This window comes from Carex rostrata, chromosome 2, assembly GCF_964058835.1.
Source record: "Carex rostrata chromosome 2, lpCarRost1.2, whole genome shotgun sequence".
Classification (NCBI taxonomy): domain Eukaryota; kingdom Viridiplantae; phylum Streptophyta; class Magnoliopsida; order Poales; family Cyperaceae; genus Carex; species Carex rostrata.
The window spans coordinates 10,216,780-10,271,922 of NC_135919.1; the positions used below are offsets into that span (position 1 = coordinate 10,216,780).

The 55,143-nt window shown below is 33.5% G+C and overlaps 5 protein-coding genes and 1 long non-coding RNA gene across 7 annotated transcripts; 5 read left to right on the forward strand and 1 right to left on the reverse strand.

The window, feature by feature from the left end:
* Nucleotides 1–727: 727 nt before the first annotated feature.
* Nucleotides 728–2,237, forward strand: PPR336 (pentatricopeptide repeat 336). Its single transcript, XM_078323705.1, has one exon. The coding sequence runs from the start codon at nucleotides 804–806 to the stop codon at nucleotides 1,977–1,979; it is 1,176 nt and encodes a 391-aa protein (XP_078179831.1). The 5' UTR covers nucleotides 728–803; the 3' UTR covers nucleotides 1,980–2,237.
* A 2,396-nt stretch (nucleotides 2,238–4,633) lies between these two features.
* LOC144573945 (histone H4) lies at nucleotides 4,634–5,457 on the reverse strand. The gene is made up of 2 exons (XM_078323729.1): nucleotides 5,324–5,457; nucleotides 4,634–5,225 (listed from the first exon to the last, which is right to left on the reverse strand). The coding sequence occupies exon 2, from the start codon at nucleotides 5,196–5,198 to the stop codon at nucleotides 4,887–4,889; it is 312 nt and encodes a 103-aa protein (XP_078179855.1). The 5' UTR covers nucleotides 5,199–5,225; nucleotides 5,324–5,457; the 3' UTR covers nucleotides 4,634–4,886.
* A 4,791-nt stretch (nucleotides 5,458–10,248) lies between these two features.
* Nucleotides 10,249–13,821, forward strand: LOC144549688 (protein NETWORKED 2A-like). Its single transcript, XM_078298462.1, has 3 exons — nucleotides 10,249–10,439; nucleotides 10,774–10,924; nucleotides 11,439–13,821. Exons 1-3 carry the CDS (start codon nucleotides 10,346–10,348, stop codon nucleotides 13,639–13,641), a joined length of 2,448 nt encoding a protein of 815 aa, XP_078154588.1. The 5' UTR covers nucleotides 10,249–10,345; the 3' UTR covers nucleotides 13,642–13,821.
* Nucleotides 13,822–22,945: 9,124 nt separating this feature from the next.
* On the forward strand, nucleotides 22,946–25,220 carry LOC144573959 (large ribosomal subunit protein uL4-like). The gene is made up of 2 exons (XM_078323753.1): nucleotides 22,946–24,126; nucleotides 24,852–25,220. The coding sequence occupies exons 1-2, from the start codon at nucleotides 23,005–23,007 to the stop codon at nucleotides 24,963–24,965; spliced, it is 1,236 nt and encodes a 411-aa protein (XP_078179879.1). The 5' UTR covers nucleotides 22,946–23,004; the 3' UTR covers nucleotides 24,966–25,220.
* A 10,260-nt stretch (nucleotides 25,221–35,480) lies between these two features.
* On the forward strand, nucleotides 35,481–39,070 carry LOC144573977 (uncharacterized). Its single transcript, XR_013518112.1, has 4 exons — nucleotides 35,481–35,752; nucleotides 36,611–36,644; nucleotides 38,683–38,761; nucleotides 39,021–39,070. It is a non-coding gene; the product is annotated as an uncharacterized LOC144573977 (long non-coding RNA).
* Nucleotides 39,071–45,207: 6,137 nt separating this feature from the next.
* On the forward strand, nucleotides 45,208–47,276 carry LOC144549705 (uncharacterized). Of its 2 annotated transcripts, none has more exons than XM_078298465.1 (3): nucleotides 45,208–45,556; nucleotides 45,897–46,085; nucleotides 47,038–47,276. In XM_078298465.1, the coding sequence occupies exons 1-3, from the start codon at nucleotides 45,302–45,304 to the stop codon at nucleotides 47,044–47,046; spliced, it is 453 nt and encodes a 150-aa protein (XP_078154591.1). In that variant the 5' UTR covers nucleotides 45,208–45,301; the 3' UTR covers nucleotides 47,047–47,276. The 2 variants fall into 2 exon arrangements, with proteins under 2 accessions (XP_078154591.1, XP_078154589.1); XM_078298463.1 differs by lacking the exon at nucleotides 47,038–47,276 and adding an exon at nucleotides 46,807–47,007.
* Nucleotides 47,277–55,143: the final 7,867 nt, after the last annotated feature.

Genomic DNA, 55,143 nt, shown 5'->3' on the forward strand with positions numbered 1-55,143 from the left:
ATCTTAAGTGTGAATATATATCTTTATATGCAGGGCCGGACCCAAGTTGAGCTAGAGGGGGGCAATCGCCCCAAATTCAGTATAAAACAAATTGGGTACCACTTTGTCCCTCCCTGAAAATTCTTTTACCCCTCTCTAGAACTGAAAATCTCGTCAGACTAGTTCAAAAGCATTGTTAATAAAAAATTGTATTGTTTTTATATAATTTTATAGAAAATTTACTGATCCGAACCAACTTTATTGTTTTTAATATGTAAAATTATATTATTTTGTTGTTTTTATTATGTAAGAGTATGTTATTTATATATATATTTTTTTTTATCTAGTATCCGATAGTTAATGAGTTTGAATTCTATAAATTATTTGAATCTAATTCCTCCCTCTTTCTGACAAAAATCCTACGTCCACCTTTGTTTACATGTGTAGATCGATTTTTAATGATGTTCCTCTCATTTATATGAGTCAAGTATTGAATATAATTAAGTAAATATGTGAAACAACGCAAGGCATCACACCACCTAATTATTTATTTATTTTGGAATTAATTAGTCATCCCACCAACCAAAATTGGTCTTCCATGGTTGGTCAAACTGCTCCACTAATTACTAATTAGCCTCTCTCATTATCTTTAACTCTGCTTTGCTCGTGCAAAGAGATCGATGATGCTTAATTTATTAACCCATGTGTCAGTCTGTCTGTGTACTGTGTGGAAGGAATCTCAACTCAAATGAATTCAACACTGTTTCATTTTAACACTTTCAGAGGCGGAGGCCCGAAAAAGACTCCAAAACCCTAAACTGCAAATGGCGATCACCTCCCGCATCCGCCTCCATCTCCTTCTCCCCCGCCACCTCTCCACCTCCACCTCCACCTCCCCCTCAGCCATTCTCAACCCCTCCGATCCATCCACACCACTCACCAGCAAGCAGAAATCCCGGGCGGCCCTCTCCCTTCTCAAAAAAACCACCGACCCCGATCAGATCGTCAAGATTTGTCGAGCCGCTGCACTCTCCCCTACCAACCACCTCGACCGCTCCGCTTTCTCCATGGCCGTCAATAGACTCTCCTCCTCTCAATCTATTAAGCCTCTCAGATCCCTCATCTCCTCTCTCCTCCTTCCCTATTACCCACCTCACGCCATTGTTTTGTTCGGCCAAGGTGGTCTGTTAGAAGATGCCATTTCCACCTTTAAGTCCCATCCCTCAACTCCTTCTCTCAACTCCCTCCTCCTCGCATGCATTATTTCAAAGAGACATTCTGAAATCCCTCGGATATACAGTGAGTTTCCAAAATCTTATAATGTCACACCTGATTTGGATACATACCACACGGTTATAAAGTCCTTTTGTGAGTCTGGTACATCCAGATCATTCTACTCCATGCTTGATGAAATGCTTCAAAGGGGTGTTAAGCCAAACCGGGCTATTTTCTCTACTGCCCTTTCTGGTTTTTACAAGGAAGAGAAATTTGATGATGTCAAAACGGTGCTTCAGCTTATGACAAAGCACAAATGTGGGCCCGGTCTGACAGTCTATAATGTGATGATTCAGAGCCTTTGCAAGTTGAAGCGGGTCAGTGAGGCAAAGGAACTGTTTGAAGAGATGAATAGGAAGGGGTTAAAACCGAATTGGGTTAGTTACAATCATTTGATACATGGGTTTTGCAAGGAAGGAGATTTGGAAGAAGTCAAGAGGCTTTATAAGGAGATGGGAGCAAAAGGGTTTGTTGGGGACAGTAAGTTTTATTTCACTGTGATTTATTTCCTTTGCAAAAGTGGAGAGTGTGATATGGCATATGAGGTATATAAGAAGATTGAGAATAAAAATTGGGTGCCATGCTTCTCTACAATGAAAATGCTTGTGACAGGACTTGCAAGCAATTCTAGAGTTGAAGATGCTAAGGAGATTATAGAGAAGATGAAGGAGAAATTTTCAAGTAATTCAGAAGTGTGGAAGGAAGTGGAGGATGCTTTGCCTTAGTAAACTAAATTTGGGAGTTAATTTGGAGTTGATGGGCCTAGTAAACTCAGTACAAAAAGAAAGCACTGTTTATTATGAATTGATGGTTTAGTGCTACAATCTTAGTATTTTTTTCAAAGGTCTTTCTAAGATTCAATTTTGTCATTCTCTGCTTTGTGATGTTATGCAAAGGTGGCTTTGCCTGAGGACAAATAAGTTCATTTCTCAAAGTTTTTTTCTGTGTAATGCTTGTCATGAATTTAGGAATGATTGTTGAGATATTATTTGTTAATTTGTTTATTTCTTAAGTTTTATTTTTGAGTGATGCTTCTGTGCAAACCAAAAAATGGCGTTCAATTTTTTTGAATGAATCAGAGCCCTTAATTAATTAAGGGTAGAATTGGTACTTAAATTTTTGGATGCTCTCTGTTAGCCGCTCCGTTAATCTTTTTTCACAGAAGAAAAATACTCTCGCTCTTTCTTCCAACTGTGCTCCCCAGTCTCGCCCTTCCTCTCTCGCGAGTACTTGCTAGGAGGAGCAGAACTGGTTGACACAAGAAGAAACCCTGATGGTGGTGGCGAGGATCGGTACAGAGAAGAAACCCTAACGAAGAAACCCCTCCATCTGACCACTTTGCCTCCGCATAGCTCGCGAGCAGTTGCATTTTCTCTCTCCGCCCCGATCTGACCATGTCGCCTCGCACCTCCTCACAATCGCCCTTGATTTCAAAAGGTATTAAGTTAATTTCCCTATCTCTCACATTCCAATTGGTCTTGCATGTTCCTTCCTTTTCATTTATCTGCATCATTCAATAAACCGGGCCTTATGCTTTACAAATGAGAAATGGTACCTTAGTGCCTAAATTGTCATCCTTTGTGTGTGAGTTCTATACTGATACTTGGTAGTTGTGAGAATGAACTACGGCATGGGTCATATGATAGCAATTATGAAGTAAGGTAGTAACCACAAGGTTCTGTTTTGGTTTATTCATGCTTGCTTTCAGATTGCAAGTACAAAAGGATTAGCACTTAGCCAATTTCTTACCATTAATGTTTTGAAACTACCTCTGTGAGGTTCATAAGTTTGTTTTTCCTACTGTACAAGTTGTAACTGCCTGATATGAACTATTCGTGCCTAAAGTACGGGGAAAAGTAAAAGAAATTGAACTATAAGTCTAACATCCAAATTATCTGGTAGACTGGTACTTTAGCATATAGCATATGCAATTTGCAACGAATGGAGCTAATAGATTCTTCCATTAAGTCATGTGAGTTTTACAAAAAAAGTGAAGACTTGAATAGCTAGCTTCAGTAAGTCATGTGAATTGCTAGCTTCAGTTTCTTAGATTCATTCTGATATTAGTGTAAAAAACTGTTCCACCATGTAATTATCAGCAACACTGAAATATCTGCTATTAATGAAGGAGCTCCAACTGCAGGATACAATCGACCAGACGTTTTTTTAAGAGGGGGGATAGATTGCTGGTAATGAATCAGGCTTCTAGCATGAAGGGGACACCCTTTTGAAATTTACTGGTAAGAGGTAGGGCTGTCAGAGGCAAGCAAGAAAGAAAAATTACACGGAACTCCACTTGTCTCGGTTTCTCACAAGCCTGGGAAGAGGTGTATAAAACGGAGGAACTTTTAATTTTAAATTAGGAATCTTTTAAAGTAGCTAGCAGTTTTTATTTTATTCCGCTGATGCTTCTATTTCTCTTTTATTTATTTTTCTCATTATGTAATCCTGTAAGGCCTTTTCATTCAATCAAATATACCCACGGGTTTTTCATCAAAAAAAGAAAAGAAAATAAAGGACTCAAGAGGGGTGAATACTTCTGTGTTGTGTAATTTTCTTTTTGAGAGTGGAGGTTATATACACTTGTGAGGTTAGAATTAACTTAACCATTAGACAATTACATAACAGAAGAGAATTAAATTCATTTGACTAAAAATGACACTTGTGCCCTTCTCCTGTTCTCCATCTATCAATATTAATTACCAATTAAATTGCCCCAAAATTGGTTCGTCACTGACATTTCAGCCTTCCAAGCAGTTTGCACCCACTGAATTTTCAGCGCAAAGTAAAGCTGTTCTTCAAGCAGAGCTATTTCAGCCATTTTTCAGTCCACACTGTGAACTATATGCCATTACACTTGCTATTAAACATTAGTTGGTATTATGAAGTTAAACTTGAATTTGAGGCTTTAAGCTCAGCATTATACATTAATAGCAGTTATGTTAACCATTTATGCAATTATTTGACATAATGGGTTTACATCCAAATTGATACTGGTACCAGACAGTACCAAATATATGCTAGCTGTTAAAAGGGATTCTCAAAGCTGGAGCATCCAAGTACACTTATAAATGGTTAACCTGAACATTGCAAGAGTTGCCTTGTCAGGTTACAGCAAGCACTGGCTTCTAGAATTTTTATTGTGAACTGTACTGGTAGCATGACAGTACTAAGCAACTGGATTTAATTTTGTCATTTGATTTGTAAATAGTTGCTGGGATGGAGATGATCTTACATCCTTACCGATAAAACCAACAACAAAATTTTGAATCAAGCGCAAACATTTCAGTGATTTATAATCAAGGTGTTTTCTACCAGGGGTGTTACACCAAAGGAAAATAAAACCAGTAAACTCCGAAGCAATACTTAATAACTAGCATTTAACAAAAAGATACACAAACTCACTGATGCATTGTAGATCAAAATAACAATTTTTCATGGATTAGCGATCCTTTCTCTTCAGCACAAAGAAAAGTGAATGACAAGATGGTAATTTTAATTCTAACTAGAACACCAATCAAACTAAACTACTAGCAAATAATTTCTCCATCAAAGACAGAAAAGTGCTAAGGACCCCTTCCTATAAGTAATAAATCACAAATTACCCCCCGAATAACTACAAATCACAAACCCTAACCACCAAATCCATACAAGGTCCTTCCTTGACGCTTGAGTGCATAGACCACATCCATAGCAGTCACAGTCTTTCTCCTGGCGTGCTCTGTGTAGGTTACAGCGTCCCTAATCACATTCTCAAGGAAGATCTTGAGCACGCCACGTGTCTCCTCATAGATCAACCCGCTAATACGCTTAACACCACCACGTCTTGCCAACCGTCGGATTGCTGGCTTGGTGATGCCCTGGATGTTATCTCTAAGCACCTTCCTATGACGCTTCGCACCTCCTTTTCCCAATCCCTTGCCTCCCTTTCCACGGCCCGACATCTTTCAGTAGTACAGATTGAAAATTAGCTGAAATTAAAATTGATTTAAGCTGTTAATTAGAGATCAGAAGAAAAGTAGCTGCAAACAGTAAACTAGAGTTCAAACGACGAGAGAGGGATTTGTACCTTCAAAATTGGGGTGAGATTTGCAATGGGAGAAGCAGAAAGTCGATTGGTTCTATTTCGGGATTTGGGGGCTATTTATCGTGAAAAGGGTTTGGGCATTGTTGTGAAATCTGAACGAGTGCGAGAGAATACTGACCGTTAGATGAAAAGATCTGGACGGCAGCTATTAAAGAAGACATAGCGGTTCCGGATCGATGACGTGGCAGCGAGGCGGGATTGTTGCAGAGAGCGAAAATTTTCATGGCGCGCTATCCCGAATTGCAATTTGGAAAAGGTTATTCGACTCAAGTTGTTCTGTTCTCCAGCGTTCGGAAAAATGGAGAGGTCCTGCACATGCAGTCTAGATCGTTACATCTGCGTAGTGTGTAATTTGTAATCTTAATAGCGAATTAAAAAAAATAACAAAATCAAATCGTTATGTTTTCTTTGAATTAAGAGTTTAAATTTTAAAATGACCGACCAAAAATAAATTTTAAAAAGTATTAAATAGAAGCACATTTGTATAACGGGGTCTATATGTAAATTATAATATCATTACAAAATTTTAAAATTGGATTATGAAAGAACAAAGAATGCCTTTTGCAATCTTGATTTCTGTAAAAGATAAAGAAAAAAATAGTACAAAATGCTTTCACACATTTCTGTGAGAGAATGGTTCATACAAACAAACATAATTAATATAAGTAATAGAAAGAGAGTCGAAGAAACAAGAACTTGTTTATCCAATACAAAGTAAATTAGAGTGTTTTCAAGTTCATCAAGTTCTTTATGAATTTAGTATAAAATCAATCGATCAAAATTAAAAAGTTTATAAATTAGTTTTAGTGCATTCATTTTTTGAATTTTTTTTACCACTTGATACATGTAGAAGAATCACTCGTAAGATAGATTGGTCTTAACTATTCGGATTCGTCATTTGAAACCAATCCGATAAATTTTTGAATTAAGTTTACAAGAAAAAACTTGATGAACTTATGAACACCTTAGTTTTACTCATCAAATATCAATGGTTTAAATAGCGATTATAGCGGTATAGCGGGACTGGTTAAAAAAAATTAAGCGATTGCACCAAGTAGCTAGCTATATATCGCTCATAGCACCATAGTTTTTAGGGTTTGAAAAAGCTATAGCTAATTATTTGAAACACTGTCAAGTATATATAAATCTATTGGAAAATATAACTTATAATCAAAAGAGAAATTACAAAACTTAGATTAGAAACACTGACACAAATCTCAAAAATGAACGTCCTGTGTGTAAATAGGCACTGAATTTCAATCGTTCAACCGAGAGTCTCAGCTTATTAGAGTTGGTACAGTACTGTAGAGGATACTGACTCTAGCTTATGGAGTGAGCCACCAATAGACCACAAATCTGGCAATTGTTTTCCCTCCGAACTACTAAACCAAAGTGATTGCGGTCCGATGAATGGAACGATTTTTGAAATTATTTGTACAAATATTGATGCAAATTGGATGGCTCTGATCTAGTATCTTATCGAAATTCCCTCAATGGGGTGTCCTGTCTGATCGAGATTGTAACTCCGTATTTGCTGATTGCGCTAAAATTTCGTTCGTCCAATTAAATTTGAGTAAAACTAGCGTGTAACGTGTTTAATGAGCACAGCTTTAAAAATTTATCAGATTGACAAATCTATCCTATTAAAATCGATGTATTTCAGAAGTGATGCGAATATGCAAAATTTCAAAATTTTCAAATTCATTTAGTACAAAGTCAAGTTGGAAAAAAAAATGAAGTTCTATACGTTATTTTAATGTATTCATTTTTCGTGATTGTTTTTTACAGTTTGACTTTGTACTAAATGAATTTCAAAATTTTGCATGTGCATGCATCACTCGTAAAGTATATCATTTTTAATAGTTTGAATTTGTTAGTTTGAAATAAATCCAATAAATATTTAAAGTTGTACACACTAAACCCTCTCAATCTCGATGAACAAATCACATGCTTAGTTTTATGTTTTTATCTTTCATTCTCTGCTCTATATTCTGACATTTGTTGTACGAGTAATGTCTATCCTTGCCTATTCTGTTATGCTTCTTACTTTGTCTGATGTTTTTAGTTTTTTTAGTTTTTCATGTTAAACTATGATCCTTGTTGTCGTAAGGACCTATATGTTTTTAATGAAGCAAGTGGTTATTCATTTTTTTTTTTTAAAAAAAAATTGTCGGTTCAGATTTATCTTTTTGTTTATATTTCAGAATGCAAATTTTGTTTATTTGATTGGAATTGCATCACAGTATCTTGTAGAGATGAAGCAGAGTTAAGTCGGTCAGGATCAACCGAATTTCGGATTAAGAGAAGAAAATTATATTTTACAAAGAGGATTAAGTTGTAAAACTTTTATCTATTTTACAACATTGACATGTTTCATCCACCTGATGAATATTTTTCTTTTCATATTTATCCTATCACACGATTTTTTATTTTTGATGATTCACTATCGTTATTCAAAAGAGTATATATGACATTTGAATATTTGATATGTTAAAATATATAAATCTCTTAAAAGTAATATTATAAGAACATTCACACGGCTAATTATGTGTATTCTAATGTGCATGATTTTTGGATTTAAAGATATATCTAAATGCATGTACAATTGAAAAAAAATATATCTATTTGTATCTAAAATTTGATGAATGTAAAATTCTCTCATAAAAGTTGTCTCATTTTAAAAATCAGTTCTTTACTTCTTTATAATATATATTTTCTCTTTCCATAACAAAACATCGAGAAAGGGAAAATATTCTGCTCAGAGAAATAAATTAGTTACTGTAGCAGAAACATTTATCAAATTTAAAATTAACAACAAACCAATATACATTTAAATACCGAAAAATCCACCTATATGGCTATATCCGTTTTTTGTAATTTGATAAAATTAAGAGGACAGGGAATTAGCTTTAGTCTAGTGGTAGAGAGAATGTTTTCCGTGTGAGAGATCACAGACATAGAATCATAAAAGAGTGCATATCTACTATTAAGTTTTCATACCAAAGAAAATCATGACCCTTTGTGTTGGATCTCGCGATCTTTATCTAGCAATACAAGCAAAATATCCGATTAAAAATCAGAGGCAATGTTGTCTTCTCTTTCTAAAGAAAGCGCCTGTGACATCGGAAGAAGGTAGGTCCGATGTTCATCAGATGGTCAGTGTTTCTATTCAATTTTGCTCTAAAATACGTGTGTTCTTTTTTCACACTACTATTGACGTGAGCACACACAGATATTGAAGTGGTGTGCACGTATCTTAAAGTAGATCAGACAAAAGTTCTACCTAGCAAATTCAAATTGAATCCAATAGACATCAGACTTACTCCATTTCCTTGTGACACTCTGTATTCATATGCCACAACCTAGTACAGAATCAGGATTATTGGATCAGACTCTATCTGATGTCTCTGGTTAGAGCTGTTTTATCAACATAAAAAAATTTGTGCGGATCAAGTGCATATGAAACTTGATTTAGATCTAACAACTTTGATTCAATATTGAACCGCCCCCATTCTCTTTAGGGAATGTGTATCTTTTGCACAACTCAAAAGATTCGAGTTAATGAATCTCAACAGTCTGATTTTAAACGGAGCTAATTCGATCACTGTTTATAACATAGTGGGGCCTTTAATATCAGTGCAGATCTAATCTGCATGAATCTTAAAACAAATCAAATGTCGAAATTCAAAAGATTACCTTTTGAGTTAACGCAGATGATACGAATTCTTCATTTCTTCTCTTTAGTATATATTTTGTTTCTATCAACTTTTGTTCAATAATCTCTGTGAAACTCTTTTCATATTTTGTTTAAATCAGTTGTTAGAAAAACAACTACGGAGGGAGAGGGAGAGGTATATTATTTTATTAACATCTTCCTACATATAAAGAAGTTGCTTTGTTGAGAGGTTGCACAGTGCCAACAAAAGTGTTCAGGTATTCATCTGACTGATACTAGAAAACAAAATACTAACACAGGAAATCTTAATGGTGAGAGGTTGTACAGTTTTATTTGGGTGCCACCTATGCCAAAATAACAATTTGGAAACAAGGGACCACCTATTTTGGAACTGCAGCTACGCAAGGAGATTTTGGAGAGGTTTGTGTGCCCAATTCAACAGCAAGCTGGGAAATAACTTAAAAGTGTGCGATGTGATGTGTGGTTAGATCTGTCACACCTATCTTGCCGAATGAAGAGGCAACAACGGACGATTTGAGCGGCTGGAGCATGGGCGGTATGGAAAGAAAGAAATATAAGGCTTTTTTCAGACAAGAGTATAAACGGATGGACATCTTAATTAATAAAACGTCTATCACTATCATGCATTAGTTGTGCACTATTTAAGGAGGAGCCAAGGAGTGATGGTGTTGAACACGTGGGAGCATACGCTATGCAACTCGCAATTCTATTTACCATTTGAAAAAACAACATGCTAGAACTAGAAATAGAAATATGTATGTGTAGAGTTTATATTTCCTGTTTTTCTGTTATTCTTTTTCGGTTTTAGCTTACTTATGTGCATAGTATTGTAAATAAATATTTGATTTTCTTATCAATATATTGTTGTTGGCAATTCCAACCTTCAAAAAAAAAAAAAAAAAAATTGCTTTGTAGCCAATATTTATAGAAATCTAGAAACTGTTTCGGTAATTCGGTGCATGCATGATGCAAGTGAGCACATGCATGTCTTCTTCTTCTTGATTTCTTTGTTCAATCTTTTGTCCAGTTGTCCTACTTATTTTAGACGCGAATAAAGTGTACTTTCTTGTTTACAACGATTGAGCGAATTTGTAATATATCTCATCATTTCCTAGCTCCCCTCTCTGTCACGCGTTTCCTATTTTTTCCCAATTTCCTTTGTAAACCTCCTCAACCACCTAATGCTATCCATCACCTCTAATTTTCTTTCCCTATCCCTTTTCCTTTCCAATTCTCTTTTGGCCTATTATGGAGTCTGATTGAGTTAGTTCATGATCAAAGAATGATAAGAGATTTATAGAGAAAAGATGTTGCAAAGAGCAGCGAGCAATGCGTACTCTTGGTGGTGGGCCAGTCATGTCCGTACGAAACAGTCTAGATGGCTTGATAATGACCTCCAAGGTGTGTTTTTGAGGATTAATGTATTATATTTCAATATGTTTGAATCAGGATTTGTAGTGGTTTGAGTATCGGTTTAGTTTATTTCATAGCTTGTTTTTGTCTTTACTGGCATAATTGCTGGTAAATTGAAACAAAATGGGGTTAATTCTAGGAAAATTTGCTAAATTGAGTTTCTTCTAATATAAGGCTGAATCAATAAGTTGTTTTTTAACTGACCTTGAATTTGCCAGACTAAATAGCAAAAAAAAAAATTGATGTATATGTATTTTTTCTTTTTTAAATTAGGAAATTTGGAAATTCTGAATAGCATACAAATAAAATATTTGTAATACAGAGATGGAGGATAGGGTGAAGTCCATGGTGATGGTTATAGAAGAGGATGGAGACACCTTTGCCAAGAAAGCCGAGCTTTATTTCCAAAAGCGGCCCGAGCTATTGAACTATGTTGAAGAGACGTACCGCTCCTACCGAGGCCTTGCAGATAGGTAAAGAACTGCTTTTGCAAATGGAACTCATAATTAACTTAAAAGTGGTGGGTTCAAATGCCTCAATTTTTGTATATCCGTCGTGACTTCAAATTTAGAACTACAATAACTTAAAATTTAAAAATTAAAGTCTAAAGAAAACCTTTAGATATGATCCATATCATTATATCGTTTTCTCCATGCACACGTAAAAGATCATGACACTTCAATATTAATTTGATTAGTATCAAAAGCTTGCAAAAATGCATTAATGTGGATAAATTCTAGACATTGATTCAACTTATTTATTTATATAAAACCAAAATCGAAAAGTAATAATTTTTTATGTGCATGTAGAGAAATTAATATAGAGCACATCTAACTGTTATCTTGACATATAAATTTTGTAACTTTTATTATTAAAAAATAAAAGAATGGAGGTATAATGGAGACACACAAAAAAACGAAGGCATTTGAACCCTTGTCTTAACTTGAATAGTTTCAGACCAAGTTTCTGATTGATGTCATAACATAGGTATGATCATGTGTCTCGGGAGCTCCACAAGGCAAATCATACAATAGCACAGGCCTTCCCCGACCAGGTACAGTTAGCCATGCAAGAGGATGACGGAAACGACCGTGGTGGATACCCAAAAGCAATCATGATCGATCCAAATACCAAACCAACAAACCCACCTATAGAGATGCCGCAACCGGCAGGTCCTGTCAACCAAACGCAAAAAAAGGCGCGACATAGGAGGATTTCCTCGCACTTAAACAAGGACAAGGCACAAGAGGAGATTGACCGGCTTCAAAAGGAGATATTGGGCTTGCAAACTGAGAAAGAGTTTGTTAAGAGCACTTATGAGAGTGGGGTTGCAAAATACTGGGACATTGAGTCACAGATAAATGATTTGCAGGAGGAGGTGACTTCTTTGCAAGAAGCGTTTAGTGCCAGCGCGGTTATTGAGGATGACGAGGCACGTGCTTTAATGGCTGCCAGAGCTATAAAATCTTGCGAGGACACTTTGGTCAATTTACAAGAGTCGCAGAGGAAGTCGTCAAAAGAGGCCAGGGTTGAGTCGCGGAGAATACAAGATGCTAAGAAAAAGATAAAGGTTATAAAAGGTGAGCCTGAGGGCAAGTCTCAAATTGAATCCGTAGAAAAGGAGGAAGATGGAGAAAACAACACCTTGATTCTCAAACATGTGACTTTAGATTTAAATGTGATATGCCAAATGGTGAAGGAGCATTTTGCAAGTGGGTCCGAGGCATCAGTGGTTGAACTTGCTGAGAGAATTGATGAATTGGTGGAGAAGGTTATAAGCTTGGAACTCACCGTTTCTTCCCAAGGCGCACAAATACAGCGGCTCAAAACTGATACTAACGGGCTACAAAAGCAAGTGGGCAGCTTGGAGGAAGATAAGAGTGCACATGCTATAGACTCAAATCAACTCAATGAAAGGTTAAAACAAGTTGAAGATGAGTTACGGAGAATCCAACAACTGGAGAGATGTGTACAAGAAGAGAAGGAGGTGATTCAGTCCCAATTTACTGAGGCGTGCAATAATTTTGCCAATCTGTCAGAGCAACTCAAATCCCCCAAGGGTAATGTATCAAGTGGTGAGTTTTATCAGGATGGAACACAATATAGCACGGTTACCGATGCAGATACTGTCGATTCCCAAGTCCTACACCAGCTATTGATCAAAGGACTTGAGGGAAGGGATAAATCTGTATTGGATGAGTACACAGCAATTTTGAAGAATTACAAGGATACAAAGAGAATGGTATCTGAAATGGAGAAGAAAAACCAAGAGTACCATCACGAAACAATGGTGCAAGTTCAAGAATTAAAAACTGCTAATGCCATGAAGGACGATGAGATACAATCTTTGAGGCGGATTTTGAGTACCTTGAAAGCAAACATTACTACTGTAAGTGGGGCCACAAATCAAAATCAGGGGAATCCACCAGAAGGAAATGATGTGCAAATCACAGATGAAATTATTAAACTGTGTCAGGTTGAACAGCCGCATGTTAACACTGAGGTAGAGAATAAGCTAAGAGAGGATATTGACACGCTTTTAGAAGAGAATTTAGATTTTTGGTTGAGATTCTGTACTTCCTATCACCAGATTCAGCAATTCCAAACCACATTTGATAAATTGAAAGCTGAGGCAGATAAAATTAAGGAGTTAGCATCTGACACACCTCCAGGAAATGATGAATCAACACCTGTCGAAAAGAAATTGAGGGAGTTGAATACCGACCTCCAAGTCTGGTTGGAGAAGAATCTGGTTTTAAAAGGAGAGCTCGAATCGAGATCCACATCCCTTCGCAACATTAAAGAAGAGATATCTAAAATCTCAAAAGAATCTGACGAAATGCAATTCACCCCTTACCAAGCTGCCAAATTCCAAGGTGAAATAGGTAACATGCAACAAGAGAACAACAAGGTGGCAAAGGAATTACAAGCGGGGCTAGATCATGTTAGGGGTCTCCAAGTTGAAATTGGAAAATTACTTTTGAAACTGAGACGGAGTTTCGCACTGGCCAATTCAAGACATAGCAACCCGTTGCATAACCATTTTAGAAATCTTTCGAATAAGACGAGAATTCCATTAAGAACCTTTCTTTTTGGGACCAAACCTAAAAAACAGTCGATTTTTTCCTGCATGAATCCGGCTTTGCAAAAGCAGTATAGTGATTTGAGAGCTGCCGGGTTTCCTACCTGAGAAACGAGTGGTATACTGGTGTATGTATGTATGTATGTGAAAAGTTTGTAGTAACGATGGAATTCATATCCATCCATTTAATAGATGAATTAGTTGTCAAGCATGGAGTTGTTATCTGTATTTTTATAATGTCATTTTGTTGTAATTTTTTCTAGTGCAAAGTTTATGCTTTTTTAAGTCAATCAATTTTTGTTCTTCCCGGAAAAAGAATGGTCGAAGAAATTTCGGATCAATTAGTACCTGACTTGATCAGAGGAATGACAGAATCTGGATTTGCTGCTAAATTTGAGTACAATCAAATGGTATACACTGGTACCATAGCACCTACAAACTAAATTTTTACATACATCAAGTTTAACAAGCTGTCATCACTTCTAAAAATCACCAAAAGAACATGAATCTGTACCGGTACCAAATATATGTACTGGTACATTAAACAAAAGACAACCTAAAATCAGCTTCAAGTAGCAAAAATAAGGTTGCATCATTAGTTATGGCGGCTTCATACCCAAATCTGAACATTGTTTCTGCCCCTTTCTCCTCTTAATTAAATTCTCCCCTTGTACCTGAAAAATTTATCCCTCCACATTTTAGAATTAAATGTAATTTGAAAAAATAATAATTATTTTTTGACTGACACCAAAAGAAATGTAGAAAGCTAATTTTTGCACCTATTATTCCAAGGACTTTAAATTTTTTCCTGAAAAATTATCCTATTTCTTTCTTTTGAAAAAAACCAGAAAACTGCCGTCTATTAATTCTACAATTTTAGAATAAACCCTAGTTAATGGACTTCAAATATTTCAGGTTGTGGACATAGTTAGTGGACTTCAAATATATACTGCTTTTATTAAAGTTAGAAGCTTCTTTTGATATTTAAAGAAGAAAAAAAATGCAGCTAGTTGTCCAATTAAGGACCCAAAGGTATTGTATATTTGGAGTAGAAATATGATGTTTTTAAGTTCATTCATCAAGTCTTTTGGTGAACTTAACTTCAAAACTTATCAAAATGAATTCAAACAACAAATTTAAATGTTGAAACTGATCACAAATGATGCGTTTACATACAAAATTTATAATTTTTGTAATTAATTATATACAATGTCAAATTGTAAAAAAAATGATGAGAAATGAATGCATCAAAAATTAACTTATCATTTTTTTAACTGCCTGATTTTCTACTAAATTAATTCAAAAATTTATAAATTTTATATATGAATGTACTGTTCATGCTGTAAATTGGTTTCAACAATTTGAATTCGTTGTTTGAAGCAAAGCAAATTCGATAGGTTTTAAAGTTAACCTCATCAAAGAACTTAGTGAACGAACATCCTAGTTTTACTTGTATTTTAATAGTAATAACAGCGAATTAATATTTTTTTTTCCAGATATTAGTAATAACTTCCGTTGTATTCAGAAAAAATAGAGGAACAAATATTTTGAAAGCATCAAGCAAAAATAGAATACGGTGAAAGATAAATAAAATAATTAAGAAAATCATATTTCTACTTAAATGAAGAACCTTTTTCTTTTGAAAGAAGAACCAACTTCATTTTTTTTATTTAAAAATTCAATAATTTCCCTTCTATTTCTATTTATAAGAATCATATTTTTCTTCCAAAATCTTCTATCAAACTTCAAACACCATTATAATTTTTTTAAATAAAAAATTAATTAAAAAGCCATTCATCTGCTACATTGGTGCAATTAAATTAAATTGTTTTCTATGTCCACATCAATGCACCTTTCTTTTTTGAATAATTATTTCTGTACCCGTGCTACAGTACCCGCATAGTACTCGCGCTACAGTACCCGCATTTAGAGGAATAATGTATTATGGTCCCCACTAATTATATTGTGTCCACTAATTATTATTCTTAAAAGATATTATATAGTCTCAACTAATTATTATTCTAAAATTCCAGTAGCACCCTTTCAAAGCCTCGGCACTAATTCCGCGTCAATATTTCTCTAACAAAAATAGTTGACATCATAAAAATAAATACTTCAGTGCATAGATATAAATACTTTCAATACTTAGATATTAATACTTTCAATACTTAGATATTAATACTTTCAGTGTCATATGTAAAAAGAGGAGGGATCTAATTATAACATTATGGCAATTTAGGTCCCCACAAGCAGTTATGTAAAAATTACAACATTGTTTACTATATAGATATAAATACTTGTGTTCTTTGAACTATATACTTCAAGATTTGACTATTAATATTAAAAAAAAAGTTATAGATCTGGAATGATTGCAGTCTCCACAAGCAATTATGGTAGTTTAGGTGCGGGTACGATTATTTAAAAATAATTAATTTATCATTTATATTGTTTACTATATAGATATAAATACTTGTGTTCTTTGAACTATATACTTCAAGATTTGACTATTAATATTTTAAAATAAAGTTACAGATCTGGAACAGTTGCTGTCCCCACAAGTAATTATGGCAGTTTAGGTGCGGGTACGACATCATAAATTTCAAAAAAAAATGCGGGTACGATTATTTAAAAATAATTAATTTATCATTTACATTGTTTACTATATAGATATAAATACTTGTGTTCTTTGGACTACATACTTCAAAATTTGACTATTAATATTAAAAAAAAATTACAGATCTAAAATGCAGTTATGACAGTTTGGTCCCCACAAATAGTTATGGCAGTTTAGGTGCGGGTACTCATATCAGCTTCCTTCTTTTTTATTGGAGAGAAAGCACTAAAAAAGATTTTGAGCCAATCAATTAGATAATGTGTCATCAAACAACAATTGCTTTTAAAGCAAATTTGCTAATTTAGAAACTGTGGTACATCTTGTTACGTTACGAAACTTTAACAATTAAATTCTGAATATCTTAAAAGCAAGAGTCGAAATTGTGCTAATAAAATAGACATTTAAACCTTAATTAAGGTTCCTCTAAATGAGTAAATTAAGTATGAATCGAAACCGCGTCGGAATTTCGAAGTTCTGAACCTTTATAGGTCCAGTGCGTCCGCACTGGTGGTGAGTGCGGGTGACTGACCCGCACTGGATTCTGTTTTCCTTGAGTTGTTTTCTGAATTTCTTCTCAGTGCGTCCGCACTGAAGTTGAGTGCGTCCGCACTGAGAAATTCTGTATTGACTGAATTTTCCAGAATGGTACTAACTACTGAGTGCGTCCGCACTGGAGTATTCTTCTGTGTTGATTGAGTTTCTTTCCAAAATCCGTCTAAGTACTGAGTGCGGGTGACCGACCCGCACTGAAATTGAGTGCGTCTGCATTATGCTCAGACATTTCCCTTGTTCAGTGCCGTTTTCATGAAAAATTGACTAAGTACTGAGTGCGTCCGCACTGGATTGAGTGCGTCCGCACTGGAGTATTATTTTCTGTGTTTTCAAGCTGTCGAAATTCTGCTAAGTATTGAGTGCGGGTGATCGACCCGCACTGAAAATGAGTGCGTCCGCACTCGTGTATATTTCTGTGTATTTTCAACTGCTGAAAATATGTTCCAAGTGCTGAGTGCGGGTGACCGACCCGCACTGAATTGAGTGTGTCCGCACTCAGGGTATTTTTAACCCTAAAACTCAAATCGAACCTTCTCTCTCTCCCCACAGCCCACTTTCCCCATTTTTATGTGATTTTCGCCCAAGAGAGAAGAAAACGAGCGTGAGAGCTTCCTTTCCCGCTCAAGCCCCGATTGTTGCGAGAAATCGAAGTTGGAACCGAGCAAGCGGCCGTGGATCTCTCCTAACTCTCCGATTCGGTATTCCTTTCTCTCATTCTCTCTTTCGAAACCTCGAATTTTCTCGATTGCTCGGGTTTTTGTTTTAAACCCGAGATTTGTGTTCAAATTTCTCGTGGACTAGTTCCTCTACACTCCTTGCTTGTTTATTTGTCAATCTTTTTCCCGATTTCCTTCCGATTTGTGGATTATGATTTCTAGGGTTTCGTGCCAAAATTGAAATTGGGCATAATCGTGAATTGATTTGTTTAATCCAACCGATTAGACTTGTAATTGGTCGGGTTGCCTCTTGATCTTGAATTTCTAGAACGTTTAACGGTTAATTTGAGATTTTGACCAAATTAGGGTTTAACCAAACGGTAAACTGAATTGTTACGAGAACCGAATTAGTGAACTAGTAAATGAATTGTTACCAAATTGAGATCGTGTATGGTCTAGAAGACCCAAATAGAAATTGTGAGAAGTTAGAGATTTTAAAGCAAGAAAGAGGAATAGGAAAGTATAAACCCTAATATAATTCAAGTGAATACATCGATCGTGAACCACGGTTAAACCTAGTATACGTGTAATATAGGTGTAGGCTCGGTCGAGCAAGACTTCGCAAGGCAATTCGAGACGTCCGATCCTTAATTAAGCGGTACGCTCATCGTAATCAGGTACGGGATTCTTGGACTTGTTTGATACTTTATTTTCAGGAATTAAACTGTGTATTCGTTTGTCATGTTGAATATCATTGATTGCATCATTGAATTGTGTAAATCATTTGCATAGCCCAAGCAAACTAAACTCGAATTGATGTGACTTGAGTGATTTGCATGCTGGTATGGTTGTAGGTTGTGTCGATCTATTATGATCTGATTTTGATTGAAAGTCACCACGAACTATGTATGTGAATGAATTTACGAAGTTAAGCACTTGGATCCAATGAATTTGCAAAGTCGGGCTATATGCTGGCTTTGATTCCCAGGATCCTAATGGCCTTAGGTGAACGGCCCTCAATGTTTTCCAGTACCGGTTGGGACGAGGGAGGGTGATTATGTTATGATGTGTGAATTGAAATCGTGGGTGACTAGTGTGTAACGTCTGTGGCTCGGTGGCATTCTCCTACGTGTTAATGCATTTGGACGGTCAATTGAATATTGCGAATATTGGAAACGATTCTAAAGAGGATTTTCTTTATGTGACGTGAACCAGACCTTAATAATTGTTAAGCCAAGCAATTGCAGATGGGTGTCAGATAAAGGGTCCAGCTCGGTGGGCCATCTGTAGGTGTCAGTAACCCTACAGATGTGGGTTTGATAAAGGGTCCAGCTTGAAAGAACATCTGTAGTTGCTACAAGCCCTAATGAGTCGAGTTAAGCCAAATATGTGTTGTGTTTGAAATTCATCTTGGAAATTCCGTAAACTGTGATTCAGTTTGATTAATTGTTGTCGAGCATTGACATTCTGTTATTTATGAATATATATCTATTTGAACTGTTATGGTTTGGGTTTCATTTTTGAATATAGAGTCTGATTGCAAGTCCAATAGTCTAAACTGTGACAAATTCGCACTGAGAATTTTATTCTCACCCCCACCCTTCGGGTTACTTTACAGGTACTGGTGCGACTGATTCTGGAGAGACACAAGAGTAGTAGGCCTTAGTAGCTTACCACTTCATGACCCTAGATATGTTTTGTTGTGTAGATTTAGGGTATGCCTCATGGTTGGTATCCGGATGTGATACTTTTGTTGTACTATTTTATGTCCAGACTATGTACTCTGATTTTATATTAGAAACTTGTTTATATTGCTTGTTGTTTGGATTAAATTGTTAATTGCCTTGTAAGCATACACGGCGTTGTATGCTTACGGCGGGGGACTGTTACGACCCGTGGCCGCGGGGTGTGACACATCCCAGCAATTATAATAGCAATTGACATATCAGATTGGCAATCCTAAAACAATTACCATTGTAGATGCTCTAATAGTTTTAGAGATGTAGATGCTCTAGAAATTTATTTTATAAAACTTAAAATTTTATAATAAATATTGATTTTAATATTAACATTATAAATTGTTTGAATTTTGGAGTTATAATTTTTTTGGGTCTGTTGATGCACAATTAATTTCAATTCATTCTTTTAATTGTCATGAACAAAAACGTTGATGTCATAGATTTGAACGTTCATTTTCTTTAATTTATAAAAACGTTAATAGGATTTTAATTGCACGTACATAATCATTAACTAGTATCATACCCGTGCGTTGCAACGGAAACATATTATAAGAAACAAATATATCAATGAAAATAATAATTATCTAAAAATTAAAACACATGTTAATAGAAAATTTATATGATTATGTATTTTTAATTAACTTTAATTGTGATATCTGATAACAATTTGATGATGTGATGGTTTTTTATTTTTAAGTACCAATGATATCAAATAATAGCTCTATTCGAATCTAATATCAAATATCATACAACAATTCAATATCAACATATAATATGATATAAAAAACATAAATAAAAAGTGTTATCGTGTATATGTATAGGACACACACACACACACACACACATATTATAAGAAAAATATATATTCACACACACGTTCCAATTTATATTCTTCTTTGTTTCTAATTTAGAACACACACACACATTGATATATTCTATATTGGAAATATATTCTAAATTGCCCACACCAATATGTATAGAAACAAAGAAAGAGAAATAAGGAAATAAAAAAAATGATTTCCATTGTGATTCGTATAGGAACGAAAAAGTAAGGAAACAATAAATAAGAAAATGGAAAGTGGAGTCTTCTCAATTGAAGAGGAGAAATATGGAAAAAAAAAATAAGGTAACGGATAAATATATCGCTAAATTTTAGAATTTATTCAATTTTAATTGTAACACATCGTGTGGCAGTATATGTGGTAGGTATGTTTTTAACTAAATTTAGACTTCTATACACAAAACAGATGCATTTAATTAAAAGAAGACAAAATATGTAATTGGAGAGCTGAGATCAAATCCGAAGTTTCATCTCTCAATCGTAGCTGTTGGCGGATCGGACACCCAACGTGCTTAATAATAGAATAGAGATGCCTATGTAACACATGACATTTGTAAAACAATCCATCCTGCAATTTACATTATTCTCTTAATCTTTCCCTTGACTCTATAATGTTAATTCATAAAAGAACAATCAATTTTAATTTTCCCACAAGCAATAATATTATTTTCTTAATAATAAAATTATTATTTTACTACATTGTTGAAAGAAGTTATATCAATCTCTACAACAGTTGCGTTCGCATGCAGAGGAATCTTAGCTTAACTCGGGTTGTCTCACTTGATTATTCATTTGCGTAGGACATGAAGAGTCTGCATTTTACCGGGTAATAAAATTTTATTATTACTAGTACTACTACTATTATTATTATTATGTTCTTTGATTAAATTTTAAATATAATTGTTAATTTTTTATAGATCAAAATTCATATTTAAAACTAATTTTTCTTTATCACACTATACAACAATTTAATTAAATAAATATAATTATTAAAAAATTGATATTAATTAATTATTTTTTAAAACTATTTTATTTGCCTTAGATTATTGAAAAAAACAATTAACAAACTATTTTAAATATGAATTTTGATTAACAAAATAAAAAATATATTCAAAATTTAATCAAGAACATAAGAATAATAAAAACATTATTACTCGGAGCTGCAAAATGCGGATCTAAGGTAACTTTCAATCCTACTCGTAGGAATAATAATGTGAGACTCTCAAATTATGACGCGATTCTTCTGCGCGAGCGCGATCATAGTAGAGGTGGATGTAGTTTCTTTCAAGAGTAGTAGCAAAAATATATTTTTGATAATCAAGAAAATAATGTTGTTTGTGGAAAAATTGAAATTGACTGTCAAGAGTAAAAGCAAAAAAAATTGTTATTTGAACTGTAGGATGAATTGTTGTTCAAATATTATGTGTTATTTACTAATTTATATGCAAATAACATAGACTTAAATAAATATTTGTATTCGTGACAATTGAAAATCCTATTCATTCTAGAGGAGGGTTCAAATACCTCTATTTTTTGTGCCTCCACTATGCCTCCATTATAAAACTTTAATAATTCAAAATTTAAAACTTAAAAGCCAAAATAAAACCGTTAGATATGATCTACATCATTTTATCTATGTTATTTTGGTGTAAAAAATTATGATATTTTAATTTTATTTTGGTTGTCATCAAGAGTTTGTAAAAAACACACTAATGTGGATAATTTCTAGACGTTGATTTTTCAACTTAGTGATTCACATAAAAACAAAATTGAAATATGATAATTTTTTATGAGCAGATAGAGAAAATAATATATATCACGTTTAACGGTTTTATTTTGACTTTTAAGTTTTAAATTTTGAGTTATTAAAGTTTTAAAAAATAGAGACATAATGGAGGCACAAAAAATGGAAGCATTTGAACCCCCTCATTTATTACCGTTTCTATATATTGAAAAAAAAATAACGCTCAAGTATGTAGACCAAAGAAATTAATTGAGCATCAATGGACAAAGAAAATAAATATCTATTGATGGCAATTACAATGAAATGTGTGGACTAAAGAAAAAATTAAAATGAACGTACTATTCTATTCATAAAAGTTAATTAAAAGTTGAGCGGTTTTTACTTGTTTTCTATTATCCTTTTGCTTACAATTATTTTTAGCAGCAACCAAAAAATTTGCATATGGACTTTTTTTCTCAAAAAAAAAAAAATGTTGATCGAATCAATACATATTAAGTTTGATGATCTATAAAAAAAAATAAAAATATAAGAAGTAAAAGAAGTAGAAGATTGAACCGATTTTTTACACTCGACAAATAACTTTAACGTTCTAAATAAATTTAATTACTTTTGCATAGTAATTAAAGAAATAATATATATATATATAGATATACACACACATATATATAGTTAAAAGAGTGAGTCTATGGTACTATGCATATTACGATTTGGCACCGTGCTACGGCTCTATATTCGAGTTTTCAAATCCTAACGGTCGATCCGAACTGTTCATTTTGTTCTCCATATTAATATGTGTTTGGAGACCAAATTTTACATTTTTTGAAATTTTTTTTACTATTTTTTTAGATTTATTGAAAATCACTGTTTTTGGATGGTGTAAAATTTTCAGATCAAGTGATTTTCTAAATATCCAAAAAAATAGTAAAAAAATTTCAAAAAATGTAAAATTTGGTCTCCAAACACATATTAATATGGATAACAAAATGAACGGTTCGAATCGACCGTTAGAATTTGAAAACTTAAATATAAAGTCGTAGCACGGTAACAACCCGTGATATGCATAGTACCATAGACTCACTCTAGTTAAAACAATAAGAAGATCATTGCTACGATGGTATTTTTTATTTTTTTTTGCTTTCCCGACAGCCCGTAGGCCTGCTACGATAAATCAAGTTCTTGTGTAACCTAATATAAGAATCAACGGCTGGAATCAATTGCGATCAAAACCCTAATGCTCTGCTCCTATATAACCATCTCCTCAATCTGCCCGCCTCCTTTAGCCGAAACCCTATACCCCCGTTTCTCTCACAACCCTAAACCTACCAATGGCGCCCGCCACCTCCGCCGCTCGCCCCCTGGTCTCCGTTATACCCCTTGATGGCGATATGGCTGTGGACGGCGGTAAGAAAGCCAACTCTGTTCCATTGCCCGACGTGCTCCGAGCCCCGATCCGCCCCGACGTAGTCCGAATGGTCCACGGGTTTCTCTCCTGCAACAAACGTCAGCCTTACGCCGTCTCCAAGCGTGCCGGTCACCAGACCTCCGCTGAGTCCTGGGGAACTGGTCGCGCCGTGTCTCGTATCCCTCGTGTCCCTGGTGGTGGAACCCACCGTGCTGGCCAGGGTGCCTTCGGAAATATGTGCCGTGGTGGTCGTATGTTTGCCCCGACTAAGATCTGGCGCCGCTGGCACAGGCGCGTGAACACCCATCTCCGCCGATACGCCGTGGCCTCCGCTCTCGCAGCCTCTGCTGTGCCATCACTTGTCATTGCTAGAGGCCACAAGGTTGAGACAGTGCCTGAACTCCCCCTCGTGATCTCTGATTCGATTGAATCAGTTGAGAAGACCTCTGCTGCTATCAAGATCCTGAAGGATATTGGTGCCTATGCTGATGCTGAGAAGGCTAAGGATTCCGTCCAGATCCGTCCTGGCAAGGGTAAGGCGCGCAACCGCCGTTACATCAACCGCAAGGGTCCTCTGATCGTGTATGGTACTGAGGGATCCAAAATTGTGAAGGCCTTCCGCAACATTCCAGGTGTTGATGTGATCAATGTGGAGCGCCTCAACCTGCTCAAGCTTGCCCCAGGTGGCCATGTTGGCCGGTTCATTATCTGGACTAAGTCGGCCTTTGAGAAGCTTGACTCAGTGTATGGCACCTTTGACAAGCCGTCAGAGAAGAAGAAGGGCTTTGTTATTCCAAGGCCGAAGATGCTGAATGCCGATTTGGCAAGGATCATCAACTCTGATGAAGTGCAGGCTGTGGTGAAGCCCGTCAACAGGGAGGTGAAGAGGAGGGAGCTGAAGAAGAACCCGCTCAAGAGCATCAGTACTCTGTTGAAGCTGAACCCATACGCTGGGACCGCGAGGAGGATGGCTCTTCTGGCTGAGGCACAGAGGGTCAAGGCAAAGAATGAGAAGCTCCAGAAGAAGAGGAGCCCGCTTAGCGCAGTAATGATTTCTATCTCATTTTGTTGTTCATATTATCTTCTTAACTTAATCTGCTAGTGTTGTTTCATGCTGTGCTACTTGGTATTATAAACTCGCTGTTAGTTGTTACTGTATTTGTATAGTACTTTTAGTGTTAATATTGTTGGCTAGTGTTGTTTCATTTTTAATTGGTTGTTAGGAGTGTTTTTTAAACATGTATAACAACAGTCTGCTTTTGCTTGTCAAATTGGTCAAGGCCTCACTAAAGTTTGAAGCAATGAGCAAAAGTAAAATTTATTTCCCTTCATGGTTTGGAAGTTAGATGGCTAAATTGTTCTAATCAGTTATCTTCTTCTAATATCCAAATGTCTGTGTAGTATTTGGTGGTCTGTTGTCACATAATGTTGCTTGGATTGTATTACCTCAATTAAACAACTCTGGATTATTAGTCTGTGTAGCTGAAGTTTAATTAAAGACCTGTCTTAATCAGATTAAAGGAAGTGCAGTGGAGGTTTTTTATACAGACCTGATGTATTCTGGTTTAATTGGGTCTCTGTTTGTTAGGTCCTACCCTATCATTAGTGAGAACCATTCATCCTTTCCCTGTGCTGTAATTTTTGTTGCTATATATATATATTATGGTTGGCTTTTGTATGTTTAATTTTTTTGCCTGGAACTGCTATTTTGTGATAATTTGCTCTGTACTTGATATGTATGTTGTTAAATGCTTGCTCGATTTGTGACAGGAGGAGAAGGCAAAGAGCAAGGCAGCTGGAAAGGCATGGTACAAGACCATGGTTTCTGACAGTGACTACACCGAGTTTGAGAGCTTCTCAAAGTGGCTTGGAGTGACACAGTGAGGCCTAGTTCCCTGCATTTAGAAGTATTTGAGCTGTTAAGATCAGGTTATCGAATTTTTGGCTGTGTTTTTGTGTTTGCCTCATCAAGACCTTAATTTGATAAAGTTTATTTTGAGAACCTTTGTTCTTGAGTTCTTTTAGATAGTTTTTTTTTGGTGAATGAGACTCTTTGTTGTCATGTTGAATAGTCCTGTTAGCTTTATATTGTTGGCTGGTACTCCTTTTTATTATCAGTTTATTATGTGTTTGTTTAAACTAGTTTGTGCCTTTTGTTGGCTGGTACTCTTTTTATTATCAGTTTATTATCGTTAAATCATATTACATTCGAATGCAGCATAAGTTGATTAAAAAGTTAGTTAAAGGCCTTCTGATACTGGTATAAGGAGCAGTTTTTGGGAAGCTTTTCCTCTGAGATAACTAAACTTTTGAGTTGATGGAAATGTGCTGCTTTAAGATTTGTGTTGAATGGTTCAGATTTACTTAGCCTAACTAAAATAAATAGTTAGTTTTTTCTCTCCACAACTCAACTCAAAAAAACAGAAATTGAGAAGTTATGTTTTTACACTTATCAACTCAAAAGTTGAGTTTATCTCAGGGGATGCGGATTCTAGTTTTTGTAGTGCCTTCTGATGCAGACTGGTGTACATCAGGAACAGTTTTTTTGTTGTTTTGTACTGACTAAATTTTAGAGGTGTATTTTACTGAGGTTTGAAATTAATTTAATCATAATTTTTTTTGCTGCTGTTTGTCTTCTTTCTTTTGTACATAATTCAATGCAGCACAGTATATAATTTCGGTAATATTTTGGTTGGAACTTGAAACTATAAAGCTTCCTAACTTTTGAGGCCTATTTAGTGGAATTGAAATTAGTTGTTTTTATGATATAGACATACTCGTACAAGGAACTGTACTGGTGAAGGAACAGTTTTTGTAGGGCTGTCTGATGCAGTACTGGTATATGTAAGGAACAGGCTTTTTTGTTTATTTGTCCTTACTAAAAGGGGGAATTTCATGTATCCCCCTCAAAAACTTCAATATTACGTATTTCTCCTTCTAAAGTTTGTAATAACATATTTACCCTTCAAAATGATAGAAACTCACATATTTACCCAAAATCAATAAAATAATACAATTTAACATTTATAATATATCAAACAATATTAATTAATACATCATGATTCAAGGAAGTTGTACATAATTGAATCATAAATTTTCTACTGAGGATTGAAATAAACTGAATCATAAATTTTCTACTGGTATATATAAGGAACAGTCTTTCTTTCTCTTGTACATAATTCAAGGAAATGCAGGACAGTATATTTTTGGTAACATTGTTGCTTAGAAGTTGGAACTACTACCCAGTAATTTAAGGCTTCCTAACTTTTGAGGTGTATTTAGTGGTATTAGAATTAATTGTTTTTTGTGATGTATAGCATTTTGCATAGGGGAGTGTTACACTGAGGGCACATTTTCTAATATTGAGAGCTAAGAGAAAATTTTTCACTAAATACCAATTTTGTCCTTCCATCTTTTTCTAACTCGATCAATAAAAGAAATAATGAAGGCAATAAAGAAAAGTTACCTTTTCTTTCTCTGAATGATAAAGGAAAGAAATAAAATTGAAACTTCTAAAATAAATCAGTTTAGTTGCCACTTGCCAGTCTGATTGCTTGAGTGTATGTTTTAAAACTGCAAATGTACCAGCAATCTGCTGGTACAAAACTCTACCAGAGGTACCGCTACCTTTTAACTTTATGAAAACAAGTGTCAAATTAAACGCTAAATAAGAGCGTCCATCATAAGTACGAAACTGAATGTCGAATTTTAATTCGAAAGAAAGATGATCCAAGAAAACAAATTTGATGCAACAACTCAAGCCTACTTTTGCAAGTAATAAAGCACTATGACTCCAAGCAGACAGTAAATTTGTTGAATCATTCTATAGAAGTTTATGGAATTCCTTACAGTAATATTTGTTCAATTCACTAAGTATCATGTATATTTTTATAATTACAAAGTGCAATGTATAATTAGAACCAAATAAAAAAAAAAATTAAATTTTTTCTCTTGAAGGTGCATGAATTGGCGGAGAAAATTATTGACTCCATATTTTTGTTTATCTTTCTCTCATAATTGAAATTTGTTTTGCTCGTACCAACTGAAAGAGGTTCATGCAAAGTAGAAATTGCAAGTCTTCATGTTTGAAGAAAACCATAGATTTGATTCTCTAGCTGCCTGAAAGCATTTGAAAAATTCATGTGAATATTGGTCTATTAATAGAATGCACATGTGCAACACATAACTAACTACGGTTCTTGTTGGCATTGGTACTTTTATGTTTATGCTACTGGGCGTTCTAAATTATTTTGGCAAAATTTCATGTATATCCTTGCAAAAATTCTCAAAATTGAACTTCACAATGGCCTTTTTTACTGCTCCAAAATGTTTCATTTGAAGTGAAGCATGCTTTGAGGTGGTGTGGAATTAGTTATTAGTAAAATAAATGACAATGTACTGGACACATCTGAGGGTTAAATTGCATAAAGTACCCTTATTGATGCCTTCTTCTTCTGGGAAGTGTTTCTTCCATGTGTTTCCCTAGTTTTTTCTTTCATGATATGACATATTTGGAAATTACCACCTGCTTAGTGCTTTCAGTAATAGATACATTAACATTGTTTTTTATTTTTTATTTTTTATTTTTTTTAAATCATGAGTTGGAGGTCAAGTCATCCAACACATTTTCAAACTCCTATATATATTATAAAAGATTTCTCCACTTGTGGGTTTCGAACTAAAATATTTTTATTTCTTGTAGTATTGTAAACACCAGTTGCAGACGTATTGCAAATATTTAACCTTACTTTTTTATATTCTTTTACCTGAGATGCATTGAGCATGAAATGAAATTATCCTAATTTATGCTTGAATAGGCAGTAATTAATGAGCCAAGACAAGCAATTCTACCTTTTTTTTGGATTATTTTCTCTCCTGCTAGTCTTTTATAGTATAAATGGGGACCATAATTAAAAAGAGTGAGGACTGGAGTGGATATGAAACTTGTTATCTCAGCATGGATGCAAATTCAGTGCTATTTAAATTTGTGCAGCCGGAGATGCGGAAGGTGGATCGCGGAGTGCGTGGGCAGCGCGATATATCTGGTGAGGAATTGGGGATTAGAGTTAGCGAAGTGGTGAAGTGAGAAAGGGAACGGCGGATCGGAAAGTGGGAAAGTAAAAAATGAATATACCATACTGGTACAAATCGAAATGTATAGTGAGGTTTGATTTTTTGACATTTTAACATTTATTGATTTGCTTATTCCATGGTAAGTATACTAATTTGAGGGGTAGCATTGTGAGGCAAATAATTGGTACCTTTTTTTACTGGATCGCCACATTATGCAGGGAGGGACATAGCAAAATATGCTTAACAAGATGCGATATAATTTGGCTTTTCCAAGTTTATATTTATATGTTATCTATATCGAGTGTGCTTCTTACATTGTAGATCCTAGAAGATGACCTTGCTTCCATTAAACAAACAGAAAGGCGGTGGCAATTTTATGAAGATGTAGGATTTGTTTGTAAATAATATTTTAAATGGGTTTGAGTTTGAAATGTAATTTGTTGGTTGCGACTTGTCAGAAATTGCATGGGAAAACCTGTAGAGCACGGTGATGCTGTTTACTTTGTAAAATTTTCGTGTTGTAGAAATGTAGTAGGACTTTAGAGGACTATAGAGTTGTAATTTCAGCTTTTATCATTATTGCATGTAAATAATGGAGTTGTGAACATTTTTTTTCTTTATTAATGAAAATTGTTTGTGAGCTAAGCTCACTGGCCTTCATCAAAAACTTGTCAGAAATTGCTATTTAATTTACATTGGGTCTGTACTTTGTTATCTGTTCTTATATGAAGTAGGCTTTCAATGCATTGAAATGTTTATGTACTTTTTTTAAAGAGATAGGACTGTGTTTGTAAGGCTTGTGTCAAGCAATGCGAGTGTGCATGTTCTCCCAGGTTAAACTCATAAGTTTAATGACATGATGTAGCGGTCACTGCTACAATAAGAGTAGAAAGGGATCCAATGAGAAGAAACTGACAAGAGAAAAATGTAACTTACAAGCAAGTCCCTCCAAAGTCAAAAATCAAAAGTTGTGAGATGCAAGCTTAAAACTTCCAAAATAAAAAATATCTCTCCTGTTAATGCTCAAAGTTCTACTGTTATCAAATTAAGAATAAAAAATAGCTCTCCTGGTACCATTCAATCATGCATACATATTTTTTTGTTTAGTCTTTTATTTTTATTTTTTAAATATTGTCAGGTACTGACAGTTTACCAATACAGGGGAAAAATAAATAATTACAACATCAGTTGTAAATCAAGAGAAATAAAGATGTGTGGATTCCTTCTAACAATGTTTGCTCCACAAGCAATCCTCTTGTATAATGCACTCAACCATGAACTGAATTGGTATCTCCCTCCCTTCAAAAATTTTCTTGTTGCACCTCTTCCATAAACTCCAACAAGCTAATGGGAAAAAAACAGTCCACATCTTCTCAGATAACCCTCCTCTCCTTGCTGCAGTTGTTGATACTAACCATGTATGTTGAACTGTTTGTTGCGGCTGCATAATCCGAGTCCCCACCTGAAATTATAATACACTCCAAAACTGCTTCACCTTTGCGCAATAAATAAATATATGATAACCTGTCTCAACTGTACCAGTATCACACACAGCGCAGATTATGTCACCCCAAATCCCCTCTTATTCATTATTTCACGAGTCAGTAGTCTATCTTTGAGCATCAGAAATAGAAAGATTCGTACCGATGGCGGTACCTTAAACTGCCAGGTGTATGGGAAAATTGAGTTAGTATTCTATTTAGTAGTCTATTTTTTAGTGTAATTTAAAGGAAATCAGAAAGTATGGGCTTTTTCAAATGCACTGTCTTTTTCATTCCATTGCCAGTATCATAGGATTTTCTCTTTGGAGACCTGGGTGTACCAAAAAAATATGAAAAATACGTGCCAGAGATAAAAGTGTTTATATCCAGCAAGATGAAAAATAAGGAATTGCATTTAGAGGCACCAACTTCATCACTTTGCAAATGTTCCAAAACCCCTCTTGTTTCTGACGCTTTGATAGTCCTATTTTAGAACAAACGAATCTTCAGCTAGAACAAACAAATCTTCTCATCAGAGCGGTCAAGCCTACTCGAATCTTATAACAGATCCAATGGTATCAGATTTGTGTTCACCAAAGGGCCTGGTGAACCTGCGAACACCCCAGTTTTACTCATATTAACAATACCAAAATATGGCAAATTTTAAGTTGCGGGCTATTTTTAGCTGGTCTTTTTGTTGGTTAAAAGAATAAATTTTGGCTTGACCCAGGATATATAGAGTATGAACTGTAGATCAGGAGAAATGATATTGGGTGCGCCTTGTTATACTTTTGTGCTGTAAAGTCACCTGCAATGGGTAGAGATGTTAACACTTAACAGCAGTTTTGGCTTAATGCTATCCCCATATTCTAGAATCCAAACAATGCTGTATAGTTTGTGTTACATACAACCAAAACTGCCTGTTAAAATCTTTGCCCTTGCAAGGGTAATGCTATCCCCATATTCTAGGCTTTATATTATGGCAGTCTGTAGTTTTGATTTCATCAGGAAAATAAATGTAAAATTAAAGAGGGTGTTATTCCCAACTCGAATTTGGCCTTTCTCTATGGAAATACTCAGTCAGTCCAGTGTTGTAACGTACTTTTTTTTAACACATTAAGCTTTGATTAAGAAAGTAGAATTCCTTGCAGGTAATCTGTTCCTCAAATTATGTGAATAAGTGCATTCTTAACTGATGTGTCGTTAATAATATCTTTTCAGATGAAGAAATTCAAAGAGAGACAACTTGCTGCTATTAAAAAACTTGAAAAATTTGAACAACTTGTAAAAGATGACGATGACGATGACGATGACAATGACGACGACGATGACGACGACGACGACGACGAGGACGAGGATATAGAAGAAGAAATAGACCTCCCCCTTCATTCGGTAATGATGCAAAATTTAAATATCTATCCCTGTTTATCCCTGTGTGCTTAGTTATATCAGTCTGATTTTTGGGTTGTGTATCCTCTGGTAGTTGGTTCGTCTGATAGGATTAGTGATTATGGATGTTACAGCTCTTACTTAGCTAGGTCATTATGCGTGCTTCTGTGTCGGCTAACATGCTCATTATTGCACGAGCATTTATATTCTTATTGTTAGGCATTATTCTTTTTGTAACCTATGTTCCATCTTGTTGATCTTTTTTTAAATGTTTAATTATTTAGTTATACAGCTGCCGGCAGTTCAACATGCTATTATGTTGGAATATCTGAGTGTTTTATTATAATATATATATCTCTTTTATTGTGTATTTTTATGTCAGATTGTGTATGGTCGATCTCTTAATCAGTTTGTCAATATATATGCTTTACTGAAGGGATGTGATTTTTTCATCTGCTTTTGTATTCCAAGTTGTCACTTACCCTTCTGTTCAGACCTTAATTTTCGTGGACACCATCCACCAGACTTTCCAGACCTTCATTAGTCAAGTTACATCTCTCTCTAACTCCCCTTACCTAACTTGTGCTTAAGGTGGCTCTTAGTAGAAGCGGTATCTGTCATCTCGGTTTGAAAGATTTACTAATAAAGACTTGATTCACTGACTTCTCAGGTTGTTTGTTTATGCTAAGATCATCCTATGAATTGATATGAGGATCGGGTTTTTTTAGGTCTTCTGTCCATGTGATGCAAACATGACTTGAGAGCAGTAAAGCAAGGTTCGCGTGGTGGGGGTGGGTGGGGGGTTTCAAAAAGTAATCTCAATCGTTCAACGCCTCATAATTTGAGTACAGTAAATTGCTGTTTTCACAACAATGGCTACAGATGTGAACTCTTTAAATTACTCATCTGGAAGTCTGGAACCATCTACTAATAATTGTGTTTGTTGTGTTGTCTGACAGGAGAAGTAAAAGATCAAGGCAACAAACTATGGAATTTAACAGCAACCGCAGTGGTAGTTATTCAAGTAGTTTTGAGCAATACATTAGTATGGGAACATGAGATGTTTTTTTTTTTGTTATAAAATAAAAATAAACAAGTATAAGGAGAATAAATAAAATAGAGAAGAAAAAAAAGATGACAATCTTTTTATTTAAATATTTCTCATGTGCAATACAATATTACAAAGTCTCTATTTATAGGTTACAAATTATAAATGAAAAATCATCTAAGTAAATGGAGAAATAAATTTCAATAGTAATGGCCATTAATTCTAATAGTAGTGTATAGAGTATTGGGGAAATAAATTGGGAATTAATATTGAGAGTTACAATATGAATGACATTCACACATTTATAATATATTCATAACATTTTTCTTTTTTTCTTGCTTTTTGTGTGTGTTTTTATGGACTAGACCTTTTTTACAAGTTAATGTTAACAACTTTGTGTAAGAGGAAGGTATGATTTTCCTTTGCATTGGGTTTCAGTTGGTGCTTTTGCCTTGTGATCAGTTATGGTGGATGCTTTTGTTGTGGAAATATTTGCTTTCCGGCAAATAATTACAAAATATTGTGATGTCTTTCTTTTTTAATAGGATGCCCATTGATTTATTAATTGTGCGGAATTTTGTTTATATCCTTGGAAAAAATCTTAGAATTTTGTTTATCACCTTAAATGATATTTGTGCTTTTAAATTAGAATTTTTTTTTGTATTTTATCCAACATAATTTTGGGACCAAGTACAAATCGCTTTATTTATTATTCTTGATTATTTCCTTATCAATAAGTACGATGATTTGAGAGCAATTAATGAGGTTGTAGTCTCCAATAAACGAGAATTTTTATAAAATACTCATATTTTTTAAAGAATAACACTAAATATTTTTCATTCAAAATTTTGTCCAAATGTCCTTGTATATTCATAACTCAATATTTCCTTCTTTTCTTCTACCATTTTAATTATACTTTTAATAGTTAGCATTCTACAATTATTATAATTATTCAATCTAGTCATAGGAAATTTTGTATAAGATCAATATTCAATTTTATAGGTTTACTTCAAATTAATATTTTACAAATTTTAATTCCATACGCTCCAAACGTTATTTTTGTAAACTAATATATCCACCAATCAAAGTATGAAAACTAAAAAGGTTCATCTACAATTCAGCTTATGACGGTATAATATTTTCAGAATTTGGATCAATTAATTTGTATATTTCAAACTTTTTAATATTCAATATTACAAAATCAAAATTTGAAATTTTCATACTAAAAAAAATTGTATTGTTCAGTTCAAACTTTCATCATACAAAATGCGGAATCAAATATTATTTTCAAAGTTCGAAATTTCTGCTTTGAAGTTCTATTATTTTTCAGAATTCAATTTTTTTTTTACATATTATGATATTTTCATAAAAAAAATAACTTATGATTGCTTAGTTATAAATCTGTCGAAATAATATTAATTTTAATGCTTATATTATCTTATGTAATTATGTGCGAGATATAGCTATGTTCTTAAGTTCTGTTTGCCCTATTTCAGAGTTAGAGTGGGAAAAATGGCACGGCGGAGCCGGCTCCGTCACGGAACGGCGCGGTACGTGTTACTGTTCTGTGCAGTGATTCGTGTGTCGCGTGCTGTGATTAGCCCTTGACATTTTGGTCATTGCACGGCATGGCACGCAAAAGATCTGGTTATGGAACGGCACGGCACATAATCACGCGAGTCACGTGTAATTAGGATCGTTAGGTCTTAATCAAATGGTGAATCTTGAAGAAACTAATTTAAATTATGAAAAAATAGTTAAACGTTTAAAAATAATTAAACGTGAGAAACGTGACCAGTTATATTTGGACACGGCACGCGAGTCACGGCGTGACTCATGTGCCATGACCATTTGCGTGTCGTGTCGTGACGTGACAAGAATGTGAAATACTGTACTGCCTGGCGCAGTGCTTCGATTTCTCTGTGCCTGAAAATATTTTTTTTGTTTCTGTTAGCTTTTTAAAGGATTACGAAAAGCCGTAAAATAATAATAAAATTGGAAAAAGATCTAGTAAATGTCACAAGCAGTAATAAAAAAACGAATAAATTGTGAGAAATTATAAAACCTTAATTTTGGATGCGAGGATGAACAGTGCGCGTCCTCTATCTGCCTCACGATTTAGCATCTACGGCTGAAGTTGCTTCCGCCTGACGTCACCTGACGTCACTTTATTTTTGCGCTGGGCTAATGATTACATATTGGGCCTGTTCGGCTGGGATGGAATAGAGGAATTAGACGGAATTGACGTTCTATTCCAGCCGAACAGACATAAATTGAGCAGGAATTAAAGGAGTAGAATAGAGGAATTAGAGGGCTTCTTCCGCTTTTCTCAATTCCAACATAAAGGTGAAATTAGGAATTAGACTTGGAAAAGGAACGCCAACAACCATTTTTACCCCTTCTTTTGCTTACGTGGCAATTTTATCTTCATTTAATATTCGTCAATTCTCTTCTACCGACACGCTTCCAGAGAAGGAAAAAGCTTTTCTCATTATTTACTCCGGCCATTATTTCCGATGATCCACCGAGAGATTTGCGAAACTAAGAGTACGAAATGGCTAGACACAAATTTCTCTTTTAAATGAGATCCCTCTTGCCATAGTTCTTCTTTCATCTTTCTTTCCCTTTTAGCTGTTGTGTATTAGACTGGAGGTTAACGATAGAAAGGTTATCAAAATTGCTCTCGCGAAAATGGTTCCAATTCCAGCATAGCATGGTAATATTGACAAGTATGACATATTGAAAGGTTTTAGAAGAAAATGATTCTAATATGTGTACAATGCGATGCTTGTATAGAACTCTAAACAGCAATTTAATTACAAATTAACTCTAGTTGTAGGAGAGAAATGAAATTAAGCTTAGACAAGAAGAATATGCATTCATTTAGAGCGTAGAGGCTGTTGGAGAAGAAAGATGCGACTGTCCATTTGATGCAACAATGGACACATCCATTCTATGTTATCACATCCCCAATTCATGCTTATATATTTCTCCAATTTTATCTTCTTCTTTTTCTTGTCCCGTTAGCTAATAAAAAATTTAAAAGAAACGAAATATTGTGTTTTAATATATTTATATTGATGTTTGCTTTAAGATTTAATCATTTCTACTAGATACAAGCAAAATTTTCTATTTTCAGTGGCATGTTGCATGAAAAATATATACAAAAAATCAACAAGGCTATATGAGTCATTTCTCTACTAGGTTCATGTTTAATGACTTTATATTTTCACAATTCCAATTAATATACTTGCCGAACATGATAATAGAATAGTGGAATATCTCAGAAGAGTGATCAATTCCTAATTCCACAATTTCTCTATTCTCCTCTATTCTCTTGCTATTCCATAGCTTGCCGAACAGGCCATTACGATTTGAGCTGGGCTATCACTGCGGCATTAAAAAAAAAAATTCCCGCAGATATCAAATGGTCTCTTCTCCAGAAAGCTTTACCGCCTTCAAATGACCAAAAAAAGAAAAGGGGCGAAAAAAGAACTCACCACCTCATGCTCTCGCGACACGTAGCACGACCTCGCTACGTGGTCTTCTCGCTGTCCTTCCCGTATATTTCGCTCCCGTCTGCTACTCGCTTTCCTTGCCGCCAGCCCATCCTCTTCCTTACCCTAATCTCGAGGAAGGCCGCAATTCCCACTGCCGTTGGTCCTCGTCGCTGCTCCGAGGTACGTTACTACTCTCCTTGTTCCAAACAAATGATTTGATTTTTCACTTAATTAAAACCTAACTTATACCGGTATGTTATCTGATCACTAAAACCGTCAAATACAAAATGGGTTTCAAAATATTGCTGCTTCTATTAAAAATACTACAGCACATTGTCTTCCGTATCAAAAATCGGATGTTCTATTTCTAAAAAAAAAAATCGGATGTTCAAAATCAAATGTCATTACATGGTTATTTAAGGATTTCAGGGTATTTAAGGAGTGGACAAATGGTCATAATACATTTTTTTTTTTAAATCTTGATAGAATCTGTTTAGTCATAATGCATTGACAATTATAAATTTCATGAGATTAGACTAGACTTGTATATAAGACTACAAGGCTTCAACTGGAGGCATTTTGGACGAAAGTTGGTAAAGAAATACCATGCCTTAAGCAGAGTAAAGTAACACATCCACTAAATGAAATAACAATAAAATAAGCAGAATTACGTACTATAAAATATGGTAGTAATACTGGCAGAAAAAAATACCACGGCTACTTCTTCAAAGACACTGGTACCAAGTTATGGTATCGTTGGCTGTGCTTTAGGTTCCAGTTATTATACTTTTTTGTAATAGGTTGTTATAATACTTATAAATCACATAAGGACCTACAATTTTCCAAAACAGCCCCAAATTACAAATATTTGCAAATTGCTCCTTGCCAATTCAAAAGCTGGTAAAAAAACTCGTAACCGTACCAGTGACTACGTAACATAAATACTAACGTTAGGGAAAAAAATGTTCACATTTTTGCATTACTATAGCCTAGGTAACATAAATACTAACGTCTTTTTTTTACCTCCTACTATTTCAGGTTATACCAGTTGTTCCTATCAATCAACATACACGTACGTAACTTTGACTGCTCCTTATTCTTCTATGTTTCTGTTTGAACAATAGAACTAAATAGACTAAAATTAGGCACACATATTGGCAAAATAGAAACTCAATCCAGCTATAATTTGCACCAAGATATGTCAAATTCAAATGATAATATTGAATGTTGATCAATTTAGGAGAATTGATTAACAAAATTAACCTGATAGATTAAAAATAGTTCCTGTTTGTGCGCTTCTGTTCTATCAGATTAACAAAGAAAGCAAGATTATTTACATAAAGTTACGACATAATGTGAATAATTTTTATTGCAACTTTCAAATTTGCATATATAATCTTTGAGAGTCACGCTTCAAAATTATGTACTTTGCAATGGAACACAATGATAGACTTTAGCCCCATGTTTGGTTGTGGCCTAAAGCTAAGGAGGCCTAAATTGGTTATTCCAACTTAGGCCGGTCTAAATTATTCATGTTTAGTTGAGGCCTAAAGTTAAATCATAGCTTAAACTATTCCTTGTTTGGTTAGAGTTGGTGGAGGACTAAAGTTCTGAAAGCCTAAATTGATTAATTATTTATAATAAGATAATAATTATATGATATTAATATAGTAATAATAACTGTAATATATTATTATAAAATTTATTTAATATATTAATAATATAAAATATTAATTATATAATAATAATTATTAATAATAAAATACTAATTATATAATTATAAATTAATAATAATTAATAAAATGATACTAATTATATAATCTTATTAAAATAATAATTTAATATATTAACAATATAAAATATTAATTATATAATTATATATTAATAATAAGATACTAATTATATAATATTAACATATCAATAACAACTATAATATATTATAATATTATTATAATAATGATTTTCTATATTAACAATATTAATTATTAATTATAAATTATAAATTAATAATAATTATTAATAATAAGATACTAATTATATAATATTAATATATTAATAGCAACTATAATATATTGTAATATTATTATAATAATTATTTAATATATTAACAATATAACATATTAATTATATAATTACATATTAATAATAATTATGAATAAGAAAATATTAATTATATAATATTAATATATTATAATATTATTATAATAATTATTTAATATATTAACAATATAGGATATTAATTATATACTTATATATTAATAATAAGATACTAATTATATAATATTAATATATTAATAATAACTATAAAATATTATAATATTATTATAATAATAATTTAATATATTAACAATATAACATATTAATTATATAGTTATATATCGTTAATAAGATACTAATTAAACAATATTAATACATTAATAATAACTATAATATATTACAATATTATATAATAATTATTTAATATATTAACAATATAACATAATAATTATATAATTATTTATTAATAATAATTATATAATTATTTATTAATAATAATTATCAATAAAAGGATATTAATTATATAATTTTTATTATAATAATTATTTAATATATTAACAATATAAGATATTAATTATATAATTATATACTAATAATAATTATTAATGATAATATACTAATTATATACAAATAAAATATTATTATAATCGTTTAAGTTAGGCTATGAGGTGGAATAAAAATTAAACCACCATGTGAGGTGGTTTAATTTAGGCCGGCCTAAAGATCGGCTTATGCCATCTTAGTCTGGCTCAATTAGGGCACGTTTGGTGGAATAACGAGGCCTAAACTCCTTATTCCACCCTTTAGGTCACAACCAAACATGGTGTAGAGCCATATATGATCATGCACCAAAAGAAAAAAAACCTCCCCTGAACTGTGTCTATTATCTTTCTAGACTTTAGAGCCATATATAATCATGCACCAAAAGAAAAAAAAACTTTCCTGAACTGTGTGTATTATCTTTATGATTGGACATTTATATTTAGGTCTCATGTGTGTCACGTAACTGAGTGAGCTGTACTTATTTAATTATATTTACCTGCTGTCTGGTCCTCCCTGTTGGTCACATGTAGGTAGCCTATCCTCTTGCTGACTCTAATCTGGAGAGAGAACGCAATTCCCACTGCCGTTCGTCCTCGTCGCTGCTCTGAGGTACGTTACTACTCTCCTTATTTCAAATACATGATTTGATTTTGCGCTAATAAAAACCATTTGATTGCCATCTACTCTGAGTATATGTCAATCGCCATTTGATTACCGTCTATTGGAATAAATTACAGCATCTGTTTATTGGACTAAATTAAAGTAGTACAAGTGAGCAGCCTTGGTTAGTGTGTGATAAATTAGAATTCATTAATGGCTATTGTCCATGTCCACTTGCACATGGAATTTCTAATTATAAAAATTTCAGTATTCCTAGCATTACAGAAGGAATATATTAGATTATGGTAGCAGTACTACTTTTTGAAAAGTACTGCTACCAGGTTATGGTACCGTTGGCTGTGGTGTAGGTTTTGGTTATTACACTTTCTTGTAATACGAAGCTGATTTCTTCAACCAAATTGGTCGCCTATCCATTTTCCTCCGATAAAAATAAATTAAAAGTATCATTGTTTACCAAACATGAATACATTTCATTCAACTCCTAAAAATTCCTCCTCCTACAGCAGGTGTAGATTGGAAAACACCAGCTCAGGAAAAAAAAAATTACAAGCCAACACTTCTACTTTCATTACTGTTTCTCTCTCAATATGTCTTCTTTTCTTTTTTTTCCCCATTCCATCTCTTTATTCCCTCCTTTACTGTTAATGAGTTTTATATATTAGGGGAACTAAATTCAATGTAGTTAGGGGTGGGAGGGAAAAACAAAAAAAATCAAATTTTCAAAGTTAGATGTCATATACCAACTGAAGTAATTTTCTTTTCCCTTATTTCAAAGAAAAATACGCATTTTACTTCTGCATAGCAAGCCCGCTAAAATTAGTTATCCTTACCAAGTTGGGTCTTACTTTATTACTGGCATCTTTCTTCATGTGATAATTTTCAATGAGACAATAACATAATAATATCATCCAATACCTTACAGAGACAATCTTTTGGCAGAATTTTTTTTCCCCCTTTTTTTAGATTTTTTCATTACTACATTCTAACTGACAAAATTATTAAAGTTTCATTTTTTACTGCCTATTATTTCAGGTTACACCAGCTGTTCCTACCAATCAATTGACATGGATACATCTAATGAAACTTGAAAACTCGATATGAAAGCGGAATTCGTGCGCCATTGCTCTTTTGGAGCTGAAATTTTTCCTCGGATCCATCCATGTCACTGGAAAACTCGATACATACTATTTTCCTGTTTTTCTTTAATATGTAATAATAATTTCTATAAAAAAATAACTACCGGAAATGAGCATATGTTGGATTTCAAATTAGATGTATACTATTTTTTCTTGTCACTGCTAAACCTTACATTTTTAAAATATATCAGGATCAACAGATAAAGTGGCACGCTACTCTTGAAGAGAGACTTGAGAAGATTTTATCTGACGAGACAATGCCGCCTCCAAGGTTTTGTCTATCTTTTTTTTGTTCATTTTCTTTAGTATTCTTTAATCTTTATTTCTAGTCTTGTAATTATTTTGATCTAGATAATTTCTTTCTTTTGGCCATGTTGAATTGTTCTTCCCACTGTTGTTACTTCAAAATGAAGAGTGAGGCTACAGTACAATGCATAGCACAAATTGGTCTGTACTACCGATTAATATTTTCATTTTTGGAGACCAAATAATCGATCTGAATTGTTCAACATGATCTCCGTATGAAAATGTACTTGAAAACTAAATTTTTTCATATTTTTACAGTTTTTTTAACTATTTTTCAAGATATGCAGATAAAACTATTTTCGATTGGTCTAGAATCTTTAGATCAAGTGATTTTCTACCTATCTAAAAGGAAAGTAAAAACGTGAAATTTTATCTACAAGTACATTTTTTATATGGAGATTATGTTGATCAATTCAGATTGATTGTTTGTACTTTGGAAAAAAAAATATGGATCCATAGCACAAACCAATGTGCGCTATGCATAGTACTGTAGCTTCACCCCAATATGAGTATTAGATCTAAATTTTAATGTGTAGTTTTGCTTTTGGTGTAATAGGAAGCTCATTTCAAGGAGGCTGATTCAGTTAGAGGAATAACTTCAAGAAAAGAGTATTTACCAGCTTTACCCTAAAATAAATATATTTGGTGGTGTTTGAAATATGTTTACTGCAAAAAATTAGTTTTTAGGTTGTACAAATGTATTAATTCATTATGTAGTTGAGATTTGTTTATAACAGATTTACCTTGACAATTTTGAGTACTGTAAAAAATAATTTCATCACTCAATGTTTAGAATAATATCTATTGGCTTTTGTTGAAATATCCAACAATATTCTAAAATTGCATTAAATTGATGCACAATCAAACAAAACAGTTGAGGCATATAACACCAGAGGATTGACACCGAGAAAACACAAAAGAACAAATTGCGGCGGAGCCACAACCAAGGTAACTAGTGATTTTGAACTTTCAATTTTCGTGGTTATATCTTGTCAAATTGGATATCAAGGAAAAGAGGAGCCAGCACATATTGTATTCCGTTTTCATATTGGATATGGTATCTCTTGCGGTCCCCTATATTTTATAGAATAACTTTTAGTCGAGTAAAAATAATTTTGGCATCTATTTGAATTAGAGTGAGGGGGGTGTCCGATGGGCATCGGACCAAATAGGGTTCGATGAGGGGTTTAAACCGTCGGATCTGCTTTAAGATTCGCACTCGCAATTTCGCGTCTGCTTTAAAATCCGTACACACGAATCTTAAAGCAGATCCGACGGTTTAAACCCCTCATCGAACCCTATTTGTGTCCGATGCCCATCGGAAACCCCCCTCTCCCTTTGAATTATAGGTGCGTATGCTTTAAAATTCGTGCCAGACATGTCAAAATATTTTTGGTGCCTATTTGAAATATAGAGGGGTCTGTTTTCAAATTCAATTCAGGTTAAAACGGACGATGCAAAGTCTCATACTACATAGTAGGATACCGCACTGGATTTCGAATTCCTTTTTCTATCACTTACAGATTGTCTGTGAGTTTACCTGTACAAGGAAAACTTTAGCATGGACAAAAGTAAAATTATGGAAGTAGAGATACCAAAGATATTATAAACCCATAAAAATTGAATGGGGGTGTTACTGACAGTAACACCTCCTCTGGTTACCGTCTGATGAGAGATGGACGGCTCTGGGGCTCTGGTTGTTTCATGCTGATGTTTGCTTTCGTCACCTCCCACTACACAGCTAGGGGCGGACCTAAGAGTGTTCCAGGGGGCAGCTGATAAACATTAACCTAGAATGAAGCATTTTTTGCAGAACACGACCTAAAAGTTCAAACACGCACAAGCGCAGCCTTGCAAATTATCGCTAAAGACCCTTGGAGGTTTCCTTATTTAGAACGACATTCCTAAGGCTTGGAAAGTTACTAAATCCACTAGGGGTGTAAACGGTCGAATACGGATTGGATAGTGGTCTTACCGTATCCGTTATAATTTTTCGGATACGGATATATAGTCTCGGATACGAATACGGATCGGATATTAAATGTCACGGATACGGATCGATATCGGACAGATACAAATATTTTTCATAATTAACTTGTTAGTTACAAAACATCTATTATATTATTAAAATATTCGTCACTAATTATGTCATAGTGTTATATTTTTCATCAATATATATATATATATCTAGAGGAGGGTTCAAATGCCTCCATTTTTTGTGCCTCCATCATGCCTCCATTATGTCATAATGATTATTATTAGAGTTTTTAAAAAGGAAGCAGCTAACAGTCCCCCAAAAATCCTCGGAGATTTTCAACTAATTTTGTAAACATCAATACTAAATCCTGTAAACTAATTCAACAAATCATATAAACATAAAAACGCGTGAAAGCTGTTAAAAACGCGTGAAAGCTATTGAAAACGTGTGACAACTGTTGAAAACGCGTGACAGCTGTTGGGGGACCACCTTCTGTGAACACACACATAATATCCTGTAAACATACACATATTATCCTGTAAACATACACATATTATCCTATAAACATACACATATAATTCTGTAAACATATATAGTGTACTTGAAATTATAGCAGTTGAAATTATGGCAGTTAAAAACGCGTCAGAACTAAGCTAAAAATAAAAGACTTTTATACACGGAGATTTTTGGGAAACTGTAGCCCGGGGGACATTACCTTTTCTCTTTTAAAAATGGAGGCATGATGGAGGCACAAAAAATGAAGGCATTTGAACCATCCTCATTAATTAATCCTTGCATTGTTGTTGTCATACAATTAATACAACAAGAAAAACTAATTATATTACAATTTATTGTATACAATTACATTTAACTAAATAGGTGCTTGGAGCCTAAATTTTTTTACGTGATATTATAGTAGTATTGATTACATGGCAAAAGTTCATGCTCTGTACGTAGCGTAATGCACAAGTTAAATTGCAAATAGTCAAAATGTGGGATAAATTCATTCAAAAAGGCATGGATCTAGAGGTTAAAATGAAAAACAAAAATTCACATTGAGTTGCAGTTGCTTTTATTAGTAGTCTTATTCTTAATTAAACCTGAGGTGGTTTAAATAGCTAAAAAGGTAAATCCCTACTTGCTCCACAAATTAAAGTGTGTAATGAAAAGGAAAGGAAAGGTGGGATGGAGAGGGTATATGAGGACCTCAGTTTCTTTACATTTTCATTTAGAGGTGAGAAAAATTACTAACTTTTTAAAGATAGTTCACTTCTTTATCTTTTCCTTCCGTTCATTCTTCTTCTAAGTTTTAATTTTAATGTTCTAGAGGAGGTGACTCGGTCATGTTAGATTCGCTTTAAAGTTTATAAGGACGACTTAGACTTATAACATGATCCAAATTATTGCAAATTTAAATTTGCTCACATCAACTTCAATGCAAATTGAGCAGTTTAGAAAAAGTATTGGACAAATTAATTCCTGGGAATCGATAGTAGATGTTAAGGGAACTTTGAAGAGTGAGGCTGTGATACTATGTACAGCGCATATTGGTATGTATAGCGCATTTTGGATTGTACTATGAATTAATGTCTCTATTTTAAATCCAAAGTAATCGATCTAAACCGTTGAACATGACCTTCATATAAAAATGTGCTTGTAAATTAAATTTACTCCGCAGGTATATTTCAATATGAATAATACCAACTTTGTAAAACCTAAATTTTTTAAAATCAATCCGTGCTATGCATAGTACCATAGACTCATTCAACTTTGAATATATCTTTTCTTTTCTCTTTTATTATTAAGAAGATAAGGGGTTTTTCTTTTTGTATTTATCCAACATAATTTTGGGACTAAAGGCTTAATTCGTTGTTGTTGTTGTTGTTGTTGTTGTTGCTGTTGCTGTTGCTGTTGCTGTTATTGTTGTTTATCCAACATATTGATTTTAAGATATATCAAAATAGTTGTAATTGCCAATTTATTTATGAACTAAAATAGTTCTGCTGTGCAAAACTAATATGTAACATTGTGTGAGAAACAATTCAATTAACTCATTAGATGCAAAAGTTGACAAAATTACAATCAATTCATTTAAATGGTACAGGAGGACTCCGGGTACCAAAATATCACACAAATTATGTCAATATCAGTTGAGACTAATAACTGCTTGAAATTTTAAATGACACTCCAAATCAATCTCCCAAGTCCAAACATTTTAGTTAATTAATGCAAATACAAATTCAATTAATGGGCTCTACATCAACAGAAGACCGTGAACACTGAACACCAATCATCCACATCATACCGGGTAGAATAATATTACATCCCATAATTTGATCACCTCTTTGTTTCTATGTTTCGTGAAAAGCCCATGTATTAGCGTGGGTAGAAATTTTTTCACACCAATGCATAACAAATTCAACAGTATAAATTTTGTGTACATTTAATTATATAATGATTATGTAATATACATATTGTGGAATATAAACGAAATTTTACTAGTGCGTTAATCTTTCATTTAGACACTCTTTATTTTTATTTGATGGAAATAGATAGTTTAAAACAGGTATGAAATATCCATTTCATAGAAATGATGATCGGAAAAGGAAAAATAAATATTTCAATAAGATGGAATTAGTTATATTTCACTTTTATTGACGTGATTAGAATCGCTAAAAATATAAAATATCATATGCACAAGTGCGCGCTTTCTGTTTATTTCGCAGTTAATTGTCATGTGCATCTCTACAAAATCACTAAATAAAAATATCATATGTGCCCGAATATTGAAATATAAATTAATTTTTTCTCTGTCTAATTGTGGTGTGAAAAGGTACCATGATTGTGCTCAACATGTTTTACGGGGGCATATTAGATGTCACCAATTAAGAGGAGCATGTGCCATCTACGCCGGCCTGATACGTTTTATTAATCCAGCACGAATTTTAAAACGGATCCTATATTTTAGTACGGCCCGTCACTGTCAGGTCCAAATTATTTCGACTATAAAGCTAAAGCCCCTCCCTCTCGATCCCGCGCCGCCCCCACGATTGCGAGTAGCTGAGTCGTAAACCTAACCTTATCCACGCCGCCCGCCGCCTGCTTTTCATGTCGACTGATCTTGAAGCAACCCAGGGGCGTGATATGGCCACTGAGGGTGTCGCCGGGCAAGAGAATCCCTTCCCTGCCTCCAAAGGCTGGAACAAGATGAGTGACCCAGGTTATAGGGAATGGAGCCGTGCGTGCCGTCAAATTACTCTACACTACTACATTCCACAGTACCTTCCAAATAAGGAGGCCTTCGCTAGCGGCATTATGGGAATAGATGACATCGACAAACAGCGATTGAAGTACGAAGCCGAGGTAGACAGATTACTCTAACTCTACACTATTTTGGTTTTTCAGAAAGATGAAGACACATATATAGTTGCAACATCTTCTTCTAGGCTTTATATTATGGCAATCTGTAGTATTGATTTCATCAGGAAAATAAATGTCATGTAAAATTAAAGAGGGTGTTATTCCCAACTCGAATTTGGCCTTTCTCTATGGAAATACTCAGTCAGTCCAGTGTTGTAACGTACTTTTTTTTAACACATTAAGCTTTGATTAAGAAAGTAGAATTCCTTGCAGGTAATCTGTTCCTCAAATTATGTGAATAAGTGCATTCTTAACTGATGTGTCGTTAATAATATCTTTTCAGATGAAGAAATTCAAAGAGAGACAACTTGCTGCTATTAAAAAACTTGAAAAACTTGAACAACTTGTAAAAGATGATCCGCCATGCAAGAAGCCAAGAACCTCAGACGAGGACGAGGACGAGGACGAGGATATAGAAGAAGAGGACGAGGACGAGGATATAGAAGAAGAAATAGACCTCCCCCTTCATTCGGTAATGATGCAAAATTTAAATATCTATCCCTTTTTACGCTGTGTGCTTGGTTATATCAGTCTGATTTTTGGGTTGTGTATCCTCTGGTAGTTGGTTCGTCTGATAGGATTAGTGATTATGGATGTTACAGCTCTTACTTAGCTAGGTCATTATGTGTGCTTCTGTGTCGGCTAACATGCTCATAATTGCACGAGCATTTATATTCTTATTGTTAGGCATTATTCTTTTTGTAACCTATGTTCCATCTTGTTGATCTTTTTTAAATGTTTAATTATTTAGTTATACAGCTGCCGGCAGTTCAACATGCTATTATGTTGGAATATCTGAGTGTTTTATTATATTATATATCTCTTTTATTGTGTATTTTTATGTCAGATTGTGTATGGTCGATCTCTTAATCAGTTTGTCAATATATATGCTTTACTGAAGGGATGTGATTTTTTCATCTGCTTTTGTATTCTAAGTTGTCACTTACCCTTCTGTTCAGACCTTAATTTTCGTGGACACCATCCACCAGACTTTCCAGACCTTCATTAGTCAAGTTACATCTCTCTCTAACTCCCCTTACCTAACTTGTGCTTAAGGTGGCTCTTAGTAGAAGCGGTATCTGTCATCTCGGTTTGAAAGATTTACTAATAAAGACTTGATTCACTGACTTCTCAGGTTGTTTGTTTATGCTAAGATCATCCTATGAATTGATATGAGGATCGGGTTTTTTTAGGTCTTCTGTCCATGTGATGCAAACATGACTTGAGAGCAGTAAAGCAAGGTTCGCGTGGTGGGGGTGGGTGGGGGGTTTCAAAAAGTAATCTCAATCATTCAACGCCTCATAATTTGAGTACAGTAAATTGCTGTTTTCACAACAATGGCTGCAGATGTGAACTCTTTAAAGTACTCAGCTGGAAGTCTGGAACCATCTACTAATAAGTGTGTTTGTTGTGTTGTCTGACAGGAGAAGTAAAAGATCAAGGCAACAAACTATGGAATTTAACAGCAACCGCAGTGGTAGTTATTCTAGTTTTGAGCAATACATTAGTATGGGAACATCAGATGTTTTTTTTTTTGTTATAAAATAAAAATAAACAAGTATAAGAAGAATAAACAAAATAGAGAAGAAAAAAAAGATGGCAATCTTTTTATTTATATATTTCTTGTGTGTACAATACAATATTACAAAGCTTCTATTTATCACATTAATTCTTTTCAATAATCATCCTTACTTGAGTTCAAAGTTTCTAATACGTGTATCAGCCAGACAGCCACTTGTATCAGAACTTGTATTTTCATACCAATACCATAGGAATCGTGTACCAGTAAGCTGTACCTCTGTACCTGTACTTGTCAAAATTGTTTCTAAATTAACTATTTTATTCAAATGTCAAAAAAGTTGTTAACTGGGCATAATTAACTTAGTCCATTGGAGGATACAGGAGACAACAAGGCAATACTAACCATAATTTGCTGCTGACAAATCTAATTATTAGACATGACCACTGATTTATCTACAAATAAAGGAGACTCATACAACCTAAGGTCCCATTTTCAATATCATGATGTATCTTGAAATCATGACTTGAATTTACTAGCTAATAATTTGCTGCTGACAAATCTATAATATATAGAAATTTTTGGAAATACAGAACAAACTAATTTTTTTTTTTTTTAGAATGTAGGAAGCATTAAGCAATACCTGTTTCATTAAATATGAAACAAAAATTACATCTCTCTAATTAACAAAAGCAAGAACCGCTATAGACTCCAAATGAGATATGTAGTTTAAACTTTCCAAGCTTCATCAGTCTGTTATCAGCTGAGGGGCATTTTGGTCATGTTAGATATTTGTACCAGACCTTGTCTTGTAGTACCAGAAAGGAACCAGTCCTTACATGCATTTTTCAGATTTCAAGCCTTTAATCAAGCATATAAAAATGAATGCAGCAGTATACTAAAATAGTAGTATAAACTTAAATCAATGCCACATTTAAATAAATAAAAATAAAGACATCAAAAGTACTCAAGGAGTATGCATTATCCAGCATCAGTGCATAATACCAGTAACTAGCATCCATATTGTATTAACAAAATAAAATACTGAAAAGTAATTAAGGAGTTCACTACTATTTAATTAAGTATATGCCATATTGTGGAAATAACTACTAATGGTTCCAAGTGATCGGCGGAAGAAAAATCTAATTATTCGATTCCTTACAAAACATGCAAAAACTTGGCCACTTGTTCCTCAACACAACTATATTGATTATCTCTAAGACGACCCGTGCATCGGAGAATAAAACGAAGCCTTTGAAAAGCATGTGGCCTCATGCGTATGATATCATGAGAGTCTTTGTGGTTTTTTATGTCGTTCATCAAACGATCATGCGCTCTTTTTCGTTGAAAATTTGCCTCAGCTTTGGCTTCTAAAATCTGATTCTTATTGTACTCAATAAGAATCAGAATATTCAAATATGCAACATATGTTACAAAAGCTGCTATAAAATAGTACTATCGCCTTCATAATCATTCATCCTTTTCCTAAAAACCAAATGAAGAATATTATTGCCGACAAACAATTACTAGATATCAACCTATATGACATAATCATATTCCTAGTTTAGAAAATTCAAAGTAATGTTGTCTAACTTTTCTTTATCTGTAATACCATCACTAAATTTGGTACAAGTATATAAAGTCCGGTACAATTCACTTCCAACAAACTATCTTTCTCAATCTAAGTATTAGACAATGACTCTAATAACTGATTATACTTTAAATTGACAGTTTACATGAATTTTAAGAAATTTCAAACATTTAAATAATTTTTGAATTTTCTACACATTTTCTGGAATTTATTTGAATTTATAAATTTTTAAAGGATACTTTTGTAATTCCCGAAACATTTAGGGACTCATAAATTCCCGAAACATTTTGGGTGGCTTTAGCATCTTTCCAAGCCTTAGGAATCTCTGTGTAAATAAGGAAAACTCCAAGGGTCTTTAGCGATAATTTGCAAGGATGGAACTTGTGCATGTTTGAACTTCTAGGTTGCGTTCTGCAAAAATTGCTTCATTCTGGCTTCTGCTGGAATCTCGCCAGTCCGACTTGTCTTCTTGGGCTTCCTCGTATTTTATCTTTCTTTGGGCTTTTTCATTTCCTGCGGGCCTATTCTTTTTAAAATGGGCTTCTTGAAAATTATTCAATTTTATTTTAGAAGCCTGATTTCCTTCATGAGGCGGGTCTCAGATGTCAGTCGTCCAGAGCCCAAAAACAGGATTTTTTTTTTTTTAGAATAGAATTAATTTTAAATATTTTATCAGAACAAGTATTATTGATTTAGTTTCTATAAAAAAACAGCTTTACCGATTCAGCAGAGCTTTTTTACTATTGATTTCTGTGGTCAGATTGTATAGATGGATTATAAAATGGCTCCATCAATTCAGCGGATCGGTGGAACAAACGTCTTTATGTCTCCATCGATCCTTTTGTAGAATCCAAATTAATGGTGCTTGTTTCTTTAAAAATATTAAATTTGGTTCTATTTTTAAAAAAAATTGAAAAATAATTTCATTGTTCTGAAAACACGAAAACAGAAAACATAATGTATTAAATTTGAAAATGACAAACAATTTCATTGTTCAAGTGCCTTACATAACAAACAATTTAATTGTTCCATGCATTACATTTACCAGCTTCATTAAAAACCTAGAATACACAGAAGATTAAAATATTACATAATTTTACAAACACAATTTAAGAATCAGTTTTTAATCTAATAGTAAAACAATACTATTCAGGTGAGAGATCACGTGTTTAAAATTCAAATAGAAAATTTCTTATGAATATTAAATAGTTGAGTGATTTGACCTCTAACCTTTATTCAAAAACTTTATTAGATGCATAAATTTGATATGGTGCCTTTCAAATGTTTTACAAAGATTGTGGAGACATACAAAATTTGGAGAGAGAAGCTTACACTATTTTTCTCTAATCAATTAAAAAACAAAGCCATATTTTCAAGCTATGGGGCTATAGTTATTATAAAACTTGTATGTTGCATATGAAATGATTCTACTGCATTTATAATATTTTATTCTAAACTATATAGAAAATTATGTAGAATTATAATTGTAAAAAAATAGAGTCAATTCACATAACATGAATAGATCCTTGGATCAATCACTGCATGTATTAGGCGACAACAGCTCATGAAGAGGTGCAACCGTAAACGAACTGTTGATTGTTCAACTTCTCAATACTTAAAATGTGTTTGCAGAATTCTTTATCTCTCTCAATTATTTTCTTAAAATTTGAGATGAGGACGAGATCGGAATCGTCTTTTCAAACTCATCTCACTAAAAGCATACATGCTTTTTTTTTTCTTTTTTTTTCAGTTTATTGAAAATTAATGCATATATAAATTGTTTGTACAATATCCCTCTCTGTGTTTTTTTTTTACTTTATTCTCACAAAAAAAGAATGAGCCTCTGTGTCCCTATCCCGTGGTCTTTCATTGCATAGTAGTTGAGAGAGGAGGAAGAAGAAAAGAGGAACAATGAGTTATGGGAGGGAGGCAGGGGCAGATCTAAGGCTTAGTCAAAGGTGACTAAGTCACCTCTATAATTTCAAAATTTTAATTATATGTATAAGAATTATTAAATTTTATTTTTTTTAAACTTTTATATAGTCTAGTCACTCTTAATAAAAGATAAATGTTTAGTTGCAGCATAGTGATTAAAGCTCTATTTTATGGTTGAGATGTCTTGAGTTCAAATCTCACTCATCATTGCAGGGAGGGGAAAGGAAAGAGAGAGAAAAATAGAGTTTACATGAACTTTTAGTTAATAGTTTTGAAAAAGAAGTATTTTATTTGATGATTTTTCAGAGATGATATTTTATTAAAGGCAGTCTTTGCGAAGGTTTAAAAAAAGATATATTTTTTTTTAAAAATTCGTTAAAAAAGAGGTAGAACAAAGTAGCTAGGATATGGATACTCTTTTGGGAGTAAGGCTTAGGTTCTACGGATAATAGAAGGCCTTCCGTTCTACGGTTTGAAAAACTTATCGTATAAACTTCAAATTTTGATATAAGTAGCTCAATAAATTGGTTATATAATGAACTTGTAGAATACCAATTTTTATTATTTTTAAAAAATTTTAACTATTTTTTTATGATTTATGAAAGATGACAAAAAATGGCTTAAAAATAAAATAAAATTGCCAATGTTTTAGGTATTTTTTGACATCTTTCATAAATCATAAAAAAATAGTAAAAAATTATAAAAATAGTAAAAATTAGTATTCTACAATTTCATTATATAACTAATTTATTGAGCTATTTAGATCAAAAGTTTTTTATTGAGCTATTTAGATCAAAAGTTTTTTATTGAGCTATTTAGATCAAAAGTTTGAAATTTATATAATAAGTTTTTGAAACCGTAGTACGAAAGGCCTTATCCTATCCATAGCACCTAAGTTGTACTCCTCTCTTGGTTGACTAGTCTTGTGAACTTGTTATCATGCAAAATTATATTTTCTTTATTTTCAATGTGATATTATAGATTATATAATTTTGAATGCATTTAACAAAATTTTAATTTAAAATTTAGATAATGCCACAAATTCGAATATAAAAAATAACTTTATAAGTATAATTTACATGATACATACATCGTGCTTATAAGGAAAAATATGAATCTTGATGCATAATTTATCAATCATTGAACAATTTGAACTTTTCAACAATACAAATTTATCAATTCTTTGATTCATTATCAAATAATATTTAAATTATACAAAATTCAATAACCTGTTTTTTTTTCTATCAACAGCTACAAAACTAATTTTGGGTCATTACTTATATTTTAAAATTAATTTGACAATATTTAAAATTGCCGTTCATATATCATATATATTATGTTGTAAACTTGTAAGCTGTAATGTGTGCATGATTTTTGCATGATTAGATCCGCCTTTTCTTATTTGGCCCTTTTGTCCAAGTTACTAAGTTAGCAAGCTTTTGTAGATGTGTGCCGTGAGCCCGTGACCATTTTGGGCACCGCTAATTGTTCCGCCATCACACCATCAAATCAGAGGCAGAATTAGAATATTTTGATAGATGTAGCTGAAAATTAAAATGCACAATTGTGACAAGTGAAATTTGAACTCAAGATCTCTCAACCACAAAATAAAACTTTAACCACTAGGCTACAACTATTTGTTATTTATTAAGGATGGCTATACTATATAAAATGTTTAGAAAAGATAAAATTCAATGAAATTCGTGTACATATAATTAAAATTTTCAAATCATAGGGGTGACTTAGTCATTTTTGCTAAGCCTTAGATCCGCCCCTACATCAAATTGAATTTAATCTGAATATATATATATATATATAAGTACACCTCCTTAATGGTCACATTGCAAAATCCACAGAGAAACAATTATAAAGTTAGAAATGCTATTTAAGGACCCCCTTGCATATGTAGTTGCATCCACTTGTACAACATGATGCAATCAGAAAAGTTGCAAATGAGCTTTTGAACAGTGATCGAACTTGTACTGATAATTTTTGAAGAGCGCCTTTCTTTGGCAAAAAGAAGCAGAGGCTTTTGTATCATTGAAGCCTTTGCCTCTGCCTTCTTGGCTTACAATTGCACATACAGTGCATTATTGTTTGTGTTATTGAGGCCTTGAGGGATTCGTATCCTCTCAGGTATTGTAGAGGATTATCCTCACTTTACGGTTTGAGATTGAATCTCAGTCGGTTTGAGATTCAAACTAGCATTGGGGGTAGTATTATTGAGCTTTGAGATTTGTGTCAAGTTAAAAAGAACGGTACATATCTACTAATTGTAAAAGATTCCCTTCTCAGGTATTGAAGAGGATGTAAATTCGCATTGAGGGGGTGTATACTGCCTTTCTTTTGGCTCCACCGTAAACCTTGTAAACGAATTCAGATCCAGTGCAATACCTGACCATTATAATCTGGCACCAATCTTAAGGCGGACCTCCTATCTTTTAAATAGACACCGAATTGATTTTGACCCGGCTGTGATCGAGTATTTAATGATCGACCAATGTATCTTGTTATTTTTTTTATTTGATTTTGTTTTCAAAATTTAAGTAATTTAATTTTAAATATTTTTATGATTTTTTTCTGACGTGTTCTAAGTTTGTGTTTTGTACTCCAAACTCCAAAGGTATTGCTATTAATTACTAGATTAAACGCTAATTATTTTTTACGTATTTTGTGATTGAAAATTTGTAGTAAAGTCAGAAGATATTTTTAAATAATTTCCATTATAATTAAGTGAATTTTAGTTTAGGCATATAGAAGCAATTTCGAAATGAACAAGTCCATGCATGGTTTTGATAAAAAAAACAATTAATTATAAAAGAACAATTTTTATTTCGAGCAATCTAATGACCAATATATTGGATACATTTCAATCTCATAGTAATGTATATACATTGTTTATCCAAGAATAATTTGGTTTAAAAATGTCTTTGCAAGTTAGTATATAGTAAATGTAACCCAACAAAAATGAACTTCTCTTTGGCAAGCTCCTTTTAATGTACAAAATAGATAGATATTTATATTAAAATGTGTGTTTGGTGATCAAATTTTATATTTTTTTGGTATGTTTTTATTATTATTTGTTAAGTATTTTTTTACTATTTATTAAGTATTTCTTATCGGACTACGATCGAGTTGAGATCCAGTGAAGTAACTCAACTTTTGGGTTTTGGATCCGGACCGTCCGATTCTAATCTATGATAATCCATCCGAAGTGGAGCACACACATTTTAAGTAACGAATCAAAATTTTAAAGTAATCTCAAGCGACGAATTCGAATTAGACGATTCTCATCCTAAACCCAAAAGTTGAATTACTCTAGGGATCACCCCACCCACCCACCAAAAAAAAATAAAAAAATAGGTGAAGTCAGGGATCTAATTCTTTGAGTAAACAAACATTGATTAGATTCAATATGATGTCGATTGTCGAGTTAAATCAAATGAAGTATGAATAATTGAAAGCCTTTTTTTTGTCCGAAAGAATTTGCAGGCGTAAATAGATCCCGCGCATGCATCATCTTCGTCAGGCCCAAGAAGGAAAGTCTTTAAGTCGGTGTACCATCTAATGGATACACCAGAAAGTACGGATTTTTGGTTTGGCAAAAGGAGAGTACCAAATGATAATAGGAACCGAATCTCCTGCCCTCCGGGATGCAGAAAATTTCTGTCTCCAGAGTCACGGTAGAGTAGAACCGATTACTGTTAAAGGGTTTAATTACTGTTATTGTTTTTAAATGAGGACCCACCCGCAGTGACTCTGGGAGCAGACGATTCGGTCTCATGATAATAACATAGTGGAGTTGGCTACGGTGCTACACGTAGTATAGAGGGTTTTCGTGCAATAATTTAATATTTAAGTTTTCAAAATTCTAACGGTCAATCTGAACCGTTCAACATGATCTCCATATAAATATGTACTTGCAAACAAAATTTTACATTTTTAGAATTTTTTTACTATTTTTCTAAATAGGTAGAAAATTACTTGGTCTGAATGGTATAGTAAAAAAAAATCTAAAAAAATATAAAATTTGGTTTGCAAGTACATATTCATATGAAGATCATGTTGAATAGTTCGGATCGACCGTTAGAATTTTGAAAACTCAAATATTGAGCCATTGCACGGAGACCCTCTATACTACGCGTAACATATTAGTATTTTCCTAACAGTTCATGTAGTAGTCTATAGCCTTAGTTTCTTTCTCACGTTATATGAATATCAAAATTAAAATATTATTAGTAAGTTAAGAATATGTAGGTTATATTCTTATAGCTTTTTATTTAATGTTAATATAATATTTAGTGATGTCTTGAATACAAATAGGGAAAGTTGAATAAACTAGGTATGACTTATTGAGGAGCCTTGAATTATGTTTTCAAGCTAAAGCTAAAAGATAACAAAGTAAAAATTTAGAGTTCAAACTCACATACTAACTCAAATTTTAATTATTTATAAGTAAATTCTTATGATTTGACTTCTTCACAG

Bases quoted from the DNA above. Each gene is read 5' to 3' on its own strand.
- PPR336 (XM_078323705.1), top strand. From the start codon at position 804: ATGGCGATCACCTCCCGCATCCGCCTCCATCTCCTTCTCCCCCGCCAC.
- LOC144573945 (XM_078323729.1), bottom strand. From the start codon at position 5,198: ATGTCGGGCCGTGGAAAGGGAGGCAAGGGATTGGGAAAAGGAGGTGCG.
- LOC144549688 (XM_078298462.1), top strand. From the start codon at position 10,346: ATGTTGCAAAGAGCAGCGAGCAATGCGTACTCTTGGTGGTGGGCCAGT. The intron at 10,440-10,773 runs GTGTGTTTTTGA...TTTGTAATACAG, and splicing joins GCTTGATAATGACCTCCAAG to AGATGGAGGATAGGGTGAAG. The intron at 10,925-11,438 runs GTAAAGAACTGC...GTCATAACATAG, and splicing joins TACCGAGGCCTTGCAGATAG to GTATGATCATGTGTCTCGGG.
- LOC144573959 (XM_078323753.1), top strand. From the start codon at position 23,005: ATGGCGCCCGCCACCTCCGCCGCTCGCCCCCTGGTCTCCGTTATACCC. The intron at 24,127-24,851 runs GTAATGATTTCT...GATTTGTGACAG, and splicing joins AGAGGAGCCCGCTTAGCGCA to GAGGAGAAGGCAAAGAGCAA.
- LOC144549705 (XM_078298463.1), top strand. From the start codon at position 45,302: ATGTCGACTGATCTTGAAGCAACCCAGGGGCGTGATATGGCCACTGAG. The intron at 45,557-45,896 runs GTAGACAGATTA...ATATCTTTTCAG, and splicing joins GATTGAAGTACGAAGCCGAG to ATGAAGAAATTCAAAGAGAG. The intron at 46,086-46,806 runs GTAATGATGCAA...GGGTTTTTTTAG, and splicing joins TAGACCTCCCCCTTCATTCG to GTCTTCTGTCCATGTGATGC.